Source organism: Salmo trutta, chromosome 10, assembly GCF_901001165.1.
Source record: "Salmo trutta chromosome 10, fSalTru1.1, whole genome shotgun sequence".
In the NCBI taxonomy this organism is placed as follows: Eukaryota; Metazoa; Chordata; class Actinopteri; order Salmoniformes; family Salmonidae; genus Salmo; species Salmo trutta.
Window position 1 is genome coordinate 15,606,086 of NC_042966.1, and position 72,089 is coordinate 15,678,174.

Here is a 72,089-nt window from a genome sequence, read left to right on the forward strand (position 1 = left end):
TTTTTGTTGTCTTTGCCTGAACAGTGTGTAACGGCTATCGTAGAGAGGGGACCAAAGCGTAGCGTGTTGAGTGCTTATGATGAAATTTATTTAAACTCAAAAACACTAAAGACAAAATAACGAAGAGAAAACAATCAGCTCACAGTTCTGTCAGGTACATAGACTAAACAGAATACAACTACCCACAAACACAGGTGGAAAAAAAACCCTACTTAAGTATGATCTCCAATTAGAGACAACAAGGACCAGCTGCCTCTAATTGGAGATCACCCCCCCCAAAAACCCCCATAGAAATAGAAAACTAGAACTAAACATAGATATAGAAAACATAGAAAAACACAAAACACCCCCTGTCACGCCCTGACCTACTCTACCATAGAAAATGACATCTTACTATGGTCAGGACGTGACACAGTGATACAATATAATTTTGAGTTTTGCTCTATACTATTTCTGTGTGATTATTTTGTTCCAATTTCATGAATAAGGTGTACAAAGAAATACGAAGGCTTCAGTTTCTCTATTGTTATTTTCAGTTTTCTATAGTTTTGAACCTGTTTTATGTTGCCTTTTATTGCTATGAATCAGAGTGTACGTTACATAGTGTTGGCCAGTAGGGTAACTTGTTGCCATTTTTTGTGTATTTTTCCTTTTGTGTGTCATATTGGAACATGCTAATCGTGGGATTTATACAGAGCAAGGGCCAGAGTCAGTGGCTCTCCATGAGTATCCAAACTAGGAGAGATCCCCCAGGGGAAATCACTTCCTTTCTTAGTACCTTTTACACATCTGACAATGATAAAATGAAGAGGATGATGATGATGAAAATGTTAAACAGGCCAAAGCAGCAGCTGCAGCTGATCTGGTTCTGTTACAAGCACAGGTAGCTTCTCTTACTGCCAGTGGCATCTCCGAAGAATGATTACAAAGATTCCCTAGACAGTAACATTAACAGAGAAGAGAGCTACAGGGACTATGTAGATCAAAAGGCGATATCTCTTGAAAACCATATGATGGGTGTCCTCAATTATTTTATTGATGATGTTGTAAATTGTTTCTTACGCAGAAATGAGTAAAGTCAAACATTCCAGCACCACTACCGTCCCACAGTCATTACTATACACCCCTGGTCTGAGTCGTATCCCAGTCATGACTCCCAGTAACCTGGCCGGTGCCACCCGTCTATATACTAACCCTCCCATCAGTCTTGAATTCCATACCTTTGGAGAGTCTAGTGAAGCAGGTGCTCAACTTCATAGAGCAGTGTGAAAACTTTCTCCATGTAAGACTGCTCGCTGATGCTGAACTAGTGGAAGCACTTTCTGCTGTCTTAAAGGGGCCAACATGCAGTTGGTGGTTGGCTGAAAAGACTAAAGTCCACAACTGTGCCACTTTCAAAGAGGCTTTCCAGTCAGCCTTCTTGCCCACAGACTATGTGACAGAAGTGGAGGAGACGTTGAGAAACACAGTCGAAGAGCCTAACCAGTGCCTCCGTGTTTACACCTATGATTATAGGGTTCTCTGTCTCAAATGGAAGCCAGATATCTCAGAAGATGACCTAGTGAGATACTGAATAACTGCAATACACAAGTGGCCGGCTGTTTGAGAGGTGTAGTGAAGACTGTGGATCAGCTGGTGAAGGTAGGAACCATGGTGGAGAAAGACTGTTCAGCTTCTAAAAAGTACTGGCAGAAAGGCAACCAAAAGGACAAGGACAGAGGGGACAAAAAGGGGAGAAAGAACCAAGAAAAGGGAAGACACTATAGACCACCAGCAGATATCAATATGGTGCATCAGGGGAGAAGTACCCAAAGTAGGACCGTAACTTTTATTGGTGCCTATGGATATGGGTGGATTGAAGGGAGAGGCTATCTTGGACCCTGGTACACTCATGCAAGAGTGCTTGTTGAAGAAGATGTCCGCAGACTCAGTGTCTGATGACCTGTGAACAAGAACTTTGTTGTGGAAAAGTACACCAAGCGCTAGGCAAGAAGAAGCTGATTTACGATGGATGTACTGGTCTATGGATACCTACATCATGTCTGATGCCTACCTGGCGTTCCCATTGATTATTGGCCTTGACTTCCTCTCAAAGACTAAAGCCATAATCAACCTAGGGGAGCATACCTATGGGGGTCAAAACGGATAAAGGCCATTCCTTTTTCGATTTCATCCAAAAGAGGCTGATGAGTGCAAATGGCAGGTGGAAAAACCCAAGATTCATCATCCCAATGTTAGTCTGTACAGTACATAGCATTGCCGTGTGAGAAAGGCCTTCCAACACTGACCCCTATGGGTGTTACAGAGACGCTGCACCCCTGGAATGCGGACCAGCCAGATGTGTTGCAAGAGCTCTTGTGCGAAAGCACAAGATCTTCAACCTTGATGAAGTCCCAGTAAAGCATACAGGGTCTCTCCACTCAAGAAGAAGATCACCAATGAACAAACCAGACAGATGTTGCAACATCGTTGAGACATCCAACTCAGCATGGGCTTTGCCAGTAGTCCTGGTTCAAAAGCCAAATGGATCATACATGTTTTGTGTGGACTACCGTCAGGTCAACACAATAACACTCCAATATGCCTATGCAATGCCCATAATCCATGACATCCTAGAATCGTTACATTGCGCAGCCTGGTTCAGCTCACTGTATCTAAAATCTGGTTACTGGCACGTCACCATGTCAGAAGAAACCAAAGCTAAAATGGCCTTCATTACTTCTGACAGCCTATTCCAATACAAATTGATGCCGTTTGGATTGAGGAACACCGGAGCCACCTTCCAGCGGTAAATGGAACGGGTCCTGGGTGACCTACGAGGAAAGAATTGTTTTGTCTACATAGACAACATCATCATCTACTCCAACAGCCTCAACCAGCATGTGAAGGACCTGAATGCAATGTTATCTAGACCGCATAAAGCCAACCTGAGCCTTAACATGAAAAAATGTCACTTCTTCAAGTCTTAGCTGAAGTTCCTTGGACATGTAGTGTCAGGGAAGGGGGTTGAGATTGACCAAGACAAGACAGAGGCAGTGAAAGACTATCCAACCCTCAAAGACATCAAGTCTCTCCAGAAGTTTTTGGGGTTAGCTGGCTGGTATCACAAGTTATCCCACGCTTTGCGGACCTGGCAGCACCTTTAAACCAGCTGAAGAGGAAAGTGTTGGAATGGAAGTGGACAGTTGAAAGACAGGCCAGTGTGGATGTTCTGAAGGGTGCCTTGCAAGACCCAACTGTGTTCACTCAGTTGAACCTCTCCTTACCCTTTCAAGTGCATACCGAGTGAAGTGGGGCTGGGGGCCATCTTAACCCAGACCACACTAAAAGGAGAGAAGGTGATCGCCTACGCCTCCAGAGGTATCCGTGGAGCGGAATATAACTATTCTACCTCTGAGAAGGAGTGGTTTTCTCTTGTCTGGGAAGTAGAGAAATGGAGGCACTACCTTGAAGGAGTAGAGTTTGAGGTGTATACAGACCATGCTGCCCTCTCCTGGGTGTTCAACTGCCCCAAAACCACATCTCGCCTGACTCGATGGATCCTAAGGCTTCAGCAGTTCCACTTCAAGGTACACTACCGGAAAGGTTGCCTTAACCTGGGCCCAGATGCTCTGTCCAGAGCCTTTGAACCCATAACTGGGGCTGGCTGTCCATGTCTCGCTGTCGTCTCTACCAAATGTCGCTGTGATCTGCCCAACACACTAATTGAAATCAAAACAACAACCCAGAAGTTTGTGACATATGTCAAAAAACACCAAGATGGACAGCAAACCAGAATGCATTGGGTTTGAAGACCACCAAGGCATCTTCTATCGTAGAGTTCCTTTGAAGGATGATGGGGCAAAGTAGCAGTTGGTTGTTCCCCAAGCACTGATCTCCAGTTCTCTACACTACCTCCATGAGAACCTTCTAGGGGTCATCTAGGACAACTGAAGACCTTAATACTTGTTCTGGAAGTTGCCTGGCAGCCCAGTGTGTCACCAGTTAGTCTGGCGGCACAGTTAGTCACCAATGCTCTAGATAACAGGAAAACAGTCTAAATAGCTCTGCTAGGGCGCGTAAACTTGTCAGAGTGAGGGGTTCTCTCATTTGTGTCTGGAAGTAGCTAGCAAGCTAGGCAACGAAGGCCAGTTTGCTTGGGTGCTTGACTGACGTGAGGTCAAAACGCTCAGATCAGCCCCACTCCTCGGTCAGAGCGTCCAGGGTGCGCTATGAACGCTCTGAGAGCGAAACGCTCTGGATTTACAAACGGACAATATAACAATGCTTTGAATTTACGAACGCCCAGAGCGCACTCTTAACACGCACTCTGGCACTCCAGACTGAATTTACGGACACAACCTTAGTTATGGACTCACAGGTTTGGATCATTGTGAAAATAATGTTTTTTGTTGTCTTTTCCTGAACGTTGATACAATATAATTTTGAGTTTTGCACTATACTTTTTGAGTGACTTATTTTGTTCCAATTTCTTAAGGTGTACAAAGAAAAAGGCTTCAGTTTCTCTAGTTATTTTCAGTTTTTTATAGTTTGAACCTGTTTTATCTAGCCTTTTATTGCTGTGAATCAGACACCGTTACAGGCTTATTAATACACTGCTCAAAAAAAGAAAGGGAACACTTAAACAACACAATGTAACTCCAAGTCAATCACACTTCTGTGAAATCAAACTGTCCACTTAGGAAGCAACACTGATTGACAATAAATTTCACATGCTGTTGTGCAAATGGAATAGACAACAGGTGGAAATTATAGGCAATTAGCAAGACACCCCCAATAAAGGAGTGGTTCGGCAGGTGGTGACCACAGACCACTTCTCAGTTCTTATGCTTCCTGGCTGATGTTTTGGTCACTTTTGAATGCTGGCGGTGCTTTCACTCTAGTGGTAGCATGAGACGGAGTCTACAACCCACACAAGTGGCTAAGGTAGTGCAGCTCATCCAGGATGGCACATCAATGCGTGCTGTGGCAAGAAGGTTTGCTGTGTCTGTCAGCGTAGTGTCCAGAGCATGGAGGCGCTACCAGGAGACAGTCCAGTACATCAGGAGACGTGGAGGAGGCCGTAGGAGGGCAACAACCCAGCAGCAGGACCGCTACATCCGCCTTTGTGCAAGGAGGAGCAGGAGAGCCCTGCAAAATGACCTCCAGCAGGCCACAAATGTGCATGTGTCTGCTCAAACGGTCAGAAACAGACTCCATGAGGGTGGTATGAGGGCCCGACGTCCACAGGTGGGGGTTGTGCTTACAGCCCAACACCGTGCAGGACGTTTGGCATTTGCCAGAGAACACCAAGATTGGCAAATTCGCCACTGGCGCCCTGTGCTCTTCACAGATGAAGCAGGTTCACACTGAGCACATGTGACAGACGTGACAGAGTCTGGAGACGCCGTGGAGAACGTTCTGCTGCCTACAACATCCTCCAGCATGACCGGTTTGGCGGTGGGTCAGTCATGGTGTGGGGTGGCATTTCTTTGGGGGGCCGCACAGCCCTCCATGTGCTCGCCAGAGGTAGCCTGACTGCCATTAGGTACCGAGATGAGATCCTCAGACCCCTTGTGAGACCATATGCTGGTGCGGTTGGCCCTGGGTTCCTCCTAATGCAAGGCAATGCTAGACCTCATGTGGCTGGAGTGTGTCAGCAGTTCCTGCAAGAGGAAGGCATTGATGCTATGGACTGGCCCGCCCGTTCCCCAGACCTGAATCCAATTGAGCACATCTGGGACATCATGTCTCGCTCCATCCACCAACGCCACGTTGCACCACAGACTGTCCAGGAATTGGCGGATGCTTTAGTCCAGGTCTGGGAGGAGATCCCTCAGGAGACCATCCGCCACCTCATCAGAAGCATGCCCAGGCGTTGTAGGGAGGTCATACAGGCACGTGGAGGCCACACACACTACTGAGCCTCATTTTGACTTGTTTTAAGGACATTACATCAAAGTTGGATCAGCCTGTAGTGTGGTTTTCCACTTTAATTTTGAGTGTGACTCCAAATCCACACCTCCATGGGTTGATAAATTGGATGTCCATTGATTATTTTTGTGATTTTGTTGTCGGCACATTCAACTATGTAAAGAAAAAAGTATTTAATAACATTATTTCATTCATTCAGATCTAGGATGTGTTATTTTAGTGTTCCCTTTATTTTTTTGAGCAGTATATTTTGAGGCTACATTTGTGCAACCTGTCAGTGAGAGTGCTGTACCAATTTCACTGGTACGTGGTAGTAGTTCCCCAACAATTAAATGTGTATAGGGGCAGTAGCACGTACATCTTGGTGGGGCAAACAAAAAAAACAAATGTTTAGATGCATGCCAACAAAGCCACAACACAACATTAAACAATACATTAATTGCACTATAACTGTGATAAAGCTATCCCAACAGCAGAGTCACAACAGCAGTCCCACTACCTTACCATTACTACACCTGGCTATCAGCGGAGCCTTGTCTGGCAGCGAAACAGTTCATTCAGCCTCATTTACTGCCTTAAAAAAAAAACATGGCTGATATGACTGACTTGCTTATGTAACCGATGTGAAATGGCTAGTTAGTTAGCGGTGGTGCGCGCTAATAGCGTTTCAATCAGGTGACGTCACTCGCTCTGAGACCTGAAGTAGTTGTTCCCCTTGCTCTGCAAGGGCCGCGGCTTTAGTGGCGCGATGGGTAACGATGCTTCGTGGGTGTCAGTTGTTGATTTGTGCAGAGGGTCCCTGGTTCAAGCCCAGGTTGGGGCGAGGAGAGGGACAGAAGCTAAACTCTTACATTGATGCTGTTGACCCGGATCACTGGTTGCTGCGGAAATGGGGGGTGAATGTAACCGATGTGAAATGGCTAGTTAGTTACCGGTGGTGTGCGCTAATAGCGTTTCAATCGGGTGACGTCACTCGCTCTGAGTCCTGAAGTGGTTGTTCCCCTTGCTCTACAAGGGGCGCGATGGGTAACGATGCTTCGTGGGTGTCAGTTGTTAATGTGTGCCGAGGTTCAAGGCGAGGAGACGGACGGAAGCTATACTGTAACATTTAAACAAATGTGGTTTCTACTGACAATTGAGATGTACAAACTATGGCATAAGGGGACTACAAATGATAAGGGGCTATCCGTAATTTCAATTAAGACATTAATGAGCGAGTAGGATGGACATAGTCAGTGTAACTATTTGTTCAGCACTTTTGAAATGTACAGCGACAGAATTCAGAATATGGGCCGTTCTTACAGTATTCTCCATATACACTAATTCAGAACTGTAGGACAAATAAATGGGGCATATAAGCAGACAATGATCCATATAAGCTCTTACAATATTTGATTATGACATTTCTCTAAAACATGTACACCACCAAGTCAGAACAGTAGGCTAAGTTATGAGGGGGAAAGGGACCAAATTATAAGGGTGAGGCACATGGGCTACTAACAGCTTACTACACAACATACATTTAGTATTACTTTCTTAGCTACAGTATACATATCTCCCTGGCATATTACATAATTTATGCAGCAGCATACAAGACATTTTTGGACTCACCTCTGATCAGTCCAATCAAAGCTACGGTAGATATGTGATTTGACATCATTTTATCTGTGGCCAATGACCTTGAGCATTCTTGGATGGACACTTCTAATGTAACTATGGCAGCACCCAAGGGGCTTGAATTTTCAAGCTCTCCCCGTTGATTCTGCGGTGACGTAGTGTCCCCTTGAGTGACAGAACACTGAGCCAATCATGGCACAACTAGAAAATATTACCAACCCCTACGCTCTCTATTTTCTGCTGGCTGCCCCACCACCACAGAAAGCACTGAGCTAAGCTCAAACACCTGCATTTTGGAGCTGCCTTATTCAAGAAAGCAAAAAAGAGAATGTTTGTATGCGGCTTTATTAACTAAATGTTTTAATATATTTTTTATATTGTTTGCAAACTGATATGTGACATGTATTAATGACAAAATAACATGCAAAACAGGGAAAAATAAATAAAAATGACAGGTTGCCACTAGAAGTTCACGTGATATAAAATACCAACATGTTGTATTTTATTTATATCACTTGCCACTTGTAAAGGCCTTAACAAAGTCTTCCAAACTGGCATTCATGCTGTAATATGCGAACACATTACCTAGCAGCCAACCTGCTTGCACCAATCCCATGCAGTTATGGTAAGATATTGTAAAATACAAACCCCATCTCCCCTCAATGAATTTCATCATCCATCCATTCATTAATTTGTTACAATTACTGTAAAAATATTACATAATGCACTGTACTGTTTTACGGTAACTTGCAGGCAGCCAGTTGCCCGTAAGTTACTGTAAAAACAACAGTAAAAAATATTTGTGAGTATTGGACACCATAAAATACAGTACGTAACATACTGTACCTATTTCACAGTAATTTACAGGCAACTGGCTGCCTATAAGTTACCGTAACAAGAACAGGAAAGGATTTACAGTGCATGTAATTATTTTATGGGTAGACATTCGTCTGGACTTGGGAAGAAGATTTGGTAAAGACATCCATCTGCAAGATTATGATGTTCTTTTTATGTTTGATAATCCAAGATTCTCCACTAACGAACAGCATGTGATTCATTTGTTTAATTCTTGCTAAATATTACATCTATAAAATGAAATTAAGAACACTATCATTCAATATTTTCAAAGGTTTTAATAAATTACTTTGCCACATTGAATAGTAAGGTCAGTAAGAAAAAGAAAGTAATTAAATATGTTGATACTCTTAAGCTTTTCAAATGTTGGCTATTTGAATGTAAAACTGTGTTTTTGTGTTTATCAGTTTGTAATGTTTTGTGTTCATTTTGAAGGATGTATAGATTTTTGTAACATTTGAATTTCAACCCTTCATATTTTGTACTGAGTGTACGAAATATTAAGAACACCTTCCTTATATTGGGTTGCACCCAAATCAAGGCAGGAGAGGAAGGGTTGTGAGGTCTTCAAACGTTTTGTTATAGCTCGCGAACCGCTGAATCACCGAATACTGCCCCGCTCTGATTTACATGACTCTGCTCAAAAACCCTGCTCACATCTCGCGTGACTCTGTCTCTGGCAAACCCCCTCCCTTCTCGCTCTCTTTCTTCCAGCCTGTCAGTGCCGTAGCTAGTACAGGAGGGTGACAGTCCTCCCCTAGACCCAGCCTGCAGTACCCTGACCGAGGCTTGGAGACCTTTCCCCCCCGCTCAGCCATGGCTACTACTATCGTTACATCCACACGCTTTACAGATGAATACCAACTCTACGAGGAGCTTGGGAAGTAAGCGACTGTCGCCGTTTGCTAACGTTAGCTTGCTAATGCACAGTGCCTTGCTGTCTTGTCTTTCCTTCTCCCCACCCCCGTATGCTAACTCGCTCCTTCTTTAGCCAGCTAGCTAGCTGCGATAGCTTGACCCTATTGTCTTTTGCTGGTTGTTGACAGAAGGCGGCTAGCTTGCGTGTCGTAGGTTAGGGACAGAGTTTACAATGTATGTATTTAATGCACTTTGTGTATATGCGATAGCACAACTAGCTAACAATAACGTTAGCGTGTCAACGCCTTGTCTTTTGGTCTGCTGAAAATTGCCAGGCAGGAAGCGTTTGAGCGAAAACACTGACATTTGCTGGCACGGCACGTTGCGTTAGCAGCCTGTTTGACTGTGCTGAATGTTAGCATGTATGATAACTAGCTGTCTGTGGTTGTACAATATTAGGTAATTTGTCTAAACTGCGGTTGTAGCTAGCTGTGTATAAGTCTGCAGCTGATGTGTCGAACATAGACCTATAGTTATAGCCCACACGGCCTCCTCCCAAAGCGAAATTGTTTGCACATTATGTAAAACCCTGCACGCCTTCATACAGCAGCCGTAAATATAAATGCCATGAGTAGCATTATAAGCCCCCTAACACACGCTATGTCGCTGTGGCTTAAAAGTGCAAGGGTGAGCGTGATGCGGTTTCTCAGAATCTCGATGGCTTTTTTTTTTCTGAGAGAACCGGGACGTTTTATTATTATGGGCATCTGTCGGTGGCTCGATCCTCTCGACTCTGATGGTTGTTTTGTATTCATATCTCTTCAGCCCCAGACCCTGGGTATAGTCGCAGTGTCTGGGCGTCTCTCTGGCATTCTATTGATCCATGATTGGTTTATCAGTTCACACACCTGGGCCGTGTTGAGTAGTTCAACGTTCAATTAGCAATGTATGTAGAACAGTTGCTTCTCTGACATGTATGCTACTCTTATCATGATCAACAAACAGTCTAGTCATATAGGAAGAACAACCAGAGTTGGGCACACTGCCATAAAGGCCCAGACCTCTTGGTACATACTATTATAATATATCTATACACATATGCCATTTAGCAGATTTGATCTAAAGGTACTGCGCACATACATTTGTTATCGGTGGCCCTAGTGGGAATCAAACCCACATCTGGTGTTATGTTCGTCATGCTATACTAACTGAGCTACCCAGATACTGTAGCACTAACACAGGTAGATGTTGGGCTACAGAGTGGCTGTTTCCAGTGAGAGCTGGGAGAGTCGTTAAACCTGCTTCTGTTTGTCCTCTAATTTAGGTGTGGCCAACCCTCCTGGAGGGCTACTGGCTTGGGTCTGCAGGGTTTCACCTGGTTCCAGCGCTGCTCTAACACACCTGTTACATTTAACTAGCTTGTATCCTAATCAAGACTGAGCTGCTGTGTGATAGAGCAGGGTTGGAGCAAAAGCATGCTCACCCAGTTGCACTCCAGGAGAGGGTTGGCCATCCTTGCTCTGTTATACCAGTCAAGTTTGGAGACACCTACTCTTTCAAGGGTTTTTCTTTATTTATTACTATTTTCTACATTGTAGAATAATAGTAAAGACGTCAACTATAAAATAACACATGGTATCATGTGGTAACCAAAAGTGTTAAACAAATCAAAATATTTTATATTTGAGATTCTTCAAAGTAGCCACCCTTCGATGACAGCTTTGCACGCTCTTGGCATTCTCTCAAATCAGCTTAATGAGGAATGCTTTTCCAACAGTCTTGAAGGAGTTCCCACAAATGCTTTTCCTTCACTCTGTGGTCCAACTCATCTCAAACCATCTCAATTGGGTTGAGGTCAGGTCATTGTGCAGGCCAGGTCATCTGATACATCGTCATCACTCTTTCTTGGTCAAATATCCCTTACACAGCCTGGAGGTGTCATTATCCTGTTGAAAAACAAGTGATAGTCACACTAAGTTCAAACCAGATGGGTTGGTGTATTGCTGCAGAATGCTGTGGTAGACATGCTGGTTAAGTGTGCCTTGAATAAAAAAAAAAACACTGACAGTGTCACCAGCAAAGCACCCCCACACCATCATGTGCTTCACGGTGGGAACCACGCATGCCTTGATCATCCGTTCACCTACTCTGCGTCTCAGACACGGTGGTTGGAACCAAAAATCTGAAGACAGATTTCCGGCCGGTGTAATGTTCATTGCTCATATTTCTTGGCCTTGGCCCAAGCAAGTCTCTTCTTATTGATGTCCTTTAGTAGTGGTTTCTTTGCAGCAATTGGACCATGAAGGCCTGATTCACGCAGTCTCCTCTGAACAGTTGATATTGAGATGTCTGTTACTTGAACTCTGAAGCATTTATTTGGGCTGCAATTTCTGAAGTACAGTTAACTAATGAACGTATCCTCTGCAGCAGAGGTACCTCGGGTTCTTACTTTCCTGTGGCGGTCCTCATGAGAGCCAGTTTTATCATAGCGCTTGATGGTTTTTGGGGCTGCACTTGAAGAAACTTTCAAAGTTCTTAATTTTTTGTCTTGATTGAACTTCATGTCTTAAAGTAATGATGGACTGTCGTTTCTCTTTGCTTATTTGAGCTGTTCTTGCCATAATATGGACTTTTAACAAGGTACACCTGTTAATTGAAATGCATTCCAGGTGACTACCTCGTGCACATTCATCTTCTGCACATCTATCACTCCAGTGTTTAATTGCTAAATTGTAATTATTTCGCCACTACGGCCTATTTATTGCCTTACCTCCCTAACCTTAATTTGCACACACTGTATATAGACTTTTTTTCTACTTTATTATTGACTGTACGTTTGTTTATTCCACGTGTAACTCTGTGTTGTTGTTTGTGTCGCACCGCTTTGCTTTATCTTGGCCAGGTCGCAGTTGTAAATGAGAATTTGTTCTCAACTGCCTACCTGGTTAAATAAAAGTGAAATCAAGTTTTTAAAAAGCTGGTTGAGAGAATGCCAAGAGTGTGCAAAGGGTGGCTACTTGATGAATTTCCATTATAAAATATGATTGGATTTAACACTTTTTGGTTACTACATGATTCCTTATGTGCTATTTCATAGTTGATGTCTTCTATTATTCTACAATGTGGAAAATTGTACATTTAAAAAAATATTTAAAAAAACCTTGAATGAGTAGGTGTCCAAACCTTTGACTGGTACTGTACATACACTAGTACTGGTGTCTAGACTTTAGTGTACACTACAGCCAATCTGATTCTGGTCTGCACTACTACTGGTTTTCTCTACTAGGCCTACCTAGTAGTTAGTTGATTTATTGACCAATCTAATGCCATTAATTAAAGTCCGCTTGCTCACCAGGGATGTGTTCAGTTGGGAACAAAGTAGCAAACTTTTTGCCATGGGAAACGAAAATGTATTTTCTTATTGGACTAGATCCAATAGTAGCCTACCTTTTTTGGTTCAATTTATTTTGAAAGGTTCTTGTGCCGACTGAATATGACCTCTGTGTTGTAGATCTGGATCCGCACCAGATTAGAGGAAGGAACAACCAGCAGTGCTGTAGACCTGTATTTGACAAAGAGCTCTGCAATCTGGGTGTCCAACCCTGTTCCTGGAGAGCTACCTTCCTGTATGTTTTCGTTCTGACCCCAGTTGTAGCTAACCTGGTTCATCTTATCAACCAGCTAATTATTAGCATCAGGTGTGTTAGATTAGGGTTGGAGTGAACCTACAGAATGGTAGCTCTCCAGGAACAGGGTTGGCGAGCCCGGCAGTACACTGTCAATTTCATTTTTATGGCTCCATGCTGTGTATCAGTGTTGATGGCCAACCCCTCTGTGTGTGTTGCTTGCTTGCTTGCCTGGGCGTTAGTATACTAAATGTCAACCCCCCCCCCCCCCCCCGACCCAGAACTGATCAATGCTTGCCTTGTTTTCAGGGGAGCGTTTTCAGTGGTGCGCAGATGTGTGAAGAAGTCATCAGGTCAGGAGTTTGCTGCCAAAATTATCAACACCAAGAAACTCTCAGCCAGAGGTAATACACACACACAAACAGCGAGAAAGAGCGGTCAGTGATAGATTTGTGTGTGTGTGTGTGGGGGGGGGGGGGGGCGCAATCCCTGTCAGTGATCTGCTGTACAAATTGGTGACTGTCAGATGTCTTAAGAGTTGACCATGAGTAGCTAATGTGTTTGGGTAATCTCTTGTGACAAATGTTATCATACATTCTAACTTTGATCAAATATTCTGCGTACTCAAGATTTTGGTTCTGAGATTGTGTGGGGGGAGGGGGTGGTAGGTTATGTGGTAGCTATGTTTACCAAGGAGGCCGTACTCCACTGTGGGCTGTAGGCATATGGGGCCATGACTTTTCTCAGCATACAGACCTTTCTCTCTCTCTCTCACTCACACACACACACACACACACACAGACAGTGTGTCTGGGGACTGTGTGCTGCCTCAGCTCAGAGCTGCCCTCCTCTGCAGTCAACACGCATTCTCGCTCGCCCGTTCTTTTTTTTTTTGCTGTTCAGTTTGAGCAGTCCTGGCTTTTTGCTTCATACCCGTTTTCTCGATACCCCTCCTGCTCTCTCTCACTTCCTCCCACCCGTCAGTAGCTAGCGGATTGGTCAGTATCGAGGCTAATCCAGTTAGCCCCTGATGAGATATATATTTAGTCTAAGAACCCACGGATCACACACACCTCCCTGTTAGCCCCTTCGTTCTCTGTGCGTGTGTGTTAATAGTGTCACATTAGGGAAGGTATTTGGTATTCTGAAACAATCTAGTTTCAGCAATATCTATAGGCTTTTCATGGTTGCAGTCAAATGCTAAGCTTTGTACAGCATTTAAGTGTGTGTGTGGGGGGGGGGGGTCAGGATGGGAGGGACTCAGACACTCTTGCAGTGATCTGTCTAGAGACGGAGAGGAAAGGTGGAGGGAGATGCAGACAGAGGAGGAATAGTGAGAAAGGGAACATTTGGAGATTAGAGGAATAGCCATAGATGGGTGGGTTGTTCAGCAACAAAACCGATGCGTACCTAACCCTTGGGGGAAAACAGATGGGGTAGGCTTAGAATCAAAAGATTGTTGACACCATGTCAACTATATATCCTCTCAATGAATATTGGAAACGTGAATACACTTTCACAATGAGCCCTTGTCTCTCAAATATGTCATTACAGTTCTTGGTTAGCTAGCTAGTGAATTTGAGCCATATTAGCGTAGACGTGACATGAGTCAAAACAAGACATGGAATCAATAACAAGATGCAACGAGCTACCGAAGATTCACCACGTCAGCTTCTTGTCATCGTTGCTAGCTATCTGACCATCCAGAATCATAACACACAACCAAGTGCCTCTGCGTTGCACGGCCATCGTTTTTGTGACGATGTCAGGCTACCCGTCTATACGTAGTGTGTACACACCGGTGGCAGTGTGCCTGGTAGGATTTCAGGATTTAAGTGTCGTTTTTAGCACCATTGGGCCTGTTTGACCTAGCACACTGCCCCATGGGTAATAAGTCTCTTAAAGCTCCGCTAAACACTGTCATAATCGGAGGCAGGCTAGTGGTGTGTGTGTGTGTGTGTGTGTGTGTGTGTGTGTGTGTGTGTGTGTGTGTCTGTCTTGCCTCTCCTTCTCTCCCTGATGTAACATGGCTATAGGCCCGCCCCCCGGTGGAGCAGATGGCCAATTAGAGAACAGCAGGAAGTGCCAGTAATGAGTTACCCTGCAGCACTCTTTGTCCCATCTACTACCGCCATACACACATGCATTGTGCACGCCCATACACACATCCAGAAATAATCAAATGAATCAGCAAAAGCTGTAGTATGCCGTGCTGAACACTCACCACACGTGCAATGGGAAGTTGTGATCCTTTTTCTAGGGTTGGGTGGTAAACTGTAAACTATATACTGGTATTTTTTCATTCACAGACCAGATTGGATTTTTACTTTACTTTCTACAATAGTTTTTTAAATATTTCATATGTTACATTAAATAATTCACTAATGACTCTAAAAGAGGATTGAGAAGATTGTCGCCAGTAAAAAAAAAAGAAGAAAAACTGCTTACAACTGAACTGCTAGCTAACACAGCAAGTTAACAACTTCTGGAGGGCAAGCTTGCCAAATGGATCCCAGAAAATCATCTGACTACCCCTAGTGGCGGAAGTAAGAACTGAAGTTGAAGCAAAAATGCCTTCTGAGGAGAATAATTATTCTGTCAAATAGAGGCATACAAAAGAAGAACCTGACGGTGTGTAAATGTTAACAAATTAGTGCAGCAAATTAAGACATTTATTGAAATGCTTGAAGTGAATGCTGGAATTGAACAAATAACTATGCAAATAGCAACCATTGGTTCAGTACCAGAGTTTGAGTCGTCTACAAAAGAGGATTTTGATTCCTAAGCAATGTTCTACAAATAGGAGTACTTCAAGGTCTGTTTTGTCCTATTATTTTTGGTTGAACAGTATAATGCAGTCAGAATGGAGAAAGGCCATTAACCACTTAGAATGAATTTGTTACCATGCACTACCCATAAAGCATATTTGGAACTGTTGTATTCAGAAACACCAAATGCTATCAAAAATGAGCAACGCAGTGATGATATTTTGGCAATTACGCCCAGCCCTACCTCTTTTTACAAATGGAAAGTTCATATAATTATCTCTCGCTCTCTCTATGCGCCAGTAGTGAAGTGAGACAAGTTTCTGTACTTTTTCCCTTTGCAGAAGGTGGGGGAGAGAATCTATAGCCTACATGGGGAGGATAAAAAGGAGAGGGGTAGTGGGAAAGATGGAAGGGGAGAGAGGCAATCAGGAATGGAAAGAGGTAGAGCAGTGATGGGGGGAGGTGGATTGCTTAAGGAATAGTAGAGGGAGGCATGGGGTGGTAGAAAGGTGGGAGAACTGTGTGTTTGGATATAAGGCTGGTTAGCAGCAGTATAGGAGTGCCCCATTTGTTTGGCTGAAATTTATAACGTGAAGAGAAGGATAGGTGGGTATTGCAGTGTCTGCACGTGTGTGTGTGTGTGTGTTTGTTTGTTAGACAGGCTTTCAGATGATGAAATTGCCAGTTCTTGAGTTTAAGATATTCTGTGTTGCAATATCAAATACTAAGATTTAATTCATGTAAATAAGTGCTGTGTCTGTGTGCATGCTCCCTCTTTTTTTGGAGCACTGTAGCAGTCACACTATCTGACTCACTCTCTATGCCGTTGCTAGGTTTACCCCAGATCACCTCTGACCTCTCGCAACCGCCTTGCTAACAGTGACGATGAGGGGCGGGGGTGTGTATGTGTGTGTTCCAATTTCATCATGTGTCCCTTGCTAGACAAAGTGCTGGCATAGCAATGTTCCACAGCTGGAGCGGCGAGTAACCTCCACAAACATTCACACCTTATACAGTCGTGTATATAACTGTCTCGCTCTCGCTCACTCTCTCTCTTATATATATATATATATCTTTCTTTTAAGTGAAATAAGCTTCCCTAACAGTTTTTTTTTTTTGGTCTTCTCCTCAGATCACCAGAAGCTGGATCGAGAGGCCCGCATCTGCCGTCTTCTCAAACACTCTAACATAGGTTTGTCGTCTCTATTTCTCTACACTCTTAAAGGTGCTAAAAGTAGAACCATATAAGGTTCTTTGACTTATTTGATAACATATTTTTGGTACTTGGTGGAACCGTTTGCAGTGTTCTACCCCTCTATGAAGGGTTCTACAGAGAACCTTTAGCTTATCTTTCCTAGTAAACTTTTTATGACAATACATTACATATAATATAAGGCTGTTCTTTGAAGGCTGTTCTTTGAAGGCCTAGTTATACCCTAACAGGGTGGTCTGAAGCTCCTGGTTTATAGGCCACATCAGGCCTGCAAGTCACATCATGCTGGCTTGCAAAGTGATGTGTAATTCCAACTGGACTCCAGCCAAAGTAAGGATATCCAACAATTGGAGCTTTTAAATGTAGAGTCAGCAATATGATGTAGACGCACAAAGTAAGCAACATTGTGGGTCAATTTCTGCAACGACTGAAAGCGTTGGAGCGCAATGCTAAAATTCTCCACTTGCTCAGATACTGTGTTTGACTGTGAGAGAGAAGTCTTGCATCTTGCGCATCGCAATAATGTTTCGCTGACTACCTTTAATCACCCGCAACCTGGATTCAGAATGACTGCCAGAGAGGGCAGATTGATTACTGAGACTACCTAAATCATCTAGAGTGGAACAACTGTCTCAGTAACGGGTTTAATAAATAAAACTACTAACCGATTGGATTAGAAAAATCTATGTTATTGATCTTTGTGTATCATAAGATGAATCAACCAATCAATGTACATGCAAAAAAAAAGATATTGAAATAAACAATTCTGAAAATCAACCTGCAATAGAACATGCTGGGTAATATGATAATGATGCATGTGGTTTTGAGAGTATTACTCAATTCAGAGTATGGATGTTACCCGTTAATCCGTTAGCCGCTGAAAACACATTTGACCTGTCATGCTTATCAGTCTATCGGTTAATTTGCATCATTTTGTGGAATAAAATTGCTCCTTGTGTATTTTTGAAACTGTCTTTTATAAGCCTAGTCATTGCGCAACCAATAACAATTCTAAATGCAATCGTGTGTTAACGTTGGTGGCCACCATTTTTAAAAGGAGCTATTTTTATTTCTCAATCTCTGCTCGAAATTAAGGCACGCCTCCCATTCGCCATATGGGTGCATAGGCTACAGCCTGCCTACCGTTGACTATCAGCGCATCACCCACCACTTTACAATGTGAGCTTGAGGCAGTATAATTGTTTGAAACGTCAACGGTTTACTTCAAATAATGAGGCATGTCTTACCTTTGCTTCAGAGTAGCCTGGCTAAAATCCAACCATAAATTTATTTTATAAAAACTTCCTCCAGCCATTAACCAGTGTTTCTCTCCTGTTCTATTGGTTTTCATATCAACTTTCTTTCGTTGTCCAGAAGCCAAAGGCACAATCCTTGTCATATTAGCAACCCATCCTAGTTGCTGCTATTAGATTCCCCGTCTTTAAAAGTTTCTAACAGAGATGTATCTCTCTCAACTGCTCGCATTAGGTGTGCTGTTTAGAACAGTGTGTAACTTGAATTGCATTTAGCAAATGTTTGAAAATGACATTTAATTTGTTGCTTCATTACAGGAGTTGCATGTTCAATAATGGGCTATAGCCTTTTGAGTGAGATTGTTGCATGTTTCCAATAAGCTCTTAATGAAAAATGTCTGGTCCTTGCGTGCATGCATAGTATCAGAGAGGAAGAGGCAAAGCGAGAGGTTTCATTCTCGCAAAAATAAGCCCAATGCGTTTCTATGGGCCTAAGCTTGTCGCCTGCCTTCGCGCCTTGTGACGACTCCCATTGTTAGTGGGGAAACATAAGCGTCTCGTCATTATATACTAGAGGTCGACCGATTAATCGGAATGGCTGATTTAATTAGGGCCGATTTCCAAGTTTTCATAATCGGTATTTTTGGACACCGATTAGCCTTTTTTTCTTCTAGAATTAAAAAAAATATATATATATTTTAATTTATAAATTTTTTTTAAAATTTTTTATTTAACTAGGCAAGTCAGTTAAGAACACATTCTTATTTTCAATGACGGCCTAGGAACGGTGGGTTAACTGCCTTGTTCAGGGGCAGAACGACAGATTTTTACCTTGTCAGCTTGGGGATTCGTTTTTGCAACCTTGCAGTTACTAGTCCAATGCTCTAACCACCTGCCTTACATTGCACTCCACGAGAAGCCTGCGTGGCAGGCGGACTACCTGTTACGCGAGCAAGAAGCCAAGGTAAGTTGCTAGCTAGCATTAAACGTATCTTATAAAAAACAATCTTAACATAATCACTAGTTAACTACACATGGTTGATATTACTAATTTATCTAGCGTGTCCTGCGTTGCATATAATCGATGCGGTGCCTGTTAATTTCTCATTGAATCACAGCCTACTTCGACAAACGGGTGATGATTTAATAGGCGCATTTGCGAAAAAAGCACTGTCGTTGCACGAATGTACCTAACCATAAACATCAATGCCTTTCTTTGAAATCAATACACAAGTATATATTTTTAAACCTGCATATTTAGTTAATATTGCCTGCTAACATTAATTTCTTATAACTAGGGAAATTGTCACTTCTCTTGCGTTCCGTGCAAGCAGTCAGGGTATATGCAGCAGTTTGGGCCGCCTGGCTCATTGCGAACTGTGAAGTCTATTTATTCCTAATTAATTTGCCAGAATTGTACATAATTATGACATAACATTGAAGGTTGTACAATGTAACAGCAATATTTAGACTTAGGGATGCCATCCGTTAGATAAAATACGGAACGGTTCCGTATTTCACTGAAAGAATAAACGTTTTCGAAATGATAGTTTCCGGATTCGACCATTTTAATCACCAGAGGCTCGTATTTCTGTGTGTTATTATAATTAAGTCTATGATTTGATAGACGTCTGACTGAGCGATGGTAGGCACCAGTATGCTCGTAAGCATTCATTCAAACAGCACTTTTGTGCGTTTGCCAGCAGCTGTTCGCAATACTTCAAGCATTGTGCTGTTTATGACTTCAAGCCTATCAACTCCCGAGATTAGGCTGGTGTAACCGATGTGAAATGGCTAGCTAGTTAGCGGGGTGCGCGCTAATAGCGTTTCAAACGTAATTCGCTCTGAGACTTGGAGTAGTTGTTCCCCTTGCTCTGCATGGGTAACGCTGCTTCGAGGGTGGCTGTTGTCGATGTGTTCCTGGTTCGAGCCCAGGTAGGAGCGAGGAGAGGGACGGAAGCTATACTGTTACACTGGCAATACTAAAGTGCCTATAAGAACATCCAATAGTCAAAGGTATATGAAATACAAATCGTATAGAGAGAAATAGTCCTATAACTACAACCTAAAACTCATGTTAAAGGGAACCACCAGCTTTCATATGTTCTCATGTTCTGAGCAAGGAACTTAAATCTTAGCTTTTTTTACATGGCACATATTGCACTTTTACTTTCTTCTCGAACACTTTGTTTTTGCATTATTTAAACCAAATTGAACATGTTTCATTATTTTTGATGCTAAATTGATTTTATTGATGTATTATATTAAGTTAAAATAAGTGTTCATTCAGTATTGTTGTAATTGCCATTATCAAAAACAAAAAAAAAATCGGCCGATTAATCGGTACCGGCTTTTTTTTGGGTCCTCCAATAATCGGTATTGGCGTTGAAAAATCAGAATCGGTCGACCTCTGTTACATACAGATCTCTGTTGATCACGTCATTTTAATGTTTGGACATTTTTAGTTTGTTGACCGGTTAATGAGGGTCAGTTAGATGGCAGCAAAATGTACCAACATTTGCATCCCTAATTCAGAGTAAAAATGAGTTACACTCAACTCTGGTTATTTACACCAACACTGGGTTTCTCTAACACCACGCAGTCACCTGAGTGTTAAATTAACTCCTTAATCAACACTAGACATGTTACACTGATAAACTGTTGGTAACACTGGCCAATTTGTTGTGTACCAAACAATACACTGCTGGGTCACTCAGACTCCCTTCTATTCTCCTACTCTCTGCTCAATAAAATCATGGCAAAGATATCAACTATGCCAGGACTGTATATGTAAAATGATTTACAGAATACCAGATATATACCCATAACATTGGTACAGTTTAAAACATTCAGACCTATCGTTTTAAACTTAGCAGATTACCTCTCTGTTTAAACTTTAATATCAGGAGTTTAACACTCACGCTTAAGCACAATAAAAAATATCTACAATAAAAAAAAGAATAATATTCAGAAGGTTTTTATGTAGAAGCCTTTCTTGCATTCCAAATAATCCTTCTTGCCTTTCCAAGAATCATCAAATAACCCTTTCTTCCAAAAACTGTTCTTAGGTTGAAAAAGGGTCTTGGTACAAACTAAAAACAAATGGTTCTATATAGTGTCAAATAAGGGTTCTAGGCTTGTGACCATAGTGGAACCCTTTTTGATGCTATATGGATTTAAAAAAATTTTTTTTTAAGGTTTCTATAAAGAACCATGCTCAAAGTTCTAAATGGCACCTGTATGGTGCTATAAAGAACATTTTTAATTTTTGCAAGTGTATTAAACAGAAATGCCTTATTTACATAAGTATTCGGCCCCTTTGCTATGAGATTTGAAATTGAGCTCAGGTGCATCCTGTTTCCATTGATCATCCTTGATGTTTCTACAACTTGATTGGAGTCCATCTGTGGAAATTTCAATTGATTGGACATGATTTGGAAAGGCACACACCTGTGTATATAAGGTCCCACAGTTGACCGTGCATGTCAGAGCAAAAACCAAGCCATGAGGTTGAAGGAATTGTCCGTAGAGCTCCAAGACAGGATTGTCTGCGTATATAAGGGGAAGGGCACCAAAACATTTCTGCAGGTTGAACACAGTGGCCTCCATCATTCTTAAATGGAAGAAGTTTGGAACCACCAAGACTCTGCCTAGAGCTGGCCACCCGGCCAAACTGAGCAATCTGGGTTAGAAGGGTCTTGGTCAGGGAGGTGACCAAGAACCCGATGGCCACTCTGACAGAGCTCCAGAGTTCCTCTGTGGCGATGGGAGAACCTTCCAGAAAGACAACCATCTCTGAAGCACTCCGTCAATCAGCCCTTTATGGTAGGGTGGCCAGACCGAAGCCACTCTTTAGTCCGCTTGGATTTTTGCCAAAAGGCATCTAAAGGACTCTGATCATGAGAAACAAGATTTTCTGGTCTGATGAAACCAAGATTGATCTCTTTGGCCTGAATGCCAAGCGTCACGTCTGGAGGAAACCAGGCACCGTTCATCACCTGGCCAATATCATCCCTACGATGAAGCATCATGCTGTGGGGATGTTTTTCAGTGGCAGGGACTGGGGGACTAGTCAGGATTGAGGGAAAGATGAACGGAGCAAAGTACAGAGATCCTTGATGAAAACCAGCTCCAGAGCGCTTAGGACCTCAGACTGGGTGAAGGTTCACCTTCTAACAGGACAACAACCCTAAGCACACAGCCAAGACAATGCAGGAGTGGCTTTGGGACAAGTCTCTAAATGTCCTGAGTGGCCCGGACTTGAACCCCATCGAACATCTCTGGAGAGGCCTGAAAACAGCTGTGTAGTGACGCTCCCCATCCAACCTGACAGAGCTTGAGATGATCTGCAGAGAAGAATGGGAGAAACTCCCCAAATACAGGTGCGCCAAGCTTGTAGCGTCATACCCAAGACTCCAGGCTGTAATCGCTGTCAAAGGTGCTTCAACAAAGTACTGAGTAAAGGGTCTGAATACTTATGTAAATGTGATTAGAAAAGGATGTAACGTTAAAAAAATATGGAACAAGTAAAGGTCTTTTCGAAAGCACTGTATGTAATAGCATAACAGATTAGTTAAACTGGAATGACTCTCACTCACGGTTGCACAAAAAGAGCTGTGCACAAACCACGGGCCAAAATATTCTGAGTCACCGCCCCTACATTTTAATTATCACTAAAATAGCCTTTTTTTCTTTTTCTTTTTTTTTAACTGCAAAGAACCAATGAAGGGCTTTTCGTTATGTAGAAAACACCTCGCACCAATTGCCGGTCTGACGTTCATTCGCTTGCTGACGACACGGTGTGTTTTAGGGACCACCCGCCTGTGGGCGACTGACAGCCGTCATTTTTCACCCGTGTGAGTTCCCTTTTGCGAGGGTGGAGACTTAGTTTTTGCCGGAACTCTCAATTTCTAAGCCGTATGAACACACAAGTTAATCAGGCTGCTGACCAAATTGCCCTATTTTACTTCTTTGCAGTTGAAAAAAAGGGTTCTCTCTTCTTTTAGTGATAATTAAAATGTAGGGGCGGTGACTCAGAATATTTTGGGCCGTGGTTTGTGCACAGTTCTTTTTGTGCAACCGTGAGTGAGAGTCATTCCAGTTTAACTAATCTGTTACGCTATTACATACACTGCAGAACCTTATCCCTCTGCAAAGAACCCTTTTGAACCCTTTTTTTCAAAGTGTGTCTGTTGATCTGTATGTCTGAGTGCATATCTCTCTGTCTGGATGTCTGTCTCTGTATTTGTTTGTCTACTGGTTTTATTTTCAAATTGAGGATTAGAAAATGTCATCTATTTGAGGACAATAATTATTGTTAAAATCAGTTTTTTGGGGGGGGGGGAATGACCAGGAGGAGAGAACAAAGGAGGTAGAGGGAAGAGAGAATATGAGAGCGGAATGAGGCCATACCAATGAGTCAAAGACCATTTTGGTCTGTCTCCTTCATTTGTATCCCTCTATCATGTCTCCCTCTACCTTCTTTCTGCCTCTTTTTTTTTTCTTTTTTTCTCAGTGTCCCAGATTGCTCTGCCCCTCAGGCATGGTCTCCTTCCTTTTCTCACGCTCTCCCTCTTCGTTCTCATTTTTTTATACTTCTCTCTCTCACCCTCTCCTCATTTGGCCCGTGCTTCTATAAACTTTGGATAAAGAGAGAGCGAGAGACGGAGGGATAGTCATATGAGCACATGTACTGTACTTGCTGCAGGGCCGACCTGCTTCTTATTGCACAGCAAATGTACCTTTTACATCACCTTGAACCTTTAAACAAACCATACAGTAGGTCAGATTTAGAATCACAAACTGAGCCCTAGCCATTAGCCTGTAATATTCCGCTTTTAAATATCTCAATTCTCTTTCTCTCCCTCTTCTCCACCCCCTCTCCCTTTCTCTAGTGAGACTACATGACAGTATCTCGGAGGAAGGCTTTCACTACCTTGTCTTTGACCTGTGAGTATAACACACGCATACATTTCAGGCTTGTGAATGAGCTTTATTATGTGTGATAACAATCATGTTCTCTCGCTCTTTCAGGGTGACGGGAGGAGAGTTGTTTGAAGACATCGTTGCTAGGGAGTACTACAGCGAGGCTGATGCCAGGTGGGCAATCCCTATTTACTGTTACCATGGTTACTGTGCCGCACAGTGCCGGTCAAAACCGTGGGAGAGTGGCGTGATTTCACGTGGCGCGCACACACACAGGCTGACTGGGTTTCCTTGTATTCATGTCTGCTGCATTGTCATGTCTGGTTATCCCTCTCTCCTCCCTCTTCCTATATATCCTATAACCCTTTCTCTTCTTCCCCTCTCATCTCTCCCTCTTTCCCTTTGTTTCCTTCTTATCTCTACTCCCTCTCTCTTCCCTCCCTCTCTCTCTTCTCCTCAATCTTGCTGTTAGGTGATTCTCTTTGTTGCATTAAGGGACGTGTCCATGAAATAATTTGATTAGTACTGACCAGGGCTTTAGACTCACACACTACAAGCCACATGGGGTCAGCAACACCCCCTTCCCAAGACTGATTTGACCTTTCACCTCTGAGCCTCACAACCAGCAGACTGTCTTAACAGTATTTTTGCTAGCTTGCTTATCCATTTGGGGTACTTGGGAAGTCTCAAAAGAACATAGGCCAAGTTGGTCAAATGCTTATGAGGGGGTACTCCAGGCATTATAAAATGTGATATGGGTACAGTAACGGAGAAAAAAAAGGTTAAAAGCCACTATTGTAATAAATCTCTCACTACTTTGCCTCTTTCTTTGTCAGACCTGTTGAGCTTTCTGTACAAACCAGGCATGTGTTTAGTGATGAAAGGATGACTGATTGTTCTCCTTTTCTCACGCTCAACCCCCTTCTCTCCCTTTCCTCTCCAGTCAGTGTATCAACCAGATCTTGGAGAGTGTCCAACATATCCACCAGCATGACATCGTCCACAGGGACCTCAAGGTGTGTTTCTGTGGTGTGCGTGTGCGTTGCTATAACTACCACACACACCTCTGTGGCCATGGCAACGCACTGCTCTCATTTCCCTCTCGCGCTCTCTCTTTTTACTCGCTCCCCTCCCTTTCACAAAGGCCCACTCTCTCTCTGTTTACCTCTCTAGCCCTCATCTTTTCTCACTGCCTCTTTTTCTTTTCACTCTCTCTTCTGCACTAGGGGTATGAACATTTAAAATGAAATTGGGTTTGTTAACATAAAAAAAAATCCTTAACTGCACTGTGAATAATTTTGTTATCACAAAACTCCCACTAACAGGTCCCCATCATCATCATAAAGGGAAAATAAAAATGTAACAAATACCTAATGCTGTAATGTTAGGAGTTATTTTTTATTTTTTTGCTACTTTATTAACTGGAGCTGTAATACAGGGAGAGAAGCAAGTCATGCAGGGAGCGGGGTAGGGGCAGTGTATCTGAGGGACAAGGGGAGCAGGGAGGGGGAGAGATGCACTGGTAGACTAACTTACTGCTAGTTATTTATCTCATCTTGTTACATAATGCTTGTCTTGACTGCATCAAACCGAGAGAAGCTAGCTAACGTCAGCTTCGACCTGCTGTTAATATCAACAACTTCAATCAGATGATTAAGTAGCAGCCTACCTGTTGGCTCTTGGTGTTGTAGCTTGTCCTTCTCATTTAACTTTTATTATAATTCCATCTTCCATTTATTAGCTTAGATATCTCCTAATAACCTGCCACACCGAGGCTCTAGCTCTGACTGTAGCCTAGTGCTGGGTTAATGACTTGTGATTGGATGACAGCAAGCGCCACTCGTGAAAAGCAAGCGCAGCCGCATAAATTATAATGTTCTCTCTCTGCGTGAAGAGTGATATAAACCATCTGCATTGTGAATTCACTGTGCTGGGAGAGTGAGTGCAACCTTGTGGTGTACTCTCTCCAAATGTGAGTTTTTATTCGATTTGTTTCCCTCCCTCCCTTTCTGCCATTTGGCAGTACGTTCAACTGCAGACCACACGTAACCACGCCAGACCAAGACTTCCACATCTGGTTAATCAGCTTCTTGGCGAAAGATAAATGCTCACTAACAAAGATGTAAGCAACCGGCCTCACAACCGCAGACCACATGTAGGCGAGCAGTTTGCTGATGTCAAAGTTGTGATCAGAGTACCCCATGGTGGGGTTATGGTATGGGCAGGCATAAGCTATGGACAACCAACAAAATGCACATGCATTCCATGAGATCCTGAGGCATATTGTGAAACACATTTTCTTTTTCTCTTCTTTTTGAAGGTATCTGTATTCCCAGTTGTGAAATCCAAAGATTTGGGCCTAATTAATTTATTTCACTTGATTGATTTCCTCATATGAACTTTAACTCAGTAAAATCAATTAAATTGTTGCATGTTGCCTTTATATTTTTGTTCAGTGTGTGTGTGTATATATGAATGATATAGCTTGAATCGCTCTACTGAGGTTAGCTGTATTACCTATTGTGTGCTGTCTGCTTCGTTGGCCTTTTTTCCTGAGTGGGCTTTTACTGCAGTCCTTTACACACACACACACACACACACACACACACACACACACACACACACACACACACACACACACACACACACACACACACACACGCGCGCATGCAGTCTGCAGTGCTGTCTAAATGACTCAAGTGGTTTCCATGGCTACCACCATATGTCAATATATGGCTGCAGAGATAATTGTATGAGAGATGGAGACCCACATACTGTCAAATGTGGACAATTCCAAAATCCACTCAAAGGGCTCTATTTTTTTGGCTGGCGTTAAAGTGGCGCTGGTGTCAAAGCGCACGTTAGTTTACAATTTCATCATGTAAAATCAGGCGCACTGTCGTTTTTTCAGCCCTAACGCCAGGTTCGGCAATTTCCATCAGCCCGCTTCAGCTCAGCTGGGCGGGGTGGAAGTATTTGTCCTTTAAAAACATGATCTCAAGTGATAATTTCAGGCAGCACTGATAGCAATACTTAAGACTAACCAAAAGCTGGTTTTAGTGATAACGCAGTTGGTTATGGCATGGATTTTGACAACGGGAAAGCAGCCTATCCAGCCGTGACGCACACTGCCTATATGTGCATGAAACAAGAGTAGCCTAAAGTGCTTTTGGTGCCTGTATACTTCGTATTTAGAAACATAAAAACAAATGTTTTCCCTTTGTTTTATTTAATTAAAAAACCAAGCATAGCCTCCCCTCTCAATGAAGGCTTCTTTATTTGTCTGCCGAATGCAATCGCGAAGTAGTCAAGACTGTCGATAAACAGTTTGACTCCTGAGACCACTTGGAAATAGATCTTCATCACCAAAGCTTTATTAAAATATCACGTTTGAGAGGAGTACAGAGGTGAGCTGACATTCCCTTTTTTTATCTACAGTGGGGGGGGAGTATTTGATCCCCTGCTGATTTTGTACGTTTGCCCACATACAAAGAAATGATCAGTCTATAATTTTAATGGTAGGTATTTGAACAGTGAGAAACAGAATAACAACAAAAAAATCCAGAAAAACGCATGTCAAAAATGTTATAAAATGATTTGCATTTTAATGAGGGAAATAAGTATTTGACCCCTCTGCAAAACATGACTTAGTACTTGGTGGCAAAACCCTTGTTGGCAATCAGAGGTCAGACGTTTCTTGTAGTTGGCCACCAGGTTTGCACACATCTCAGGAGGGATTTTGTCCCACTCCTCTTTGCAGATCTTCTCCAAGTCATTAAGGTTTCGAGGCTGACGTTTGGCAACTCGAACCTTCAGCTCCCTCCATAGATTTTCAATGGGATTAAGGTCTGGAGACTGGCTAGGCCACTCCAGGACCTTAATGTGCTTCTTCTTGAGCCACTCCTTTGTTGCCTTGGCCGTGTGTTTTGGGTCATTGTCATGCTGGAATACTCATTCACGACCCATTTTCAATGCCCTGGCTGAGGAAGGAGGTTCTCAACCAAGATTTGACAGTACATGGCCCCGTCAAATGATGCGGTGAAGTTGTCCTGTCCCCTTAGCAGAAAAACACCCCCAAAGCATAATGTTTCCACCTCCATGTTTGACAGTGGAGATGGTGTTCTTGGGGTTATAGGCAGCATTCCTCCTCCAAACACGGCGAGTTGAGTTGATGCCAAAGTGCTCAATTTTGGTCTCATCTGACCACAACACTTTCACCAGTTGTCCTCAATCATTCAGATGTTCATTGGCAAACTTTAGACGGGCATGTATATGTATTCTTGAGCAGGGGGGCATTGCGGGCGCTGCAGGATTTCAGTCCTTCACGGCGTAGTGTGTTACCATTTGTTTTCTTGGTGACTAAGGTCCCAGCTGCCTTGATCATTGACAAGATCCTCCCGTGTAGTTCTGGGTTGATTCCTCACCGTTCTCTTGATCATTGCAACCCCACGAGGTGAGATCTTGCATGGAGCCCCAGGTCGAGGGATATTGACAGTTCTTTTGTGTTTCTTCCATTTGCGAATAATCGCACCAAATGTTGTCACCTTCTCACCAAGCTGCTTGGCGATGGTCTTGTAGCCCATTCCAGCCTTGTGTAGGTCTACAATCTTGTCCCTGACATCCTTGGAGAGCTCTTTGGTCTTCGCCATGGTGGAGAGTTTGGAATCTGATTGATTGCTTCTGTGGACAGGTGTCTTTTTTACAGGTAACAAGCTGTGGTTAGGAGCACTCCCTTTAAGAGTGTGCTCCTAATCTCAGCTCGTTACCTGTATAAAAGACACCTGGGAGCCAGATCTTTCTGATTGAGAGGGGGTCAATACTTATTTCCCTCATTAAAATGCAAATCAATTTATAACATTTTTGACATGCGTTTTTCTGGATTTTTTTGTTGTTATTCTATCACTGTTCAAATAAACCTACCATTAAAATTATAGACGGATCCTTTCTTTTTCAGTGGGCAAACGTACAAAATCAGCAGGGGATCAAATACTTTTTTCCCCCACTGTATGTATTGTAGGCAGGCCCACATTATTTTAGGCATCCAGATCCAATTTTTTGACGTGCATAACACCCCCTCCATGATGTAGACTATGTGTCCATGCCCATCATGAAACGAGAGAGAACCTCTGTGAAATACCAGTGAACCTACTATTTAGAAGTTATTGCTTGTTTTCATATGTTAAACACCCAATACCTGCCCTAGGCCTACTATAGCAAAGGTTGGTTCAACAGCAATGTCTTTTTACATGTTTGTTCATTTAAAAAAAATACATTTTATTTTTTACAGTGTTTGTTTTTCGGTTAATTTTATTACAATCAAACTTAGAATGATTCACCTTCATGGCGACAACGTCCGTGGCACGCTTGCAATGCCATTTCTGGAGATGTGATCTGATCTGTAAAATGGTTCCGATTATGTTCATAAAACAGGCCTATTTGGGAGCAGTACAACGGTGAGTGGACATTCTCCCTTTCTCTTTATATTGGATCTTTGTCCAGCTACTGTGAAAAGTTTGTATGTGCGTAAAACCCTTCATAGTCTGTTTTAATATTATATGCCCACTGGGAGAAATTGTGGTGCCTGTGTGACAGCCTTTTTTAAAAACAAGTTGTGTTCTTAGAGTTGTTTTTACATTTAACCTTTTATTTAACTAGGCAAGTCAGTTAAGAACAAATTCTTATTTACAATGATGGACTACAGGGCAACAGTGGGTTAACTGCCTTGTTCAGGGGCAGAATGACAGATTTTTACCTTGTCAGCTCGGGGATTCGATCCAGCAACATTTCGGTTACTGGCCCAACGTTCTAAGTAATTGCATGCCTTCAATTGCATTCACACGGATATAGGGGCCTACTGTAAATTGCATCATGGCTGAGAAGGAATAATTTGAATCAAATTTGGGGCGGCAGGTAGCCTAGTGGTTATGTGGACTGCAAATGTTCAAGTTAACGTATTTAGCAAAGATAGGTCTACATTTTAATTTGTTTCTGTAAGACATTTGACAAAGTTAGACTAACATTGGAGTTGATTTCTAAGGCAATACATAAAATATCGTAAATATACAATTTGAAGCAAACACATTTCGCCGTGGAGCACGTTCTGATTGGCCAGTGAGGGCTAAGCCACGACTTGTTTGTTCATGAAAACCCAGCCTTTTCACGCTAATGCTAGCAAGTGCCAGTGGTGGAAAAAGTACCCATTTGTGATACTTGAGTAAAAGTATAGATACCGTAATAGAAAGTCACCCAGTAAAATACTACTTGAGTAAAAGTATTTGGAGGGAGGGAGAGAATCACTTCAAATTCCTTTATCAAGCAAAGCAGACCGCACCCTTTTTTATTGTTTAAAACATTTCCGGATAGGCAGAGGCACACTCCAACACTGACATCATTTACAAATGCATTTGTGTTTAGGGAGTCCGCCAGATCAGATGCAGTAGGGATGAAAAGGGATGTTCTCTTTAAGTGTGTGAATTGGACAATTTTTCTGTCCTGCTAAGCATTCCAAATGTAACAAGTACTTTTGGGTGTCAAGGAAAATGTATGGAGTAAAAAGTACTTTATTTTCTTTAGGAATGTAATGAAGTAAAATTTGTCAAAAAAATGTATGGTAAAGTACAGATACCCCCCCCCCCCCAAAAAAAACGGCTTTAGTAAAAATACCCTAATGTACTAAAGTACTTTACACCACTGGCAAGTGTGCTGATAATTGTGGTAGTGAAAATAGCACATATTTCTTGCACACCCCTGAACCTATAGCGCTACCGCCTGCGCTTAGAATTACCGTAATTTCCAGACTATTGAGCGCACCTGAATATAAGCCGCACCCACTGAATAAAAAAAAATAAAAAAAAAACACTTGACAGGTGTGGCATATCAAGAATTTGATTAAGCAGCATGATCATTACACGGGTGCACCTTGTGCAGGGGAAAATAAAAGGCCACTCTAAAATGTGTAGTTTTGTCACACAACACAACGCCACAGATGTCTCAAGTTTTTAGGGAGCGTGCTATTGGCATGCTGACTGCAGGAATGTCCATCAGAGCTGTTGCCAGAGAATTGAATGTTAATTTATCTACCATAAGATGCCTCCGTTGTTTAAGAGAATTTGGCAGTACAGTCTACCGGCCTCACAACAGCAGACCACGCATAACCACGCCAGCCAAAGACAGCCAGATTCTTGGCAAAGGATAAATGCTCACTAAGAAAGATGTAAACAAATTTGTGCACAAAATTTGAAAGCACTTAGTTCATATGGAAAGTTTTTGATATCTTTTAGCATGTGAAACATGGGACAAGTTGCATTTTATATTTTTGTTCAGTGTAGTTTAAAGCAGTATAATAAATATTGATGACAATCAAACCTTCTGTTTCCATTATAATACTTGAATACGTGTTTCGTTATTCAATTTCTTGCAGAGCATTATGTGAATATTTCAATTAATCACTGCAGAACAATATTTCCTTTGGTAGGTTTTTTTAAATCAATGTATGTACAAGATTCAATTCTCCCTGCAACTTCACCAGTCAGATGCTACAACTGCTCTGTGACCCTGAATGCCAGATTGTGGTAATGTGATCCGACTGATATCCGTGGTGCTGAATATCATATATTGCCACTATTGCACAAAAATGTATTGTGCGGCAACCTCAACAATCTCTTCCAGTCATAAAGTTTCAGACCTCTGACCTAGTACAATGTAAGGCATTATTTAGGTACCTACATAAGAGAATCAAACTCAATACTCCTCTCCCTCCATTTCCCTTCATTTCTCTCTCTACTCTCCTTTTATTCTCTCCCAACTGAATTTAATCATCTTTATTGACAGGATATGGATGTGTAAATGTTGGCAAAGCCGAAGAGTTCGAAGCACTTTAATTTTTACATATAGGCAAATGCATCTCTGTCCCTCTCCATATCTCTTTCTACCCCCCCCCCCCCCCTTCCCCCCACCACCACCACCACCACCACACACAAACACACTTTCTCTCTCCACCCCTTCAGCCTGAGAACCTACTGCTGGCCAGTAAGATGAAGGGAGCAGCGGTGAAGTTGGCAGACTTTGGCCTGGCCATTGAGGTGCAGGGAGACCAACAGGCATGGTTCGGTAAGACCGCGCACACACTCTTTATGGACAGTGTTTTGTCATAAAAAACATACTGAATGTACCAAACATTGTGAACTCTTTCCATGACATAGCTTTCACCTGGTCGGTCTTTGATCCCTTATTGATTTCACTTTTTAAATCTAATTCAATTAATGTAGTGGAGGAGACAGGTTAAAGAAGGATTTTTAAGCCTTGAGACAGTTGAGACATGGATTGTATGTGCCATTCAGAGGGTGAATGGGCAAGACAAAAGATTTGAAGTGCCTTTTGAATGGGGTATGGTAGTAGGTGCCAGACCCACCGGTTTGTGTCAAGAACTGCTGCTGGGTTTTTCACGCTCAACAGTTTCCTGTGTGTATCAAGAATGATCCACCACCCAAAGGACATCCAACCAACTTGACACAACTGTGGGAAGCATTAGAGTCAATATGTGCAAGCGTCCCTGTGGAACACTTTCGACACCTTGTAGAGTCCATGCACCGACGAATTGAGGCTGTTCTGAAGGCAAAGGGAGGGGTGGGTACATTTTGAGTAACCTTCATCAGACCTAAATCTTCATTTTTTTTTTTTCTTCTGCCTGGCAGGTTTCGCAGGCACCCCTGGTTACCTGTCCCCTGAGGTCCTGAGGAAGGACCCCTATGGCAAGCCCGTGGACATATGGGCCTGTGGTGAGCCTTTAACCTCTAACTGTAGGTGAAGAACAAATAGACGTTGTCAGCCAACACGTCACGAAGATGGGGCCTGAAGCCTGCGTTTTGATTCTGAACAGTCAGATACTGTAGCTAGCAACAATGACAAGAATCTGCCTTGCGGGGAATCGTAGGTGGCTCGTTTCAGCTAGTTTTATCATGTTATTGATACAATGTCTTGTTTTTAGGTGTTTTGACAGATTATTTTTTTTTCATGTCGTTGTGCAACTATGTTTTCAATAAACATTTGGAGACTAAATACAAGTTACACGTTAACAGTCTAAGCCATCCGTGTCTGTTTTGACCCATAGTTACACACGTGTCTAAAGCCGGGCTGTGGTGCAGAGATCATACATCTTACACCAGTTTTTACAGAAACTCTAACCGCTCTCTTTCTGTCTCTTTCTCTCGGTCTCTCTCAACCTCTCCAGGTGTTATTCTGTATATCTTGTTGGTTGGCTATCCTCCATTCTGGGATGAAGACCAACACAAACTCTACCAGCAGATCAAGGCTGGGGCCTATGATGTGAGTCAGTGTGTGTTTGCGTAGGGTACAGTGTAGAGGTTGGCTGGACAGCTGGTGAATTTTTAATAGTGTCCGATTGAGAGCTGCACCCCAGCTATTGATCCTATCAGCCTCCTGACGCATTGCAGAGGGGTGTGTGTGTGTGTGTGTGTGTGTGTGCAAGGGGGTATCCTCTTTTTGTCTCTAGTATTCTGGTTACATAGTTAATGAAGACTGGTTCTGAGATTTAACATGGCAGACATTCATATACACACAATTTTCATGCGTCTGTCAGCATTCTAAATTATAGGAAGCCATTGTTTACATGATATGAAACATGAAGTACATTTGTGTTATGTACATAATGCAAATGATGGTCTCTGTATTTCTGTTCCTTTTCCTGCCTCTCATCTCTCTCCATATATCTCGCTCTCTAGTTTCCCTCTCCCGAATGGGACACTGTTACTCCAGAGGCTAAGAACCTGATTAACCAGATGTTAACCATTAACCCTTCCAAGAGAATCACTGCTGATCAGGCTCTCAAACACCCATGGATCTGCGTAAGTACACATATACAAACCTGTATATGCCATCACAAAATCGCACACACCTCACATACTGCTTTGTGTATAGGGTTGCAATGGGAGGTTTTAGCATAGTTAACTTTCAAAGTTCACCTGTACTACCAATTTTATGGAATTTTATCACATGACATCTAGTGCCCTTTTTGGGTACTTCAGGTTATCACAGGTGTCTGTAATTATCTCTGGCACTCTGTGGCCTTATCGCATTTCAAATAGTCAAATACGATGCTTTTAAAAAATAAGACAGAATGATAAAGATGTAAAACATTATGGTAAATATTTAGAAGGTTTCGGCATGAAATATCCTTTATTGTACCATGTCTGTCTTTTGTAAATGATTTGGATTCAAACTGGTGGCAGTTGTCAAAGTCAATAGTTGCAGAGTTAATTGAAAGTAAGGCCATTGTTGATTTGATGCGTTTTCAGTAATTAGTCTATTTTCTCTTGAACCAAATAGCCTATTAGAAAACCATGTACCATATGGGCACAGATATAAAAACGTAATAATATATGTTAAGACATTTTTCATAAATATTCCACTATACAGTTCCAAAATTGCCGTAGACTATTATAAATTCCATTAACTTTGGTGAATTACCGGTAGTTTTGCAACCCTAATTGTGTAATACTTCTCTCACCTCCAATAGCAACGTTCCACCGTGGCGTCTATGATCCACAGACAGGAGACAGTGGAATGTCTGCGCAAGTTCAACGCTCGGAGGAAGCTCAAGGTACACTGCTGCTACTACCCCTACACGTCTCTTCCTCCTGCTTTCCTTCGCTACCTCCACCCCTTACACCGTTCCTCCTCTTCTCTACTCCTTCTCCACCCCTCCTTACACCGTTCCTCCTCTTCTCTACTCCTTCTCCACCCCTCCTTACACCGTTCCTCCTCTTCTCTACTCCTTCTCCACCCCTCCTTACACCGTTCCTCCTCTTCTTCTCTACTCCTTCTCCACCCCTTACACCGTTCCTCCTCTTCTTCTCTACTCCTTCTCCACCCCTCCTTACACCGTTCCTCCTCTTCTTCTCTACTCCTTCTCCACCCCTTACACCGTTCCTCCTCCTCTTCTCTACTCCTTCTCCACCCCTCCTTACACCGTTCCTCCTCTTCTCTACTCCTTCTCCACTCCTTACACCGTTCCTCCTCTTCTTCTCTACTCCTTCTCCACCCCTTACACCGTTCCTCCTCCTCTTCTCTACTCCTTCTCCACCCCTCCTTACACCGTTCATTTTTTACATTTACATTTTAGTCATTTAGCAGACGCTCTTATCCAGAGCGACTTACAGTAGTGAATGCATACATTTCATACAATTTCATACATTTTTTTTCCTGTGCCGTTCCTCCTCCTCTTCTCCACTCCTTCTCCACCCCTCCTTACACCGTTCCTCCTCTTCTTCTCCACCCCTCCTTACACCGTTCCTCCTCTTCTTCTCCACTCCTTCTCCACCCCTCCTTACACCGTTCCTCCTCTTCTTCTCCACCCCTCCTTACACCGTTCCTCCTCTTCTTCTCCACCCCTCCTTACACCGTTCCTCCTCTTCTTCTCCACCCCTCCTTACACCGTTCCTCCTCTTCTTCTCCACCCCTCCTTACACCGTTCCTCCTCTTCTTCTCCTCTTCTTCTCCACCCCTTACACCGTTCCTTCTCTTCTTCTCTACTCCTTCTCCACCCCTTACACCGTTCCTCCTCTTCTTCTCCTCTTCTTCTCCACCCCTTACACCGTTCCTCCTCTTCTTCTCCTCTTCTTCTCCACCCCTTACACCGTTCCTCCTCTTCTTCTCCTCTTCTTCTCCACCCCTTACACCGTTCCTTCTCTTCTTCTCTACTCCTTCTCCACCCCTTACACCGTTCCTCCTCTTCTTCTCCTCTTCTTCTCCACCCCTTACACCGTTCCTCCTCTTCTTCTCCTCTTCTTCTCCACCCCTTACACCGTTCCTCCTCTTCTTCTCCTCTTCTTCTCCACCCCTTACACCGTTCCTCCTCTTCTTCTCCTCTTCTTCTCCACCCCCTTACACCGTTCCTCCTCTTCTTCTCCTCTTCTTCTCCACCCCTTACACCGTTCCTCCTCTTCTTCTCCTCTTCTTCTCCACCCCTTACACCGTTCCTCCTCTTCTTCTCCTCTTCTTCTCCACCCCTTACACCGTTCCTCCTCTTCTTCTCCTCTTCTTCTCCACCCCTCCTTACACCGTTCCTTCTCTTCTTCTCTACTCCTTCTCTACCCCTTACACCGTTCCTCCTTCTTCTCTACTCCCTACACCACTCCTTCTCCACCCATACACCTCTCCTTCTCCTCTGGCTCACTATACCTCTCTACACCTCCTTTTCTCCAAATTACCCCCCCTCTCTTTAACTCCCCTTTACATATCATCTGTTTTTATTACTCATCTCTCCTTTCTGTCTTTCTCTCCTAGGGAGCGATCCTCACCACCATGCTGGTGTCCAGAACCTTCTCAGGTGGGTGTGTCTCCTCCCTCGCTCCAGTTAGAGTGAGGGGGAGGACAGATGGAGCTCTACTCCCTCCTTCCCTCTCCTCCTCGGTGGAGTCCACCTAATGTAGGTTTTTAGGCCGAGTATGTGTGTGTGTGAGTGAGTACTCAAAAGAAGTGTGTGTTCAGGACACATGTTCTGAAGGAGAGGAGGAGGTGAAAGGAGCTCCTCTGTAAGTTCTGAGCAGATGTCATAAGGTGTCAGTACACAGAGGTGCTAGGTCATTGATTCTAGAATTGCAGACTGTTTTCTAGATTCTAGAATTCCAGCAGTACTGTGTTTTTTAGATTCTGTGTGTTCTATACCTGTCTCTAACGCACCTCTCTCTCCCCTTGTCGGCTCTGGAGTGTGTGCGGTTCACTCAGGAGTGGTGGATGTCTGTGGTGTCACAAAGAGCACTACTTAAGGCTCTACTTTCACTCTTCTGCTACTTACGATGATTAGGAAGATAACGATTCACCGATAGGCATCGGTCCCGACTCAAACGTTTAAGATAGGACTGCATCGGTCCGCGGACTCCAAACCCATCCAAATGTAGCATGCATCGGTCAGGGAAAACGATTCAAGCGTTACGCGTTTCTTGCTCATATTAGTTTCTTTCTACCTTCTGAAAATACTGATGCATCCTCTCCTTCTGTCGAACTAAGCATGTAACTGCATTGACAGTCATTGATCTACAAGTCATTTTGTACGCCGAACAAGCCCAGGCAATATCAGTAACCTAGTCGAACTGCGCCCAGCTTCGCACGGTAGGCAGCCTGTTCCTGATCTTGCACATCTGCGCGACGCCTTCAGCATTCAAAAGCTGAAATGGCTTACCTGATATTAGGCTTTATTAGTTAGGTGACAACCTATGTAATTTGTTATCTGTGCGCTGTTAAAAGTAAGCTACCAGAGACTCATCTGGCTATAGGCTACCCGCTGAACAGAGCTTACAATAGATTTTATTTTGATTGTTCAGGTTCATCATCAGCAATAGTTTTGGTAGATTGTTTAAACCAATCAGTGTTTATGGTTGTTTTTAGATATACAGGGTGAAGGTGATCATTTCGATAAGAAGACCGCAATCACTTTGCGAGGCGCTGCATAGCAAAAGCGGGAGGCAAAAAGCAGCTCACTAAACTTCCAAATGGTCAAAACCAATTGATTTTGAGATGGGGGTGGAATCCAAAGTTGACTATATATTCATTGGCTATGTCATAGCTCATTTGTAAACTAATATTGATGCATTACTTGCTCAAACACTTAGTCTGCAAAAATGACAAGTTTAATTGGAGGGTGATGGTGATTTCAGAACCAAAGTGGGGGGTGGGACAATATGTAGGCTGTGTTTCCCCCCTTAATGTGGTAGTGGGGTTGTAGATGCCTAGTCTCCCTTATGGCTCATCTCAGGCACCTACATATACATACACCATAGACATACATAATTTACACACACATACAGAGAGGCGCAGCTCAGGAGCTCGTTCTGCATCAGATTTGAATTTAGAATGGAAAATGAACGTGTTTATGCAACAAATGTTACTGCATCGATTTGTTCTCTAATGAAATCGGATCATTTCAAACTAAAACATATCGGTGCCCTTGTATCTAGATGCGTATCGAATTGTCATGAAATGGAAAGATGCTCATCCCTAGGGTGAAGACCTGGCCTTAAGGGAATAGGATTTTTGCATCCTAAATGGCATCCTACTCCTCGTATAGTGCACTACTTTTGGCTACTATATGGACAATAGGTTGTCATTTGAGATTGGTCACTGTTTTGGGTTAGGCCAGCCCAAATTTGAATAGCTCCTCCCAACCTGACTATTTCTGTCCAATAGTGGGCCGGCAGCATGCCAACCCTGCTGCTGTGTCCTCCACCGCCTCGCTGGCGCAGGAAGGTACGTCACAGAGATACGCCCTCTTACTTCCTCTACACACACTTCCTGCTTCCTGTCTAAGTCCCTCCCACTTCATTCTATAAGGGAGCACCAGGTTATCTGGCCCCTTTTCTGAATGCAGCTCATGTTAGCCTGAAACACATACACACTCATGTGAGACCATATGGATGTTTTTTAAGGATGGCGCTAATACCATGGACACACAGGCTAAACACATCTAACTCTACACATACTGTCAACAATACCACTTAGCCTCGTATCAACATCAGAAATCATCAAATTCATTAGCCTTACCATATCAACCCCCCTCCCCACCCTCCTCCTTTGGTTATGGCCATGAGAGGGGGTTGAGGGAGGTGGGGGCGTGTATCTGTGGCGACTGACTGACTGGGGGATGGACAGGAGCAGGGGAGGCATGCTGCCATCGTCTGACCTGGGTAAAGAGTGGGTGGACTAAGGTCAGCGATCCCATGCGGACTAGGAAACTGTATAATGTTTCTGTAAGGGTTGGATAGGTGCAAGCAACATAGCAAATTCCACCCAGCCGATCATAGGACAAATTGGAGCTACCTCCATATTATTTACACCTATCAGATCTTTTCAGATCTACACAAGTGTCTCTAGGAAGTAGGGTAATAGTAGTATTGACCCAATAACAAGGGTGCGAGAGTTAGTCTCCCCTGAGCGTGCGATTGATGCTCTGGTTCTGCATGAGGATTGTTGACAGAGCTGTACGCTTAGAACCCTCCAATCACAGGGCTCTCCTCTGAGAGTGGACCAATCGCCTGCCAGTAAGTCCTGAAGACGGATGACATCTTCGCCCTATGAAAGGCATCTGCAGCTTATTCTCCCTGCGATTTCACTGCTTTCCCCTCCACTGTGTATGGCTGAGGCAGACTTTGCTCTCTGCTTATGACGCTCCGTCTTACCCAGTCACATCGTCACACTGTAGCCCAGATGAATTACAGTGTGAACAATGTTGCCTTGCTGCATGTGGACTTGTTTTCCCTATACAATCCATTTCCCTTCCATTCTCTACTCCCTGAAGTGTGCACTCGTTCACTTTCCCTCCCAGAGGTAAAAGGATTGGATTTGTATGAGTGCACACTTGGACACTTACAAGTTACTTCCTGTCTTCAGTGGCTATTTCTTCCTTGAAATAGCCACTGATCTGAGGTGACTGGACAGAGGAAAGGGAAGATGTTAGACAATGGCCACGTTCTAGGCTAATTGCATTGCAAATGCCTGTCTGCCAGATCTCAGGTGTTTAACATGTCAGCTAATCTGATGCCCGACTGAGGATGTGGCATGCAGCCATTGGATGATGCAATGCACCATTGCAATGTAGTTGGCCTGTGACGCGACCGATATGTCCGACGAAGATGTTGGAATGGGGACCATGCTTGCCCGCCCTGTGGGTAGCTGGGTAGAAGATGTGGCGGGTGTCAAAGGTTAACCAATCAAGGCCCAGCTCTGTTCTGCTGTTTGCTGAATGGAAGCTATGCACCTTTGGAACTGTTGTTTATGTGGATGCTGCGTGGCTGGTCCGCTGCGTGGCTGGTCCGCTGCGTGTTCCAGCCGTTCCGCTGTGTGATATAAAGTGCATGGCATGCAACAGCTCTGATCTAGGCTGCAACCCCAAGTCGGAGCAGCTGTCTGCTCTGCCCGCCGCTCCACTAGGGCGCAAGACTGTTCCCTGTCGATAATACCGCACAGTAAGAACACGCACGCCAGCAGTGCACGAACCACCACTGACAACTGATGCCTGCTGCCTAAAACATGTCTCCCACCCTCCCTCCCTCTCCTTGTTTCTCTCACTCTGATAATGCACCACTGAGACTTCTCTTTCCATCTCTTTTCTTCCCCCTCTCTCCCACTTGTTAACGGAAGGTAAGGAACCCCAAGAGATTGCATGCATCCCAGAATTGCGTGTGTGTGTGTCAGTAATACTTAAAAAGCAGTTGGGACAGCAGCAAAGTGAAATGCTTTAGATGAGACCAGAGTGAGATGACTGACTGGAGCCTCCTAAAGGAAATCAATAGTTTACAGTAACGTGACTAAACATCTGCCTCTTCTATCGCACGCCCATTCTCCCTTGAAGTGTATGCTTGATCACTCCCCTTCGTGGAATAGAATGCCTTTGGCGTCAGGAATATGGTGGGATACGCCCTTTAGTCCATGTTCACACCAATCCAATGCTTTTAACGCCATGAAAGGGTAGTTATTAAGTACACACTGCCGGCAGAAGGTATAGAGAATTAGACTGCGGTCTAGGAGTGGTTGTTGCTTGACTTGTGTGTTGCATAATGTGGGGACCAGGTTGGATGAATGTGAGTGAAGTGACTGGAGAGATGTTTGAAGTCCAGTGCAATTCTCTTATGCTGTATTCCCCTCTCTTTACAGCATGCAAAAGTTTACTTAACAAGAAGGCGGATGCTGCTAAGGTAATGGGTTAAATCTGATGTCATGTAGCTGTCACACACACTCCCTCTTCCTCTCTCTCTCTTTCGCTCGCAGGGGTAGTGAAGAGATTGTTTGATTACTTGATTTAGTGGAGAATTAAAGGCTGTTGTATTTATAGAGGGAAATGAAAGAGAAATTAAGAAAGATATTACTCTCTTCAGTTTGTTAATTTTGTGTGTCTCAGCCCACGACCAACAACAGTAAGAACAGCATCGTGAGCGCTATAAATGCCATGAAGGACAACAGCATGGCTGCCTCACAGATGGTACAGAACCTTAACCTCCTCTCATCCCCTGTTCCCCTCCTCCTAGTTCCCTAACCTTCTACCACCCTAGCCTGCTCTCCTCCCTCCATTACCCTCATTGTATTTCCCTTCCTAGCACCTTAAAGTCCATACTCCCTTCCAAGCCCCCTAACTTGGCCTCCTAACCTCCATTCTCTTCCTAGTGGGCTTTTGTCTCTGTTGGCTGGAGTCTAAGATTGTTTCATGTTTGACCCTTCACAAACCTCTAACCCCTTCCCACACCAGCCTACATCTTAATATCAACTCGAACCCTAACCCCCAGGCACTTGTACAGACCTGGGTGTGTAACCAGACTTTTAACACTATGCTCCTCTTCTACCAGGAATCTCAAAATACAGTGGTTGCTACTGATGGGATCAAGGTGAGGGTGTTTGTGTGCAGAGTTAGGTTAACAACATATGAATAAGGCTCACTATGTGTTGTTAACCCCCCTTCTCTCTCTCTAGGGTTCTACAGAGAGTTGCAACACAAATGAGGATGAGGATATGAAAGGTAGGGAAATTACACTTATCTATCTTCACTTGCTTGCTCTTCTCTCTCTCCTTTTGCTTTGTTCTCTCTCTGTGATCTAACCATATATTTTCTGATAGATCTTCCTGTGCTCTATAGCTAGCAGTGTGCTAAGGTTTGTTTGTTTGTGTGTGTGTGTGTGACTCACCCGTGTATATGTGTGTACGTGCGTGCCTACGTGTTTGTGCGTTATTTGTGTGTGCGTGCCTGTGTGTGCGTTCTAATCTAGGGGACAGCGTTGTGATGATGAGTCAGGGCAGTGCTACAGAGGAGATGCCCTCCCTACTGACCTCGTCTGACAACTCGCCTGCCAGTAAGTGTTTTCACGGCAACCACAACCTTTCGGGGACGTCCCTGGCAAAGACCCCACTCTTCCTGACCTTTGTGCCTCTTTTCTACTGCACGTCTCCGACCTGTGCGTGTGTGTATGTCTATCCCTCTTTTTTCCTAGCCTCCAACATTGGGAATCTCTCCTCTATACCCTTTTTTTCTTTCTTTCTTGCTGAATCCCAAACCAGTCCCTTCCCCTTCCTCTCGCCCCTCTGCCTTCCATTTGCACATTCACACTTGCCTCCACCACATGTACAAGTGCTCCAAAGCTGAGTAGTTTTTCCACTATAGTCATTTAGCAAATAAAAATCTGCCAAGTCACTCTTATCTTAAAAAGCGTGCCAAGTTACAACAAGTTACATATCTTCTGTAGATTCTCACCAGATTGTCAGAGAACTCCATTGGTATCTACCTAGCTAGCTTGTAATCCTGGAAGTGTAGCCAGCCCCATAAAGAGATGTATGTGATAATTGTTAGTAGTGATGGGGAGAATCAATAGAGTTACATATCGCAATATTATTTTTGGATGATATATCGATGTTTGACTCCGGTGTTTTTCATCCTGTAGCTTGTTTTCTTTTTAAAATCTTTTTTAATAGTGAGCCAACATGTTTTCAGCACTTATTTCTCTGACTGATCATAACTGGTTTTCTCATGGCTCTTGTCTCTCTGCAGCAGACCTATAGTGAGCAATATATTTAGAACGTCAAATCGCTGAAATAAAATAGCAGTATCGAATCGTAATGCATATAGAATCGCAATACATATCATATTGGCGCTGAAGTCACTTGATAATATTGTATCGTGAGGTCCCTGGCAATTCCCAGCCCTAGTTGTTAGCTAAGAAACGGTAACGTTAGCATAAAAATGTTTGGGGATAAGAGAATTGGCTGATGTCATTGAGATGAACAGATTAAAATGAAACTCGATTTTTCAGATGAGTTTCAAATGAAAATAACAATTACATGTATGCATTTTGGAGTAGATTTTTTTTTTTATATATATTTTTGTCAGCAGAAGTAACCTTCTGTCGTTCGACAAAAATAATCCCGGACTGCCCTAGGAATTATTTAAATGTAAAACATGAATTGCATCATTTAAGTCATGAGTGTGTCCTGAGGTTTATTGGATTTCTCACCACTCTGAAAGTCACCCTCGCGTGACAACAAAGGGCCCTCTGAGCGAGTTGGTCGGGGCGAGGGGCTGGTTTGGTATTCAGTCTCTTTCTCAATCTTCACTGCGTCCTGAGAAACGGGATGACCCCCACTCCTTCACCTACAGTTGTGTGTGTGTGTGTGTGTCTTTCTCTCCATCAGAGGATGGTGAAGGAGAGGAGTCTCCTACTCTTATTCCTCATCTTTTCTTCTCTCTCGTCATCCTCTGGTGTTCTAGTGTGATCCTTCTCTCTTTTCCACTTCCTATGACAGTGTTGCTCTTTTCTTCCCACGCTGCTCTCCTATTGGCCAGTGCTCGTACAAGCGCTGAGCCAATGGCAGGCATCGGTTCTGCTTCTCAAAGTGCTGCTTGGACATTCGTCCTTTGTGTATTGTCAGTTTTCATAGTGCAGAAACACATTTCTCTCTGTGATAGAATATAATAGAGTAAAGTAGAGTAGGGAGTAGAATGAAGGGACATGTAGTTTAATATCAAGATCTAGTCAGTACATTTCTTAATCAGCTGGGCTTCTCAGAGCCCCCCCCCCCCCCCCCCCAAACGGTCTGTCTGTTTCAATGTCTTAACGAACTAACATCATCCATTACTGTTCCTTCATGTTGTGTGTGAGTGGTATGCACGTGTCTGACAGCATACGTGTGTGTTGACCATGCGTTGTGTGTTCCAGCTGTTCCTCTGCATGATGTAAAGCGCATGGCGTGGAACAGCTCTGATCAAGGCTCCAACCCCGAGTCGGGGCACGCTCAATCTGCTTCCCCTGCTGCTCTGCTAGGGAGCAACACTGTCCCTGTCACAGTCAATACCACCACACAGCACAGTAAGAACACACACCGAGAGAGAGGGAGAGACACAGTTGCATGCACTCATACAAGGGAGATACTGTATGCACACATCATAGAACAGACACACAAACTCATGACAGAGTTGGAGCACCCACTAGTATGGAGTTGTCCATTGTTAGCTGTCAGAGAGAGAAAAGGGAGAGAGGTGGAGAGAGATTGGAATACATAGAAAGAGTGAGGGAAGACAGTACAGCGATAGTGGAGGGTGAGTAGTGAAGTAGCTTCTATTTAGCTAGATCGCTGAACTTCCATCTCTCTTCTCCCATTTTGTTCTTTCTCTCCCCCCTTTCTCTCCCTCTCTCTCCCTCTAGCTCGTAAGCAGGAGATCATCAAGATAACTGAACAGCTGATTGAAGCTGTGAACAATGGAGACTTTGAGGCCTACACGTGAGTACAGCTACGTTGTTTCGCACGTCTGATTACTGAATTACTAGCGTTAGTCTCTTGCTCGCTCTTCTCCTCCCCCATCAGGAGGATCTGTGATCCAGGTCTGACCTCCTTTGAGCCTGAAGCTCTGGGGAACCTGGTGGAGGGCATGGACTTCCACAAGTTCTACTTTGAAAATCGTGAGTCTCTCTCTCTTGTTCTGTCACATACAGTGCATTCGGAAAGTTTTCAGACCCTTTGACTTCTTCCACATTTTGTTTCGTTACAGCCTTATTCTAAAACGTATTAAATCATTTTCCCCCCTCATCAATCTACACACAATACCTCAATGAAAAAGTCGAAAACAGGTTTTTAGAAATATTTGCAAATGTATAGAAAAAATATTTAAACAGATGCCCTATTTACATAAGTGTTCAGACCCTTTGCTATGCGACTCGAAATTGAGCTCAGGTGCATCATGTTTCCATTGATCATCCTTGATGTTTCTAAAACTTGATTGGAGTCCACCTGTGGTCAATTCAATTGATTGGACATGATTTGGAAAGGCACACACCTGTCTATATAAGGTCCCACTGTTGACAGTGCATGTCAGAGCAAAAACCAAGCAATGAGGTCGACGGAATTGTCCGATGAGCTCCGAGACAGGATTGTGTCGAGGCACAGATTTGCGGAAGGGCATCAAAAAATGTTTGCAGTATTGAAGGTCCCCAAGAACACAGTGGCCTCCATCATTCTTAAAAGGAAGAAGTTTGGAACCACCAAGACTCTTCCTAGAGCTGGCCGCCCAGCCAAACTGAGCAATCTGGGGAGTAGGACTTTCGTCAGGGAGCTGACCAAGAACCTGATGGTCACTCTGACATAGATTGAGAATTCCTCTGTGGAGATAGGAGAACCTTCCAGAAGGACAACCATCTCTGCAGCACTCCACCAATCAGGCCTTTATGGTAGAGTAGCCAGACCGAAACCACTCCTCAGTAAAAGGCACATGCCTTCATGGAGATGCCCAAAGGCAAAAGGACTCTGACCATGAGAAACAAGATTCTCTGGTCTGATGAAACCAACATTGAACTATTTGGCCTGAATGCTAAGCGTCATGTCTGGAGGAAATCTGGCACCATTCCTACTGTGAAGCGTGGTGGCAGCATCATGATGTGGGGATGTTTTTCAGCGACAGGGACTGGGAGACTAGTCAGGATCGAGGGGAAAGATGAACGGAGCAAAGTACAGAAATCCTTGATGAAAACCTGCACCAAAGTGCTCAGGACCTGACTGGGGCGAAGGTTCACCTTCCAACAGGACAACAACCCTAAGCACACAGCCAAGACAACGCTGGAGTGGCTTCGGGACAAGTCTCTGAATTTCCTTGAGTGGCCCAGCCAAAGCCCGGACTTAAACCCCATCGAACATCTCTGGAGAGACCGGAAAATAGCTTTGCAGCGACACCTCATCCAACCTGACAGCTTGAGAGGATCTGCAGAGAAGAATGTCAGAAACTCCCCAAATACAGGTGTCCCAAACTTGTAGCGTCATACCCAAGAAGACTCTAGGGTGTAATCACTGCCAAATGTGCTTCAAAGTACTTATGTAAATATGATATTTCAGTCTTGTATTTTTAATACATTTGCTATAAATTTACACAAGCATTGTTTTGCTTTGTCGTTATGGGGTATTGTGTGTGGATTGAGGGGTAAAAAATGATTTTAATCAATTTTAGAATAAGGCTGTAACCTAACAAAATTTGAAAGTCAAGGGGTCTGAATAATTTCAGAATGCACTGTACATGCAAACACACTTACATACAACGAATGAGTTCAGCAGAAAGATTCAAACATGTTTTATCTTTGTGTTCCTACAGTTCTGAGTAAGAACAGTAAGCCGGTCCACACCACCCTGCTGAACCCCCACGTTCACCTGATTGGAGAGGAGGCTGCCTGCATCGCCTACATCCGCCTCACACAGTTCATCGACGGTCAGGGACGCCCCCGCTCCAGCCAATCGGAGGAGACCAGGGTGTGGCATCGCCGTGACAGCAAGTGGCTCAACGTCCACTTCCACTGCTCTGGGGCTCCGGCCGCACCGCTGCAGTGAACTGGTACACACACTCACACACTCACACACTCACACACTCACACACTCACACACTCACACACTCACACACTCACACACTCACACACTCACACACTCACACACTCACACACTCACTCACTCACTCACTCACTCACACTCTTACACTAACTTTAGAACATTGAAAGGGTTAAAAGTTCTCACTCTCTCGCTTTCTCTCAGGTGTCCAAACGCTCCAGGCTATTGGAGTGTAAGTTTTGGGGCGTGTTTTCGGCGTGTGTTTTGGGGGCGTGTCCTCTGTGGGTTGACCAATGCCAGGAGCCCGGCCGGGCAAGACTGCACCCTCTCCACAACACCAACCAGTCCAGTCTCTCCTTTGATCCGCTGGGGGCCGGCCAAGTGTGGATTCCGCCCCTGTGGGATGATGCATGCATCTGACGGCCAATAGGAGGGCTCGTCCTTTGACCTCTGACCCCTCCCACCCGGCAGCCATTTTGTCTCCCGTCCATGGCAGCCATTTTGAGATGAGAGGAGCGGGGAGGAACGGGTTCATGAACTTGTGATGACAGTTATGAGAATGAGTATACAGTGTAATATATGACTAGTACAAGATAACACCCAACCCTAACAAGCATTTATATATACGATGAGAGGAGAGTGTGTGATGGTAGTAGATGACAGGATTTGCTCTCTTTCCCAGAGAATGTAAATGGAGAATTCCCAAGCAGAATTCTATATGGAAGGACAGTTGTTTCAATCAGAAAAATGTAAGAACCTGATACGAGAAACTTGATATCAAAAGGTGAAGCACCAAAGTGTAGAACTTTAGGCTTTGTACGAGTTTGTTTTATTTGTAATTTTTTTTGAAGGGAAGGTAGGGGTGCATTCGAGAGCACTGTTTCTGTTGTGTTTTTAGCCTTGCGTTTCTGTGGACTGAGTCTGATGTAGTCAATTTTAAGCGACTGAGTTAAAAAAATAGGTTTTGTGAAAGTGAACCTGCAGTATGTACCTGCTGTCTGTTTTATCGTTCTGCAGTGGGAGATGGCAAATTTGGGGGAAAGGCATCTGCATTTTAAATGTTTTCCTTCTTCCTCTCTCCCTTTCTTGTCCTTTTTTTTGTGTGTTTAAGACTCTTCTCCCTTTTTTTGTTTTTTTTTTGTCCCTCCATTCTTCGTTTCTCACTCCCACCCCCTGGCTGTGTATAGATGGCGTGTGTGTGATTGTACATAACATGTACATGTGTCTAAGAGTCACTCAAAGTGCATGACAAAGGGGTGGACACTTGTCTAACACACACCAACCAGCTCTAGTCACATGTCCATGTTAATGTCACCATTTTGACAACCTCTGACCTCTATACACACACACACACACACACACACACGTATACCAACACATACACCTCCCAAATTCTTATTTCAACCTGATGTCCTGAGCTGTCCGTCTCATAATATCCTGTGTAAATACATATCGTGCACACGCGCGCGCACACACACTGTGGTGTCAGGTTTTGTAACGTATCTTCACCACTGCACTGCCCATGGTGAAACTCTGGCACTGTTGTTCGTGTTTTCGTCCCATCATTAGTAACTGTCTCTCCCTCTGTTTGAGTGGTCTGTTTATCTGTGTGAATGTGTGTCTCTGAGTGTATATATATATATATCTGTGCGTCTCTGTTTGCTGGTTTGGGTTTTGTTGACAGTTTAAAAAAAAAAACAATGTTACTCTGCTTTTTGGGAAGTTCTGCATTCTATACACACGCGCACTAAAGTTAGACCAACTATTAAACTGATCAGACTAGCTGGTTAGAATATAACAGGGATGGAAGGGACTGAATTCAGATCAGTTGTTGAGGATGTAAATCTGTTACACACACACACAGGAGGAAATGGAGGGTAAACCAGGAGACAACTGAATTTGTATTGATTACCAGTAAATGTATTGATTTTATTTAACCCAGACAGTGGGATTTTAGTCCTTATATTGCCCATTCAGGTGGAGAGAAGTGTTCAGAGATCAGAGAAGTATTTATGGAGTTAAACCAGAGAGCAATGTATGCATGTTTCAGTTTAAGCATCTCCACCGTGCACCTACCTGAACTAGGATGGAGGATAGGGTATATAATAACTATCATATTTGCATATTTTAAAATGAAGAAAAATAAAAACTCCGCCTCCGTCCAGCATATTAAATAGGTGACATGAGATAATAAAATAAACAAAAAATACTACTTAATTACAAAAAGGATTGAGGAGCCTTAGCTTGTTATGAAGCTCATTGTCAGTACTCTCCCTGCGTTGTGATGTTAACCTGTCGGGCTGCGCTTTCTTTCCCCAGCAGTCGTTGGATGCTGGAGTTTTTTTGCATGATCATGATGTACGGTAAATTAAAACCATGAATTGAGGACGATCAAATGTTTGTCTAATTGTTAGTAGGTCCTTTATCATAGCTTTGTTATTCTTCAAAACTTGGATCTTGAAAGTATTTAATAAAAATACTATTTCAGCACTGTTTTGTCTCCGTGTCTCTCTTAATGTAAAGCTAGGGGCTCGATTATATCAGGCCTGCGCTAGCCGCCACCCACACAGCGGATATTTTGGAAGTGTCGGAGGTGGAACTGCGTTAGCGCTGTAAAATCCACAAGCGGCTCCTAGCATTGGCTTTTCGCGGAAACTGCCATTGGATTCAACGAAACCACCCAATTTTATAATCCGACAAAATCCTATGCAGTGGCCTTAATTCATGCCGCTACATTACAAGTTCAAAAACTTAATTGTATGATGTTCTATTGTCTACACCTCGATTAGACTGATAGGCTATACATCCAAATGTACATGAAAGCATGCAAAAGACTCCAATTTCTAGCTCTGTTTTGAACTTCTAACTGTAGGGATAAGGGAGTGGTTTGTGGCATGAGCAGCCACTCCCCTATTTGTCAGCTCATACCGCAGTTACTTCAAAACATCCACTATGTGGATGTCTGCTAACGAGGTTTAAGGCTTGATCTGATTAAATCGAGCCCTAGGTGTTCCAATGTCCTGCTAACCCTAAGAATGCATGCCCAGTAGATTGCCTCTAAGTGGTGTGCTAGGGAGGGCGTAGTGTTTGCTGGTTTTTCCTTTCAATTAAGACTGAGACAATAATTAGTAACCGTCAATCAAGTACAAGGGAAGAGCGAAACCCAGCAGACACTCGGCCTTCTGTGGAATGAGTTTGACGTGCCCTAAAGCTATTGATAGTGTCTGTCTGGCCTTTTAAGTCTTATTTAAAGCTTTCCTGTCCTGTTGTTCTCATGGAAGGTGACTCTAGCCTATGCCTATTTAGGGCATTATTGGAACCTTATTTAAGGCGGACTGTGTATTCCTGTGTGTAACCTTATTTAAGGCGGACTGAGTATTCCTGTGTGTCTGAGATGTAGGACAAGTCTCTTGGTCCCTGTCTTCTCTGTGATTAATGAGGACACTGCTGCAGGTCAGCTTCTACACACACACCCCACCACCATCAAATACACACGTTCATGAACACACACACATATAATAGTACTGGCACACAGGTTTACCAACCAAAATACCATCACCTTTCCAGCATGCTATTTATCTCTCTGGCCATCTGCCTCTCATTCTTGTTCTCTACATTTGTCTTCTCAAAGGTCACAAACATCATGTAGACATGAGCTGGGAATAGATAGCCTGAGCTCATTCTCAAGTCTTTCCTCAATTCCTCGTCTCTCATCTCGTCTTCTTCCCGCCTCAAAATGTCAGAAGGAAAAGAGAAGGTCCGAGGGTCCTCCTCCACCAATCTTAACACTTAGCTTGAATACTCTCCTTGTTTACTGACTAGATATTGATATTAAAGTACATGTCCCTTCATTCTACTCCCTGCTCTACTTTACTGTATTATATTCTATCACAGAGAGAAGTGTGTTTGGGGGGGGGGTACAAGAGGAAAGACTATTGAGAATTACCCCTGGTCTCCACAGGGAACTTTAGTCATATTGTCATTGTACAATATGACCTGGTGCCCTGGGCTAAGATATAGCTCTCAAGGTCAGCCACTGAAGAACTGTTCTATCTGAGGCCAAAAGGGGGCGTTAGCACGTCATGTACTTAGAGGAACAGATCAGCGTCAATAAATGCAGAAAACCCCGCGTTTTCTGTCAGATGAATGTATGATTCTGTAGAATTAGATAACATATTTAGAGAGAGAATTAGATACCAGCTTAGTCAAGTATTTATTCTGTTTAACCTTCACATTAGATTAAACAGTCTACCATGAATGTTAGACATCTTGATATACATTGAGAATACAAAACATTAGGAACACCGTCCTAATATTGAGTTGCGCTCCCCTTTCCCCTCTGAACAGCCTCAATTCGTCGGGGCATGGACTCTACAAGGTGTCGAAAGCGTTCCACAGGGATGCTGGCCCATGTTAAATCCAATGCTTCCCACAGCTGTGTCAGTTGGCTGGATGTCCTTTGGGTGGTGGACCATTCTTGATGCACATGGGAAACTGTTGAGTGTGAAAAACCCAGCAGCGTTGCAGTTCTTGACACAAACTGGTGTGCCTGGCACCTACTACCATATCCGGTTCAAAGGCATTTAAATCTTTTGTCTGGCCCATTGAATGGCACACCATGTCTCAAGGCAATAAAATTATTTAACCTGTCCTCTCCTTCATCTACTCTGATTAAAGTGGATTTAACAAGGGACATCAATAAGGGATCATATTTTTCACCTGGATTCACCAGGTCAGTCTGTCATGTTCCTAATGTTTTGATCTCAGTGTACATAGCTAGGCAAACAGAACATGATGTAGGATGAACATTTTCAGTTCTCCTCTCAACAAGATTACTAGGCCATGTGACTGACGGGGGAGATGACCAATGAGTTTTCATCAGTTAACCCAATTTCAGTGAAGGTGTAGCCAATGAAAGAGTAGATATGAGACCTGGCCTCCACATTATAGAAGGAGATCTGACCCTCCTCATAATCCACAAACACCCCCACCTTCTGGGGCTTCGCCAAGAAGAAAGTGACACGGGAAGAGCCGAAGGTCTCATACTCATCCCTCAGTCCCACATTCCAGTATCCATTCTTAGTGCTCTGAGTATACATCTTCCTGTCAATGGACTCTCTGGCCACCCCTAACCTCCACCAAGTATTCCCCTCCACCTGCACCTCATAGTAGAATCTCCCTGAGAAGCCCTTCTTTCCCAGGACAGAGTGATTCCAAACAAACCTCTCTGGGTTGTCAGGGAGATTATTTATTCTGCTCCAGTTCTCACTTGTTTCTTGTCCCTGGATAGGATGAGCCAGGTATTTGCTATATCAGGGTCCAGAGTCTCCCCAAGCTCAAGAAATGCTCTCCTCACCTTCTCCTCCAGCTCAGACACAGAGCTCCTCAAAACTCCTCACATTCACCACACACAGCTCACTGTGATTACTGATCGCAGACCAGTCCTTGGTGTTTGGAGGGGTACACAGGGATGGGGAACTGAAGGTGGTTCTTAGTGTGTGAGAGCTGCTTCTCCTCAGTGAATTTAGCCTGGCATTTCTCAATAGAGTGCATCCGATAAGTGAAGACCTGCATGCTGTCTGTCATCTCTCTCTCTCTCTCTCTGCATCTCTCTTGCTGAGCGCTATTGAATGTTTGATCTCCTGATTCATCTGGAGTCGCTCATGAATCATCTGGAGTAGCTCCTGAATCATCTGGATTCGCTTCTGGATCATCTGCTGTGCCTGTGCCTCCGACTTCCCCAGTTCAGCTTTCCTCTCGCCAAACTTCCTCTATAAGGACAGTGTGGTGAGTCTTGTGGTCTGTCTCAGTGCAGAACTGAAACGCACACGTCTAGTCGGTCCTACAGAACAGTTCCAGGAGTCTGTCGTGCTTCTTACACATCCTGTCTCCAGGTTCTCCACAGGGTCAATTAGCTTGTGTCTCTTCATGCCTGCAACTCTCTGATGAGGCTGCAGGTGAATTTCACAGAAAGAGGTCAGACGCTCCAGGTAGGACTTCAGGGCCTTGCACCTTGTTCCAGTGCAGACGTCACAGGGTACTTCTCCAGGCTTGGCAAGGCTTTGGTCCGGGCTACTGGGAGCTTTCAATTACACTTAAACTGACTTCCTGAACTGAGCAGCAATCTCAGCAAAGCAACTGTATACACTGAGATCAGAGCCCCGTTTCCCAAAAGCATCTTAAAACTATGTTCAACTTAGAACCAAAGGATGATTTTTAACGACAAACTTAGTTTTAAGATACTTTTGGGAAACGGGGCCCATGGTCTCTTGTTCGAAGGCCACTTACAGAGTGGAGACTGGCACAAGTCAGTATCCACTAAAACAGGCCTTGCAGAAGTTGTGTCCACATGTGGTGACTGGTGACGTGGTGACTGGCTCAGTGAACACATCTAGACAGACAGAGCACTGGAACTGATATTCAGATAGGAGACTACTGGAGGACGCCATTTCTGCTGTGCAGGTTATGACCATTGCAATAAATGTTATGTCGTCCACCTTTTTAACATGCAATATATCAGGATCCCTCGGTTGCTGAGAAACAGTCACTGGTGTAGGCTCTACTACCATTGCGTCTTCAGCTCTACTCGCTCCTTCCACTATTCTCACCGCCTCCAGATAGGCGACACGCTGGACAGCCCTTACTTGTGCCACCTCTGTCTCCTTTACCCTAACAGTGCAATCCAGAAATTTGTGTGCGTGTTGGCAGCCACAATTGCAATATCTAACCTCCACTGGCATTCGATACTCTTCCTGTCTGCATACACTTGACACATGTCCAAATCTCATATAGCCCAACTCATACAGTATAGCCCAACATGAGAAGGGAGAGACTCTTCATACAGTTGAAGTCGGAAGATTACATACACTGAGGTTGGAGTCATTAAAACTCATTTTTCAACCACTCCACAAATTTCTTGTTAATAACAAACTATAGTTTTGGCAAGTCGGTTGGGACATCTACTTTGTGCATGACACAAGTCATTTTTCTAACAATTCTTTACAGACAGATTATTTCACTTATAATTCACTGTATCACAATTCCAGTGGGTCAGAAGTTTACATACACTAAGTTGACTGTGCCTTTAAACAGCTTGGAAAATTCCAGAAAATGATGTCATGGCTTTAGAAGCTTCTGATAGGCTAATTGACATAATTTGGGTCAATTGTACCTGTGGATGTATTTCAAGGCCTACCTTCAAACTCAGTGGGAAAATGGGAAAATCAAAAGAAATCAGCCAAGACCTCATAAAAATAATTGTAGACCTCCACAAGTCTGGTTCATCCTTGGGAGCAATTTCCAAACGCCTGAAGGTACCACGTTCATCTGTACAAACAATAGTACGCAAGTATAAACACCATGGGACCACGCACCCGCCATACCACTCAGGAAGGAGAAGCATTCTGTCTCCTAGAGATGAACGTACTTTGGTGTGAAAAGTGCAGGTACAAAAGTATGTATATCCACAGTAAAACGAGTCCTATGTCGACATAACCTGAAAGGCCGCTCAACAAGGAAGAAGCCACTGCTTCAAATCCGCAATAAAAAAGCCAGACTACAGTTTGGGGACAAAGATTGTACTTTCTGGAAAAATGTCCTCTGGTCTGATGAAACAAAAATAGAACTGTTTGGCCATCATCACCATCGTTAAGATGGGAGGAAAAATGGGGAAGCGTGCAAGCTGATGAACACCATCCCAAACATGAAGCATGGGGGTGGCAGCATCATGTTGTAGGGGTGCTTTGCTGCAAGAGGGACTGGTGCACTTCACAAAATAGATGGCATCATGAGAAAGGAAAATGATGTGGATATATTGAAGCAACATCTCAACTTCCTGACTGATGTCTTAAAGCCTGGTCGCAAATGGGTCTTCCAAATGGACAATGACCCCAAGCATACTTCCAAAATTGTGGCAAAATGGCTTAAGACAAAAAAGTCAAGGTATTGGATTGGCCATCACAAAGCCCTGACCTCAATCCTATAGAAAATTTGTGGGCAGAACTGAAAAAGCGTGTGCGAGCAAGGAGGCCTACAAACCTGACTCAGTTACACCAGCTCTTTCAGGAAGAATGGGCCAAAATTCACCAAACTTATTGTGGGAAGCTTGTGGAAGACTACCCGAAACGTTTGACCCCAAGTTAAACAGTTTAAAGGCAATGCTACCAAATACTAATTGAGTGAATGTAAACTTCTGATCCACTGGGAATGTGATAAAATAAATACTGAAATAAATCATTCTCTCTACTATTATTCTGACATTTCACATTCTTAAAATAAAGTGGTGATCCTAACTGACCTAAGACAGGGAATTTTTACTAGGATTAAATGTCAGGAATTGTGAAACATTTAGTTTAAATGTATTTGGCTAAGGTGTATGTAAACTTCCGACTTCAACTGTACATGGATAAAATTAATTTATTCACTCTATCTACCATACGGGTCAGTCAGCCTGTGCCAACCACTCCACCTACTTCCTAAGGTGTTACATCTTCAAACTTTATAGGCCGGCCCAGAGAGAACCCCCTTTATAGGCGCTCTGCTTTTTAAGAGCCATACACAAAACATTCCACTCATATATCTTCTTGAGGCCCAATGTATGACTCTTCTGCTCCGCAGACACACATAAAATCAAAATAAGGCCACTTTTTGTGACCCTCACTGATGCCACGTCACCCAACGCATCAATGACATTTAACTAGACTTCAAAAGGATCTCCCAGGTTACATTGGTCCAAAACCATCACTCCGACTAAAAACGAGTGTAGGGGTTTCCTATTTTCCACCACAACTTTCCTTTCTTTTTCGCCACTGTAACCCACTCATTCACACTTTTAGCTAATTGGTGTCACTCAACTCCTGCTCTTAAAGGGACAGTTTCCCCCCCAGGTGTTACTATGAGGTAAGGACCAGTACAGCCACATACAGCTCAACACAGGACCTACCCATCAAGCAGCTGTTTTATTAAAGAAAAGTCCACGTCGAGACCAACACAGGACCTGCTCTCTTTTAATAGTCCACCATGTTTCAGTACAGAGACAGACCCGTCAGAGGAACACACAGATGGCTGTAAGACAGTTCTACATTTCTACTCAGTCAGACTCTTCACAGCGTTAAACAGAGACATAAATCCTCTGGCCGGGATTCAATCAAACCCACAAAATCATTGTTTACGCAGTGTCTGTGTTTACAAACTACTGCTGCCTATGTGCTCACAGACACTGTGTACAGTATGCAATGTGGGTTTGGTGGAATATGTCCAGCTATGGAAATATTTACATTGACTTAATATGATTCCTCTGGACAGTGTTTTATTCAAACATCAGGGAGGAGTTTCATGAAACGATTATATAGTATTTACCACATCATGTTACTGGATAGGTAGGCGTCTGTTGAGGATTAAAAAAGAGGCATAGGAGCATTTCCTGTTTGAGAGAAACAATTAGTTATAGAATACAATATGCTACACAACACCAGGGCACAGCACACGACTGAGGAAGTCCATCCAGTAAAAAAACAAAAACAAAACAATCATGGTCATATACTGTCTGGGATTGGGAGCTATTGGCCCTAACCACTGCTTCTGGGTCATATCTTTTTGTATCCTCCCAAATGCCTAAGCTTCGGAGTTGGCTAATCTGATCCTAGATCTGTGGTTAGGGACAACTTCTCCCTCAAGCGTACGATAAACTATGGCTCTGAATATACGACAATATAGCCGTCTACTGGTTAGATCACACACATTCGCTCAGAGACAGGAACATTCAACTACAGGAAGTCTAACTGTTTGGCCATCGGAATCAGACAATAATTAATGCAACACACAAACAATCAGAACTATTTACAGACAATGTTAACAACTCGAACAGTTCAGGGAGCTCAGTAGAAAATAATGAATATGATCCATCTATCCCTTGGCTCTATGGCTTTGACAGGAGAGAGAAGAACATAGTACATTAGGAGTAGAACAGAGTAAAGTACAGTAGCTTAGAATTGTATTGTCCTTTTTTTGTGATGTTGCAGTGCGGTTGAGAGGCACAGGGTATGCCACAGTCACTAGCGGTTCTGGGGGGGGGGTGCCCCTGTGACAACAATTTTGGACCTCCATGTGGCCCCCCTAAATGTGGAGCATTAAATAATTTTTACATAACACATTTTTGCTATCGTTCTTTTTTTACATCCGTTATTAGACAGTGGCAACGATGATGATTATGAACATGGTCTTTTGCCTGCTAATGCCTGAAATGCAGTGAAGAAAACGATATGACAACAATAACGTCTAATGTAACTGGCCCCTCTAACAGTACAACTGGCCCCAGCTTGCCCCCCCCCCCCCCCCCAGTTGAAATGGTTTAGAACTACCACTGCCCACAATGCAAAATCCCTGGAGCAATTTGATCTAACAGTAAAGCGTCTTGCTCAAGGGCACAACGGCAGATGCAATCTAGGAACTGGAAGCATTAAGCTCAGGTTACTGGCCCACACTTCAAGTCTGACTTTAAGCTCCCAAGAATGTCCAGTTTATTTGAAAGGAGAGAAAGTCCAGTCCATTTCCAAGGTAGAGTAAATAGCATCTTCAGAAATACAACAGTCGTATTAGATAGTCCAGAACAGCTTTGAAGACCAGCATTTTTTTACCACTGGTTAAGGAATAGCCGAACAGTCTGGATGGACTTTACATTTAAATAGGGCATCACAAGACCAATCATAAAAAAGCCAACCCCACTGTCAGAGAAAAGACATGCTGTCCAGCTACAAATGATCAATACAGCATCCCAGCTCCCCTCCACACACACACATATTGCACCCATACGCGCACACACACACCCTACAGCTAGTGTAACACACACACCTCACAGCTAGCGTAACACACACACCCCACAGCTAGCGTAACACACACACACCTCACAGCTAGGGTAACACACACACACCCCACAGCTAGCGTAACACACACACCCCACAGCTAATGTAACACACACACACCACAGCTAGCGTAACACACACACACCCCACAGCTAATGTAACACATACACACACACCACAGCTAGCGTAACACACGCACACACCACAGCTAGCGTAACACACAAACACCAAAGTTAGCGTAACACACACACCCACAGCTAGTGTAACACACACACCACAGCTAGTGTAACACACACACACACACACACACACCCCACAGCTAAAATAACACACACACACCACAGCTAGAGTAACACACACACCCCACAGCTAGCGTAACACACACACCCAACAGCTAGCGTAGCACACACACACCTCGCAGCTAGCGTAAAACACACACACCCCACAGCTAGCGTAACACACACACCCCACAGCTAATGTAACACACACACACACACCACAGCTAGCGTAACACACACACACACACACCACAGCTAGCGTAACACACAAACACCACAGTTAGCGTAACACACACACCCACAGCTAGAGTAACACACACACCCACAGCTAGCGTAACACACACACACACCACAGCTAGCGTAACACACAAACACCACAGTTAGTGTAACACACACCCACAGCTAGCATAACAAACACACACACCACAGCTAGTGTAACACACACACACACACACACACCCCACAGCTAAAATAACACACACACACCACAGCTAGAGTAACACACACACCCCACAGCTAGCGTAACGCACACACCCAACAGCTAAAGTAACAAACACACACCCCACAGCTAGCGTAACACACACACCCAACAGCTAGCGTAACACACACACCCAACAGCTAAAGTAACAAACACACACCCCACAGCTAGCGTAACACACACACACCACAGCTAGCGTAACACACAGCCCCCACAGCTAGCGTAACACACACACCCAAACGCTAATGTAACACACACACACACACACACACACACACCCCACAGCTAAAGTAACAAACACACACCCCATAGCTTGCGAAACACACACACACACCACAGCTAGCGTAACACACACACCCCACAGCTAACGTAACACACACACACCCCACAGCTAGCGTAACACACACACACCCCACTGCTATGGTAACATACACACACCCCACAGCTAGCGTAACACACACACCCCACAGCTAACGTAACACACACACACCCCACAGCTAGCGTAACACACACACACCCCACAGCTAGTGTAACACACACACACACCCCACAGATAACGTAACAAACACACACACACCACAGCTAGCGTAACACACACCCCACAGCTAACGTAACAAACACACCCCACAGCTAGCGTAACACACACACACACCACAGCTAGAGTAACACACACACACACCACAGTTAGTGTAAAACACACACCCCACAGCTAATGTAAAACACACACACAACCCACAGCTAGCGTAACACACACACAGACACACACACCCCACAGCTAGTGTAACACACACACCCCACAGCTAACGTAAAACACACAAACAACACACAGCTAGCGTAACACACACAACCCACAGCTAGCGTAACACACACACACAGCTAGCGTAACACACACAATCCACAGCTAGCGTAACACACACACCCCACAGCTAGCGTAACACACACAACCGACAGCTAGCGTAACACACACACCCCACAGCTAGTGTAACACACACACCACAGCTAGCGTAACACACACACCCACCACAGCTAGAGTAAAACACTCCCCACAGCTAGCGTAACACACACACACCACAGCTAGCGTAACACACACACACACAGCTAGCGTAACACACACTACCCACAGCTAGCGTAACACACACACAGCTAGCGTAACACACACAATCCACAGCTAGCGTAACACACACACACCACAGCTAGCGTAACACACCCACCACAGCTAGAGTAACACACACTCCCCACAGCTAGCGTAACACACACACACCACAGCTAGCGTAACACACACACACACAGCTAGCGTAACACACACTACCCACAGCTAGCGTAACACACACACAGCTCGCGTAACACACACAATCCACAGCTAACGTAACACACACACACCCCACAGCTAGCGTAACACACACAACCCACAGCTAACGTAACACACACAACACACAGCTAGCGTAACACACACAACACACAGCTAGCGTAACACACACCCCATAGCTAGCGTAACACACACAACCCACAGCTAACCTAACACACACAACACACAGCTAGCGTAACACACACAACACACAGCTAGCGTAACACACACAACACACAGCTAGCGTAACACACACCTCACAGCTAGCGTAACACACACACACCCCAGCTAGCGTAGCACACACACCACCGCTAGCGTAACACACACACACCCCAGCTAGCGTAACACACACACACACACACACACCACAGCTAGCGTAACACACACACACACCACAGCTAGCGTAACACACACACACACCACAGCTAGCGTAACACACACACCCCACAGCTAGCGTAACACACACACACAGCTAGCGTAACACACACAACCCACAGCTAGCGTAACACACACACACACACACCACACATACATACACACACACCACAGCTAGCGTAACACACACACACCACAGCTAGCGTAACACACACTCCCCACAGCTAGCGTAACACACACACACACACCACAGCTAGTGTAACACACACACCCCACAGCTAGCGTAACACAAATACACCACAGCTAGTGTAACACACACACCACAGCTAGCGTAACACACACACCACAGCTAGTGTAACACACACACACACCACAGCTAGTGTAACACACACACACCACAGCTAGCGTAACACACACACCACAGCTAGTGTAACACACACACCACAGCTAGTGTAACACACACACACCACAGCTAGTGTAACACACACACCCCAGCTAGCGTAACACACACACACACACACACACACACCACAGCTAGCGTAACACACACACACAGCTAATGTAACACACACAACCCACAGCTAATGTAACACACACACCCCACAGCTAGCGTAACACACACACACACACACACACACACACACACACACACACACACACACACACACACCCACCCCACAGCTAGCGTAACACACACTCCCCACAGCTAGCGTAACCCACACACCCCACAGCTAGCGTAACACACACACACACACACACACACACACACACACACACACACACACACACACACACACACACACACACACACACACACACCCCCACCCCACAGCTAGCGTAGCACACACACCCCACAGCTAACGTAAAACACACACACCCCACAGCTAGCGTAACACACACACCCCACAGCTAACGTAAAACACACACACCCCACAGCTAGCGTAACACACACAACCCACAGCTAGCGTAACACACACAACCCACAGCTAGTGTAACACACACAACCCACAGCTAGTGTAACACACACACACACACCACAGCTATGTTATGATCATAATCAGACAGAGTTGACATGAATATTAGATGTTTACATCGTCTAGGTCAGGAGGCAGAGGGAGAGGAGGATCTCTCCTATTCTCTTGTTGTCTTTTTCCTCTTTCTCCCCCTCCTACTTTTCCAACATGTCCTCCTCCTCTTCCTCCATTATCATCCACTCTTCCTCCTCTTCCTCGGAAAGTCACATGGCACGGCCGGTGAGCCAATGGCGTGTCCTTGATCAAACCAGGGCGTGTGTGTGGGTTACAGCTTCGCGGGTCTGGGAGTGTTTATCGTGCATGTGTGTATGTGCGTGCTGATTGTGTGTGTGTTTGAGCTCATTGTGAGTGTTGCTTTGCAGATCGTGAGCGTGTTTATGCCCATTGTGATCGTGTGTATGGATATTGTTGTGCTGTGTGTGTATGAATTGATCATTAGTGTGTGTGCTCTGCTCTTGGGAGTGTGTGTGTTGCAGCTCGTCATAAACGTATGGGAGTATGCTCCGCTCCTCCGTGTGTGTGAGCTCCTCGTGCTCCTGACTGTGTGTGTTCTGCTCCTGCTGTTGTGTGTGTATGTGTGTGACCTCCTCGATCCAGCGCCGGAACCGGCCGACCCGTGTGTAGAGTGCCGGGGTTGAGGGGTCGCTGCAACCGTAACCCCCAGAGACAATCCCGGTCAACACCCATCGCCCCCCGTCTCCCTGACACACCAGCCCGCCACCCCAGTTGCCTTGGCAACCGTTGTTCTTGTGGAGACGGCGTGTGTCGGGGGGGCTGCCGGCGCATAGCGTGCCATGGGAGGAGTAACCATCCCCATAACGCTTCTTACACTGCCATGACGACAGGAGGGGTACCCAGGACTGTAGCACAGCATCTGTGAAGGGACAAGGGGAGTGGTTGGAGGAAGAGTAAGAGATTGTGAGCGAATGGGGAGACTGGATGTACAGTAGGAAGGAAGGAGAGAGAAAGAAGTTGGCAATGCTAAACCACAAATCAATATCCTCAGAGGTTGTAGTTGAGAGATCAGAGTTGAGGGAGTGTAAGGTGAGGCGTACCTGGGCCGTCCCAGCCTGCGGTAACCGCAGCGATGCAGGAGGAGGGGGTCTTGCCACCCGCAGTGTCCAGGGTGGGGAGGCAGGCAGCATTGGTGTGGGGGTCAAAAGTCAAACAGTGACCCTTGGGGCTGGGCACCCTCAGCAGGGCCAAGTCATGACCCCCAGGGCCCTGATCTGACCTGAACTTCCTGTGGACCACCACTTTCTCCAGGGTCAGAGTTCGGTCAGAACCCCCCACACGCACAACGTACTGGGACGGGTCAATACCAAACCTAGAGGATGGAGGGAGGGGGATGGAGCGAGAGAGAGAGACGAAGGGAGAGATAGGGGGAGTAAGTGTTTTGAAAAGGGGGACAGATAATTGGATGGGGAGAAATGTAGGCAGAGAAAGAAGACGTGAGCAACAAAAACTAGTGAGCAAACAAAATGTCAGGAAAAGAGCGGAGAAAAGACAAAGGAGAAGTGCTCTCACCTGGTGAAGCAGTGAGCGGAGGCGAGGGCCCAGCAGGGAGAGATCAGAGTACCGCTGCAAATAGGATGGCCATCTTTCCCCTCAGAACCCAACCACACTGACACCTGCCACGGCCATGACGTCCTAGAGGAGAGGGGGACATGTGTATATGTGTTCTCATGTATGATATACCGTACTGCACATCTGAACCGTAGGTAAAGCATCTCTTACCCGAGTATATTCTCTCCACCTCCTCCCACTCCACTCTTCCTCTCGTTCCCTTCCTCCACAACCTTCCTCACGCCACAGGTGCGCTCACTTGGCCTGACTTGGCCCTCTGTTGCCTGGGGGGCGGGGTCACAGCTCACTGCTGCATCCTCTCTCTGTCTGCAGCCCTCAGGGCTCCGGCCCAGAGATGGACACTCCCCTAGGAAGTCCTCCTTCCCCCTACACCTCACCTGGTCCAGGTGGACAGGACCCTTTCCCCGACCGAACCCACCCACCACTACCGCATGACCACTGAGGGAGAGGGGGAGGAGAAAGGGTGGGAGTGTGGGGATGAAAGACAGAGATAATTGATAAGAAACATTGAAAATGCTGCATAGACTGAATATACACAATTACTTCAACACATACAGTTGAAGTCGAAAGTTTACATACACTTAAGTTGGAGTCATTAAAACTCGTTTTTCAACCACTCCACAAATGTCTTGTTAACAAACTATAGTTTTGGCAAGTCGGTTGGGACATCTACTTTGTGCATGACACAAGTAATTTTTCCAACAATTGTTTATAGACAGATTATTTCACTTATAATTCACTGTATCACAAGTTTAGTGGGTCAGAAGTTTACATACAAGTTGACTGTGCCTTTAAACAGCTTGGAAAATTCCAGAAAATTATGTCATGGCTTTAGAAACTTCTGATAGGCTAATTGACATCATTTGAGTCAATTGGAGGTGTACCTGTGGATGTATTTCAAGGCCTACCTTCAAATTCAGGGTCTCTTTGCTTGACATCATGGGAAAATCAAAAGAAATCAGCCAATACCTCAGAAAACAAATTGTAGACCTCCACAAGTCTGGTTCATCCTTGGGAGCAATTTCCAAACGCCTGAAGGTATCACGTTCATCTGTACAAACAATAGTACGCAAGTATAAACACCATGGGACCACGCAGCCATCATACCGCTCAGGAAGGAGACACGTTCTGTCTCCTAGAGATTAATGTACTTTGGTGCGAAAAGTGCAAATCAATCCCAGAACAACAGCAAAGGACCTTGTGAAGATGCTGGAGGAAACAGGTACAAGAATATCTATATCCACTGTAAAACGAGTCCTATATCAACATAACCTGAAAGGCCACTCAGCAAGGAAGAAGCCACTGCTCCAAAACCGCCTTAAAAAAAGCCAGACTACGGTTTGCAACTATACATGGGGACAAAGATTGTACTTTTTGGAGAAATGTCCACTGGTCTGATGAAACAAAAATAGAACTGTTTGGCCATAATGACCATCGTTATGTTTGGAGGAAAAAGGGGGAGGCTTGCAAGCCAAAGAACGCCATCCCAACTGTGAAGCACGGAGGTGGCAGCATCATGTTGTGGGGGTGCTTTGCTGCAGGAGGGACTGGTGCACTCACAAAATAGATGGCATCATGAGGTAGGAAAATTATGTGGATACATCGAAGCAACATCTCAAGACATCAGTCAGGAAGTTAAAGCTTGGTCGCAAATGGGTCTTCCAAATGGATAATGACCCCAAGCATACTTCCAAAGTTGTGGCAAAATGGCTGAAGGACAACAAAGTCAAGGTATTGGATTGGCCATCACAAAGCCCTGACCTCAATCCTATAGAAAATTTGTGGGCAGAACTGAAAAACCGTGTGCGAGCAAGGAGGCCTATAAAACGGACTCAGTTACACCAGCTCTGTCAGGAGGAATGGGTCAGAATTCACCTTCCACAAGCTTCCCACTTATTGTGGGAAGCTTGTGGAAGGCTACCCGAAACGTTTGACCCAAGTTAAACAATTTAAAGGCAATGCTACCAAATACTAATTGAGTGTATGTAAACTTCTTGCCCACTGGGAATGTGATGAAAGAAATTAAAGCTGAAATAAATAATTCTCTCTACTATTATTCTGACATTTCACATTCTTAAAATAAAGTGGTGATCCTAACTGACCTAACACAGGGAATTTTTACTAGATATAAATGTCAGGAATTGTGAAAAACTGAGTTTAAATGTATTTGACCAAGGTGTATGTAAACTTCTGACTTCAACTGTAGGTCTGTGCACACTAAAGCACACAGACACGCACACACTCACCTGTGGCCCAGTTGTCTGCAGACCACGACGGCGTTCAGGTTGCTCCAGCCTGAGTCACAGATACTTCCCCAGTCTCCATGGAGATACACCTCCACACGACCTTCCTTATGGCTACCACCCCCTACCAGACGCACCAGGGGACCTGCGACACACAGACATTATACAAATCACATATTTCTTTGAAAGCATGCTTGTTCAAAGTAGTAACTGAGCCCCAGAAAAAAGGTCTGGATGGAAGTTTGGCCATATTGTCAGGCTCACCTGTGGCAGGTGCAACAGCCGGGACCTCATTGGTCTCAACTTCTTTAGCGCCGGCCCTGCAACGGACGCCCACGTCCTCTCCATGGGAACAGTCGCTACGACCCCATATGCCATGGCGACAGTCCAGCAGGGACGACTCCGTCCCCTCACAACGAACATCGTCCAATAGGATGAGCCCAGAACCCTCGCCAAACGTTCTGTCAGCCATCACGTCAGCATGTCCACTAGAGGTGGACCACGAAATGACTTCAATTTAAAGGTACAACTTGGTAGTTGTTGATTACCATAAAGCTCTGACATTTATGATGATGTCACATCACTGAGTCTACCTTTAAAACATGAACAGAGTGGAGACTTCCTAGTTACAGGAATCAACAACAATGAAATTCAACACTGGCACTATTGTCTCTTCCAAGTGTGGTCATGTCTGCAAAGGAAAGTACACACACCCACACACCTGTATCCGAGCTGTCGACAGACCACCTGTGCGTGTTGTTGAGTCCAGTGGTCGTCGCACACCGTACCCCAGTCCCCAGAGTGGAACACCTCCACACGACCCTCCCATGGACTGTCTCCTCCTACCAACCGGACCACACCGTCTGGAACACACACACACAGTCATTTGTGTGCATGTTATATCTGTTGTCAGTATGTGTGTGTGTGTGTGTGTGTGTGTGTGTGTGTGTGTGTGTGTGTGTGTGTGTGTGTGTGTGTGTACCTGTGTAGGGGCTGCAGGACACCCCAGCATCTTCCATATGGTCACAGTTGTGTTGTTCCCAGTCTCCATGAAGACACTGGTCCAAGAAGAGTTCATTTCCTGTACACCTTACGGCGTCCAATTGAATGGGACCTGAGCCCTGTCCGAAGTGGGCCCATGACCAGGCCTTCGCCACACCCCTAAACACATGGGTACATCAATGTGTCAAAACCACAATAATGACTCTTCCTCGAGCTGAGTATAAATGCTACTACAGATTCCCTCTGTCTCCTCTCTCTCGCTCTCTCTCTTGTGTGCGCGTAAACACACACACTCACCCGAAGCCCAGCTGTCGACAGACCACCTCTGCATCTCTGTCGTCCCATTGGTCATCGCAGACAGAGCCCCACCTACCGCCATGGAATACCTCAACACGCCCCTCAAAGTCTTCCTCTCCTCCAACCAATCGTAGAGGAGGACCACTGCCTAAGGGAGGAAACAATGACCAAATATGGATGCTAAGTAGGGTCAAGACGTAACAATATGCACTTTGTTTCCTTCTCTCTAGCTCCCGATACTTTCTACTGACCTTCTGGTGGAGCACACACCACTCCTGCCTCGTTTCCATGGCTACAATCCCCGGTAACAAATGTCCTGCTCCGGCATTGGCTGATGGAGCTCTCATCACCACGGCAACCCAGCCGCTCATAGTGGAAGAGACCGGAGCCCGAGCCGAACTGGGAGTGCTGCAACGCTGTGCCGATCTCACTGAGGACACACACACACACACACACACACACACACACACACACACACACACACACACACACACACACAATCTTACAGATGAAATGGAAATGCTGCGATACTACAATGCCCATCTTGATGAGGAGGCACGCTCAAACATATACACTCCTACCACACACATCCCTCTTACCCCAGTCCCAGCTGTCTGCAGATCACACTGGCATCTCTGTCTGTCCAATGAGAGTCACACACTGCCCCCCACTGGCCATTCAGGTACACCTCCACACGTCCACTTCCTGACGATGTCCCGCCCACCAGCCGAGCTGCACCTAGGAAAAGGAGAGAGACAGGTACATCAGCCAATCAACAATCTGGAAGAAAGACACATGACAGGTATCTCATCAAATCCAAATATTATGTACAAATTATTTGCTATTTGTCATATATGATGCATTCGGAAAGTTTCAAAACCCCTTCACTTTTTTCACATTTTGCTATATTACAGCCTTATTCTAAATTTGATTGAATTGTTTTTTCCCCTCATCAATCTACACACAATACCCCATAATGACAAAGCAAAAATATGTTTTTATAAACATTTACTAATTTATTAAAAATAAAAAACTGAAATATTACATGTACATAATTCAGACCCTTTACTCAGTGCTTTGTTGAAGCACCTTTGGCAGCAATTACAACCGTGACTCTTCTTGAGGGAGTTTCTCCCATTCTTCTCTGCAGATCCTCTCAAGCTCTGTCAGGTTGGATGGGGAGCGTCGCTGCACAACTATTTTCAGGTCACTCCAGAGATCGGGTTTGAACTCAGGCTGGGCCACTAAAGGACATTCAGAGACTTGTCCCGAAGCCACTCCAGCGCTGTCTTGGCTGTTTGCTTATGGTCGTTGTCCTGTTGGAAGGTGAACCTTCGCCCCAGTCTGAGGTCCTGAGTCTTCTGGAGCAGAATTTCATCAAGGATCTCTCTGTACTTTGCTCCGTTCATCTTTCCCTCGATCCTGAATAGTCTCCCAGTCCCTGCCGCTGAAAAACATGATGCTGCCACCATCATACTTCACCGTAGGGATGGTGTAGGCCAGGTGATGAGCGGTGCCTGGTTTACTCCAGATATGACGCTTGGCATTCAGGCCAGGCCAAAGAGTTCAATCTTGGTTTCATCAGACCAGAGAATCTTGTTTCTAATGGTGTGAGAGTCCTTTAGGTGACTTTTGGCAAACTCCAAGCGGGCTGTCATGTGCCTTTTACTGAGGAGTGGCTTCCATCTGGCCACTAAAGGCCTGATTGGTGGAGTGCTGCAGAGATGGTTGTCCTTCTGGATGGTTCTCCCATCTCCACAGAGGAACTCTGGAGCTCTGTCAGAGTGACCATCTGGTTCAAATCAAATCACATTTTATTGGTCACATACACGTGATTATCAGATGTTATTGTGGGTGTAGCGAAATGCTTGTGCTTCTAGCTCCGACAGTGCAGTAATATCTAACAAGTAATATCTAACAAATTACACAACATATACCCAATACACAAATCTAAGTAGGAATGAATTAAGACTATATACTTATGGACGAGCGATCTCAGAGTGGACTAAGATACAGTAGAATAGTGTAAAATACAGTATATACATATGAGATGAGTAATGCCAGATATGTAAACATTAAGTGACTGAGATACCGTTGAATAGTATAGAAAACAGTTTATACATATAAGATGAGTAATGCAAGATATGTAAACATTATTAAGTGACTAAGATACTGTAGAATAGTATAGAATACAGTATATACATATGAGATGAGTAATGCCAGATATGTAAACATTAAGTGACTGAGATACCGTTGAATAGTATAGAATACAGTATATACATATGAGATGAGTAATGCAAGATATGTAAACATTAAGTGACTAAGATACCGTAGAATAGTATAGAATACAGTGTATACATTTGAGATGAGTAATGCCAGATATGTAACATCTCCCTGACCAACACCTTCTCCCCCGATTGCTCAGTTCGTTCGGGCGGCCAGCTCTAAGAAGAGTCTTGGTGGTTGCAAACTTCTTCCATTTAAGAATGATGGAGGCCACTGTGTTCTTGGGGACCTTCATTGCTGCAGAAATGTTTTGGTACCCTACCCCAGATCTGTGCCTTGACATAATCCTGTTTTTGTTTTGTCATTATGTGGTATTGTGTGTAAATTGATGAGGAAAAATGTAATTTATTCCATTTTAGAATAACGCTGTAACGTAACAAAACGTGGAACAAGTGAAGGGGTCTGAATACTTTCCGAATGCACAATATATATACACTGAGTGTACAAAACATTAGGAACCCCTGCTCTTTCCATGACATAGACTGCCCAGGTGAATGCTATGATCCCTTATTGATATCACATTAAATCCACTTCAATCCATGTAGATGAAGGGGAGGAGACAGGTTAAACAATTTAGGTTAGACAGTTGAGACATGGATTGTGTATGTGTGCCATGCAGAGGGTGAATGGGCAAGACTAAAGGTTTAAATCCCCTTTGAACAGGGTATCGTAGTAAGTGCCAGGCACACTGGTTTGAGTGTGTCAAGAACTGCAACGCTGCTGGGTTTTTCATGCTCAACAGTTTCCCGTGTGTATTAAGAATGGTCCACCACCCAAAGGACACCCAGCCAACTCAGCCAATACCAGTCAAAAGTTTGGACACACCTACTCATTCCAGGGTTTTTCTTTATTTGTATTATTTTCTACATTGTAGAACAATAATGAAGACATCAAAACTATGCAAAGCTGTCATCAAGGCAAAGGGTGGATACTTTGAAGAATCTAAAAATATATATATATATATATATTTTGATTTGTTTAACACTTTTTTTGGTTACTACATGATTCCATATGTGTAATTTCATAGTTTTGACAATGTAGAGAATAGTAAAATAGTAAAAATAAAGAAAAACCCTGGAATGAATAGGTGTGTCCAAACTTTTGACTGGTACTGTATATACACACAACATACTGCATTTATTTAATATGCCTATTTCACAAATGTGCTGTGGACCTACCCTGGTGGCAGTCGCAGTAGGACCAGCCGATGGCCCCAGAGGTCTGTCTGAAGAAGCACCAGGGGTTGGACTCTCTGTCAGGGTTACGGCAGTAGCTGTGCTCCCCAAGGCCTCGGCCAGGGTACTGCAGCACGTAGTCTGGAAACTCTGTCCACCGCAGGCAGAGAGCGCCAGAGTCCGTCTGAGACACAGAGCCGTTATAGTAACCCAGCTCTGTAAAACCCTCCGAACAGGAGAGAGGGACTGTAGAGAGATAGATAGATAGATAGATAGATAGAGAGATAGAGAGATAAAGAGAGAGAGAGAGAGAGAGAGAGAGAGAGAGAGAGAGAGAGAGAGAGAGAGAGAGAGAGAGAGAGAGAGAGAGAGAGAGAGAGAGAGAAGAGAATAGAAGAGAGAGAGAGGATAATGTTAGTAACCCAGCTTTGAAAAACCCTTGGAACAGGAGCAAGGAGCTTGGAGGAGAGATAGAGAAAGACAGTTGTGGAAGGTGAGAAAAGGGACAATGTTACAGTAGAGCTGTAAACCCTTCATAGCAGGGCTGTGGACCTGGAGAGAGAGGGAGAGAGGAGGAGATGAAGAGAGAGAGGAAGATGTCCTTATTCAAAATGGAAAATCGCCTTGCTTCTCCTATATTCATTTACAGACAGTTACAAGACGTATTAATATGCACTCTCTGATGACACAGCAGGGGACCTCTGTAATACAGTTACTCAACTGATCCATGTTAAAATCCCTTCACCTCCCACTCCCATTCTTACTCAAAATGAAGGACGACACACAGCAGAGTGTCCTTAAGGAATTTACACTATAGTCTGAGGGTCCCTAAGGAGTGTACACTGTACTGTAGAGGGGGAATTAGTGGAAGAGGCATAAACAACAAAGGCTAAATAAAACTGCTGCTGACACAAAAATTATGCTGCCACCCCCCACAACAATAATCTCCCAGGCAGTAATTAGAGCAGTATTAGAGGAGAGAGAGAGAGAGAGAGAGAGAGAGAGAGAGAGAGAGAGAGAGAGAGAGAGAGAGAGAGAGAGAGAGAGAGAGAGAGAGAGAGAGAGAGAGAGAGAGAGAGAGAGAGAGAGGAGAGAGAGAGAGGAGAGAGAGAGAGAGAGAGAGAGAGAGAGAGAGAGAGAGAGAGAGAGAGGAGAGAGAGAGAGAGAGAGAGAGAGAGAGAGATGTATCAGACGTTCCATTGAGTAGCAGGATCAGACTCTATAGTAACTGAGCAACACACACTCTGCCAGACACAAACACACATACATGCACGCACCCAAACACTCGCACACACTTAACACACACACACACCCTGTGATTAATAGCTAGGACAGAGAGAGGAGCTGCAATAGCCAGGACCAGTGTTATCTCTCACACACAGCTTGGCTGTCCTTGAACATCATCTAATCATGCCATGCACGCGCACACACACACACACACACATGCGCACGCACACACACACACTCTCTCTCTCTTTCCAGAGGCTGTAGCCTTTACCCATCATACCTCGTTCTAATCTGGAAGAGGAAGAGAGAAAAAAGGAGAGGGACCCACATGAAAAAATATTGTAGTGTATACTACGGTCGGAATACTATAGTATTCACTGTAGTGTTTTCTCTACAGTTTACTATAGCATAAATACTGTAGTTATAAAGAGAAGTATATACTATAGTAATTGCTGTATTGTTTTTGCGGCCTGTAGTATGCTATACTGTAGTATTTACTGTAGTGTTTTTGCAAACTGTAGTATACTGTAATATTTACTGTAGTGTTTTGGTAGACTGTAGTATACTGTAATATTTGCTATAGTGTTTTTGGGGACATTACTGTAGTAATTACTAAAGTGATTTATTATCTTTGACATGGAAGTTTGGGACTTTCTCCTTGAAAAAACCTACTGGAGAAAAACTATAATAGCACATTTTCCATTACCTGTAGGTAGAGCTAAATAGAGAGTTCACACATCTGTTATTTTCTATAACCTTAAGGTTATGTAGGTTTTTCACATGTGTGGCACAAATTGGGATTATTGGGGAGGGGAATGGGCAGGGTATATGCAAATTAAGTACTGTAGTATTTACTAGTGATGGGGAAACAAAGCTTCTTGAAGCATTGAGGCTTTCCAGCCAGTTGTGTTTGGAAATACGTTCATTGCTCGAGGCTTTGATCAACACAGTGTGCACTAGTGGCACCTGCTTGTCAAAAGAATTTAGATCAGCCAAATGATTATAGATGACGTCCCACACACTGTAGCGCCTGTGCAGGGTAGCCTTTCTGTCTTCTACCAAACCAATCAGGTGGTTGTTCGACGAAAAAAAGCTTTGGATGTCATTGATCACATGGGACACACTGCTTTGAAGTAAACTACTTAGCGATTTTGACACATTCCTCGGCGTTCCGGTATGAAATAGTGATGGGGAAATGAAGCTTCCTGAAGCATTGAGGCTTTCCAGACAATTGTGTTGTAAATAGTTTCATCACTCAAGGCTTCGTACAAGAATTTATAGCAGCCAAATTATTATATTAGATGACGTCCCACACACCATAGAGCACTGTTTCCCAAACTCGGTCCTCGGGACCCCAAGGGGAGCACATTTTGGTTTTTGCCATAGAACTACACAGCTGATTAAAATAATCAACTAATCATCAAGCTTTGATCATTTGAATCAGCTGTGTAGTAATAGGGCAAAAACCAAAATGTGCTCCCCTTGGGGTCCCGAGGACCGAGTTTGGGAAATACCAAACCAA

At 44.2% G+C, this 72,089-nt stretch overlaps 3 protein-coding genes across 12 annotated transcripts in view; 2 read left to right on the plus strand and 1 right to left on the minus strand.

Annotated features, from left to right (window-relative positions):
* The first annotated feature begins 9,073 nt into the window (after positions 1-9,073).
* Positions 9,074-48,874, plus strand: LOC115201212 (calcium/calmodulin-dependent protein kinase type II subunit gamma). 10 transcript variants are annotated; one of them, XM_029764633.1, is made up of 23 exons: positions 9,074-9,269; positions 13,179-13,273; positions 16,770-16,829; positions 23,998-24,052; positions 24,137-24,202; positions 24,972-25,044; positions 32,035-32,137; positions 32,722-32,805; positions 33,258-33,352; positions 33,769-33,891; positions 34,563-34,646; positions 36,332-36,374; positions 38,231-38,290; positions 40,694-40,734; positions 40,938-41,018; positions 41,380-41,418; positions 41,504-41,549; positions 41,797-41,880; positions 43,738-43,887; positions 44,224-44,299; positions 44,384-44,478; positions 46,155-46,391; positions 46,586-48,874. In XM_029764633.1, the coding sequence occupies exons 1-22, from the start codon at positions 9,202-9,204 to the stop codon at positions 46,385-46,387; spliced, it is 1,854 nt and encodes a 617-aa protein (XP_029620493.1). In that variant the 5' UTR covers positions 9,074-9,201; the 3' UTR covers positions 46,388-46,391; positions 46,586-48,874. The 10 variants fall into 10 exon arrangements, with proteins under 10 accessions (XP_029620493.1, XP_029620495.1, XP_029620494.1 ...); XM_029764635.1 differs by lacking the exon at positions 40,938-41,018; XM_029764634.1 differs by lacking the exon at positions 38,231-38,290.
* Positions 48,875-60,676: 11,802 nt separating this feature from the next.
* Positions 60,677-72,089, minus strand: part of LOC115201213 (neurotrypsin) — a 30,897-nt gene continuing 19,484 nt past the window's right edge. Inside the window, exons 3-14 of the mRNA XM_029764644.1 lie at positions 69,344-69,586; positions 66,479-66,617; positions 66,131-66,309; positions 65,880-66,027; positions 65,563-65,741; positions 65,302-65,443; positions 64,845-65,068; positions 64,584-64,725; positions 62,488-62,775; positions 62,278-62,400; positions 61,806-62,077; positions 60,677-61,624 (exon numbers count right to left, since the gene is read on the minus strand). Of these exons, the coding sequence (XP_029620504.1) occupies positions 60,993-61,624; positions 61,806-62,077; positions 62,278-62,400; positions 62,488-62,775; positions 64,584-64,725; positions 64,845-65,068; positions 65,302-65,443; positions 65,563-65,741; positions 65,880-66,027; positions 66,131-66,309; positions 66,479-66,617; positions 69,344-69,586 (2,711 nt within the window). The 3' untranslated portion in view covers positions 60,677-60,992. The remainder of the gene's footprint in view (positions 61,625-61,805; positions 62,078-62,277; positions 62,401-62,487; positions 62,776-64,583; positions 64,726-64,844; positions 65,069-65,301; positions 65,444-65,562; positions 65,742-65,879; positions 66,028-66,130; positions 66,310-66,478; positions 66,618-69,343; positions 69,587-72,089) is intronic.
* The window catches only part of LOC115201215 (E3 ubiquitin-protein ligase TRIM39), a 7,449-nt gene continuing 6,390 nt past the window's right edge, over positions 71,031-72,089 (plus strand). The window contains exon 1 of the mRNA XM_029764647.1: positions 71,031-71,042. The gene's annotated coding sequence lies outside the window, so the exon portion shown is untranslated. The remainder of the gene's footprint in view (positions 71,043-72,089) is intronic.

Coding starts and splice junctions, on each gene's coding strand:
- LOC115201212 (XM_029764633.1), top strand. CDS start 9,202: ATGGCTACTACTATCGTTACATCCACACGCTTTACAGATGAATACCAA. Junction 40,735..40,937: donor AGAAGGCGGATGCTGCTAAG/GTAATGGGTTAA, acceptor TGTGTGTCTCAG/CCCACGACCAACAACAGTAA. Junction 43,888..44,223: donor CAATACCACCACACAGCACA/GTAAGAACACAC, acceptor CTCTCCCTCTAG/CTCGTAAGCAGGAGATCATC.